Source organism: Apium graveolens, chromosome 3 (assembly GCF_009905375.1).
Source record: "Apium graveolens cultivar Ventura chromosome 3, ASM990537v1, whole genome shotgun sequence".
Classification (NCBI taxonomy): domain Eukaryota; kingdom Viridiplantae; phylum Streptophyta; class Magnoliopsida; order Apiales; family Apiaceae; genus Apium; species Apium graveolens.
This window is the reverse complement of record NC_133649.1, coordinates 37,404,076-37,476,164: the sequence shown is the minus strand read 5'-3', so window position 1 is coordinate 37,476,164 and position 72,089 is coordinate 37,404,076. Positions and strand designations below refer to the sequence as shown.

At 34.2% G+C, this 72,089-nt stretch overlaps 2 protein-coding genes and 1 non-coding gene across 3 annotated transcripts; 1 reads left to right on the top strand and 2 right to left on the bottom strand.

Moving 5' to 3' along the window:
- Nucleotides 1–7,108: 7,108 nt before the first annotated feature.
- Nucleotides 7,109–10,852, bottom strand: LOC141712144 (protein PLANT CADMIUM RESISTANCE 7-like). Its single transcript, XM_074514963.1, has 4 exons — nucleotides 10,375–10,852; nucleotides 10,208–10,279; nucleotides 9,891–10,103; nucleotides 7,109–7,391 (listed from the first exon to the last, which is right to left on the bottom strand). Exons 1-4 carry the CDS (start codon nucleotides 10,790–10,792, stop codon nucleotides 7,312–7,314), a joined length of 783 nt encoding a protein of 260 aa, XP_074371064.1. The 5' UTR covers nucleotides 10,793–10,852; the 3' UTR covers nucleotides 7,109–7,311.
- A 33,611-nt stretch (nucleotides 10,853–44,463) lies between these two features.
- Nucleotides 44,464–44,570, bottom strand: LOC141716089 (small nucleolar RNA R71). The gene has a single exon (XR_012572818.1). It is a non-coding gene; the product is annotated as a small nucleolar RNA R71 (small nucleolar RNA).
- Nucleotides 44,571–45,441: 871 nt separating this feature from the next.
- Nucleotides 45,442–71,609, top strand: LOC141714128 (uncharacterized). Its single transcript, XM_074517665.1, has 6 exons — nucleotides 45,442–46,680; nucleotides 48,217–48,361; nucleotides 48,956–49,108; nucleotides 49,352–49,443; nucleotides 70,880–71,107; nucleotides 71,394–71,609. The coding sequence occupies exons 1-6, from the start codon at nucleotides 45,442–45,444 to the stop codon at nucleotides 71,607–71,609; spliced, it is 2,073 nt and encodes a 690-aa protein (XP_074373766.1).
- The last annotated feature ends 480 nt before the right edge of the window (nucleotides 71,610–72,089 follow it).

The window sequence follows — 72,089 nt, the reverse complement described above, 5'->3', positions numbered from 1 at the left end:
TCTCAGGGCATTCTACTTTATTGTTCTAGGTGGCAGATTTCCATCTTTCAGGTTATGAAAGGGTTTTGAAGGAAAAATGTGGGGCTTTCAAGGAACAAGGCTCGAAGCAGGGTGAAAGCCGACATTTATCACAAATCATTAAAGGATCAAGACAGATCTTTCAGAAAGGAAAGCAATAATATTTCACTATATAGAACCAATTATATGATCAATAGATTAAAATCATGGTTCACGAGCTTTAAGCTTCACAATATCACAATCAACTCTTTTAAAAGCAATATAAACCATTTTCAATTTTTTCAAAGAATTAATACGTCCAATCCAATCCATCGGGAATTCGTTTGGAAAACCTTGAGTTGGAAAAAGTAGGTTTTCTAAATTCATTTTATCATTACCAAGAATATGAAATCATTCGGACTCTTTCAAGTCGAAACTCATTCTTAGATTTAATTTCAAGAATTCAAAGTTAAGAAATGAATCAAGGATAAACAAGATGAAATTCTAGGGGTTTTGAATCAATGATAACAAGGTACTTAAGTTAAAAGAATTAGACTATTCCAAGGATCAATAGGGGATATGGTGATCAAAGAATATGGCATCATTACAAGGGGATTCGTAAAGGTAATTATAGGGTTTATAACAGTTCATGGCATATCAAATAATTTGAACAGAAAAGATAGGTTACCAAAGGGTTGAATCAATAAGCTTATCAGTAACAGTTTTACAAGATCAAAGATAGGGTATCTCAAATCGATATCAGGGGTTCATCATTTTAACAGTTCAATACTCTACATGGTATGAACAACTTTCTTTTTATAACCATTTATATAAGTAATTAGAGTTACTTGCCTGAATTCGCTTTCCTGTTTCACAAAAATTGAACTACTGCCACCTAGTATACCTTTCCCTTTCCTAGCCTGAATGCCCTCATGTTCCGAATCTACAATCAAAACCAAAACCTCAATTAGTTTCTCAACTCTCGTTCCCGGAACGTTCACTCAATGCGATAGCTCGATTATACTTCTGACTCGAACTATATGAGTATAGCTTATATACACACATGCACATAGCACATAACACATTCTTTTTCATAGCCTTTATATCTCTATATATATACTCGATCACCAACTTATACTCGCTAAATCTTGACTATTCTCCAAATCAAACATTTATAACTCATACGAACACACAATTTCATTCATAGCTAATTACTTATGACCATAGCTATCACTTATAGCTTTTAAAATCAATCAACTCAATTTCCCTTTTTCTTTTATCCTTAATTCGAACCAAAACAACAATCCAATAAGCAAAATTAAAGATTTTCACATATAAACACTCAATCATTCTTTCAATTACCAAAAATCAAGTTTTGACCTTTATTCCTGGCCTATTCGGCCTTAACACTTATCACAATCAAGAATCAAACATGCAAAGCCCTTATTTGACATGCATCAAGTATATCATCCCAAACTAGTTTAATTTCATTCTTACAACTCATTTAAACTCATAATTCAAACATAATCATGGATGATTACTCAATTTAACACTTAATTCAACTTAATCGAGTAGAAACATTCGAAATTTCCAAGAATCACAACATGCATGAATCAATTTGGACTATAACTCATTCTAATTACTCTATAATTTATAAAACAATCATCAATAGATCATTTGCACCAACAAATCAACATGATTTCCCAAAAAAAAACAAGAACCATTCGGCCTCTTCTAAGAATCCTCACAGGCAAACTCAATTTCAAACTTTTGCATCTTTAATCACACTAATCTCTTAACATTAAGCTAGATTAACATTCATAATCAACAAGAATCAACTCATCAACTTGTAAACTACAAAACCATTCGGCCTTTCAAAAGAAACCACATGCAAACACAAAATAATTGATTAAATACTAGAGCTCGGTGTTTAACATCATTACTCAACACCGGTTCACCGGAGTTCATCACCGGTAGCGGTGGCATCACGGTGGTGCCCCCATTCGGAAGTTTCCAACCTTCAACCACCGATTTTCTCGAGTGATTACACACATGCAAGCACTCATCTTCACTTTAAATCATTCAAGAACCAAAGCCCTTTTGTTTTCATGAAAACCGAATTCAAAACCACCAAATCTAACTTTGGTTTCTCTCAAAAACTTGAAGATAGTGACATGCATGTATGTATATAGGTAGATATCACAAAGTCTCACACAATCATGGTTCTATAACCGAAAAAGAGTGAAGAACAAGTGAGAGATTGAAGAGAGAGTGTCCCGAGAGTGAGAGAGAGAGAGAGAGAAAGAAATCCCGAGAGGGATGAAGAAATGAGAGAAAAAGAAAGAGAAGAGAGAAGCTCGGGTAAAAAGAAAGAAAAGAGGAGGTGGGTGAGATTATATACTACCAAGGGAGGGGCAGTATGGTAATTAGGTATCTCATTTCTGATTCACTTTTTATTCTTAAAAGAAAATGAATTTCATTTAGAAATGTCTCTCTCGGAAAAGATGAATTTGATACGAATGATAATTTTAAAACGTGAATCTCGAAATTAGCTTTCCAACCATTACTCATAATAAGATTTTGAGCGTACGATTGATTTTATATGATTTTTACAAGTTTGTGCTAATAATAACACTTTATCACATAAAAATCAATTTAAAATGCAACGATCACCAAATAAATCCGACCATCATTTTTAGAAAGTCTACAGGATTATTACGAAGATAATAGAACAAATCTCATGCAGTTATCTTACTCAGATAATTTTATAAAAATATGTGAAGGTTAAATAAACCTTTATTTAAATCAGATAATTCCCTTAAATCCATAAAATATCAACAGATCACGTAATCATGCATACGGACAAGCAAACACATATACGAGCACATCAAAACTCATGTCTGATCATAGAAATTGTCCTTTTTGATATTATTCCCTTTTTACGCGTTCCATGTCACGTTCTGCTTGACGGCCCGACGCTCAGCATTTCAATTACGCTTCTCATTATCATTATCGACCGACACGTCACTAGGACGCAATACTTCATTTAAACATTCGTTTCACACAATCATACATATTTCACATTTTATATACTTTAAATCCTTATTAGGACGGGTTCCGTTATACCTGACGGCCCGATAACACAGCTTAACTCCTAAGCTGACTCTTTAAATTGGAACGCTTTTACTTACGCTCCTAGATTCTAATATACAGTAACGACAATTAACCATCACTTAATCACATAATCATAATCACTTCACATAAATCATATTTTATTGACTTAATTACGTCACAAACTTCTCAGTCGTCACAATATTCAAATAAGAATATTAAATATCGACTATGTATACTTGACTTGAGATATAGAATAATATGTCAAGTATACTTTCGATTACTCCGTCTTTATAGAATATATGTTTATCGGAGTAATATAAGAAGTCTTTTATATATATAAGCAATATCGCTTATGACTTCTTTAGTATTCTTCTTCTTTCGATTATGTATTAAAAATCGAAGAATACTTTAGTTACAATCTCGGAATTGTAACTTATCCTTTTTAAGCTCGTAGGCTTAAGGATTTTAGTATACTTATATTTTGACAATTATAGAGCCAAAGTATATTTTTAACTTCGTGCCCAATTTATAGGTTCTATATAAGCCAAGATCGAGATAAAAGAAGTGCAAGTAATTGGCTTTGGATTTGTTCTTTTGAAGTTTAGGTGGATGATTACGAAGTTTACTATTTATTGATTTATAATCCCACGGAACACTAAAGATGTTAGTGAGGATTATACGATACTTTTCGTAATGATACTATATACACGAACTATGTGTTGGCCAAGATCCAAATAAATGAAGTGCAAGTAATTGGCCAACTCGTGTGATTAAATCCACCTTTGAAGCTTAGAAGGATAATTACGAAGTTTACTATTTATCGATTTATAATCCCACGGAACACTAAAGATGTTTGTGGGGATTATACGATACTTTTCGTAATGATACTATATACACGAACTATGCGTTGGCCAAGATCCAAATAAATGAAGTACAAGTAATTGGCCAACTCGTGTGATTAAATCCGTCTTTGATATTTGACAAAATTACGAAGCTTACTATTGATCAAATTATAATCCCACGGAACACTAAAGATGTTAGTGAGGATTATACGATACCTTTCGTAATTATTTCTATATTCACGAAATATGTTGGCCAAGATCGAGATAAATAAAGTGCAAGTAATTGGCCAACTCGCGAGATTTGTCAAATATGAAATCTCACTCGTGAGGAGTTATAGAGATTTATGAAATCTCACTCGTGAGGAGTTATAGAGATTTAAGTACTTGTATTTTATAGATCTTCTTCTTTTAAAGCTTCTTTTTGAAGATCAAGTACTTTATTCGAATTTCGAGTTCGAATCTTTGTTATCTTTTCTTAGAGAACCTTCTTTATAGGAGATCTAGTATTAGAGCTTGAGATGAAGTAGAGAAATTAAGTACAAAGCTCAAATAAAAGAAACTCAAAGAAGAAGCTAAAAATGAGCACTTTTGGAAAACGGTCGGAAAAGTTCGCCGGAAAAATTCGCCGGAGGTTCGGCCGGATTTTGTCACTATGGTCGAACTTGGGCAGCCCTTCGGGAGGCCGGAGAGTGGTAGTGGTTGAGCTCACTTGGTGTGAACAAGCTTGGTTGGGTGAATCTAAACTTGGGTTTCAAAAACCTTGAATATATATATATATATTTAAGAGAGAGAAGATTTTTGAGAAGAAGTGTGTGTATAGAATTTGAAAAAGATGAAGAGAAGCACTTCTTGAAAAAATCCCAGCAACTTTGTGACTCTTTAGTTTGGTTGAAATGGGTTGGGGTGGGGGTTTATTTATAGGAGAAGTTAGGTGGATTGAATGGTGGAGATTTGAGGAAAATGGATGGTGGATGTTGTATGTCACATGGATTGATGACTTGGCAAGTAAGTTGTGTTTCTTTGACATAGCCATATAAGACAAACAACTTTATGGTATTCAAAACTCAGCTGATATATTTAATTAAATATATATTTTCCTTTTCTTTTAATCATTATTTAATCATTTTAATTAAGCATTAAGCACCATTAAATATGACCACCCTAAAAACTCTTGAATAAATATCATAAAAATATGATAATTACCTAAATATTATAAAATGATGTCCTGCAAGTTTTGGTCAAACTTGGTCAATGGTAACTAGGTCAAACATGGTCAACTGTGGGATCATCTACCTCGATTTTTGTGCCCGGACAAAAATTCTCTGAATGTTACAAATTTTTTACCATTCATAGAAAATACCATTTAAATGATCCATACCAAAATTCAAGTAATTCTAGTGAGTGGAAGTATTTTATTTAAAATACAGGCTGTGTAGGCAGCCTTTTCATCCGAGTAAAAATACCATTGGTCTTGAAATTAAAAATATGTATCTTTTGACCAAAGTTTTGACTTGAATAAATACTTAAAATATATTTCCTAATATATAAAATATATTTGGATGGTAGGAAATATTTTAGAGTATTTTTGAATAATTTTCTCCGAGAAATACTGATTTTACGAAACGAGAGAAAATTACTTTACGTATACATGGAATGAGTTATAAAAATGGAAATTAATATTTCAATCATGAATATTAATAAACTTTGGATAAAAACTCTTTTGATGGATGTAAAAATATATTTTGGAGCGAAGAGTAAAATATTTTTGATATAGCACGAGACTTCTAAGGAGTATATCTGATATATCCCTTTTTCGAGCTTGTTGCTTTATTGATTTTGCAACTGAGATCTAAGACATATCATGTCTTGATATTTCTTCTTTGATCATATTGCCTTAGAGATATATTCCATAATGATATAATTTTGATGTTTTAGAATAATGAAATATCCTTTTTATATACTTAAAAATAATTTTGCCAGATTGACCATTTGACTTTGATTTGGATCAGTTAAATTCATGTCTTAATGGAGAGGATCCACGGTATTTAAATTTTATGTTTAATCGTATAAATACCAAAATAAATAATATATCGAAGATATCCTTTCGCTATGAAATCAAAATTTCCAAAAGCAAGTTTTTAAATAATTAAATAGAAAATATATTTTAAAAGAATTTTTTATAATCACAAATGTACCATATAATTTGGAACTATTTCTAGTTACCCCTCTAATTGTTTTCTTGTAACATTTGAGTGTTGTGAAGTTAAATTTACCAAAATTTGATTAAAAGTTATTAATATTTTCTAATTAAGTAACATTAGAAAATAATATAAATGGAAAAATCATTTAATCTACATTAGTATATGATTTTCAGTTTTTAAAAATAATATAAAAATAATTTTTAATCTTTAATCAAAAATTAATTAATTTAATCCCTAAAATATAAATATTATAGTTAAAAAAGTACGTACTTATTTCAGAGTTTAGGAAGTATCAGTTGGAGTCGGTTCATTTCTTTTACCCAGCACATGAAAGGACCCAGATTATAAAAGAACTCAAAATCCATTTAAACTACCGACTTTTGACCAATTGATAAACAAAAGTGGGCAAGTTTATGTTACTTAAAGTATTCCTAATACAAGGCATTTACCGTGTATTAAGCAATTAGTTTGAATTGTTGTAAAATCTAACTCTTGCTCAGTTTGATCAGTTAATCCCAATATTGACATTCTTGTAAATATCAAAATCAGTAATTGAACTTAATTGATTAAACTATCAATTTAGGGATAATAAAATCGGAATTAATTAAAAGGATTAATTGAAATAAAAATCGAATGCGTTTTAACATTATAATATTATTTTATATATTATTATAATTTTTAGTAATTTATTAACAAATATATAATTATAATATCATAACTTTTATAATTGGTCATATCTAAATAGATGTAATATATTAATTTTAATAAATTATTATACTCTGATTATTTTTTTACATAATATCGAAAGTCTAATCTCATCTTATTAATATGAATTTATTTCATTAAATTGGGGATTTTTATATATAACATTAAATGAAGGTGTTTGTATTTCAAAATGTGTTACTAATCGGAATAAATTCATAATTGTGGTATGTGGAGTTGTACATATACACGTTAGACCTCAATCTTTCACATTTACATAAAAATTGAACATTCCATACAAATCAAATGTCCAAAAATATGAAACAGTAAAACAAATCATTAAGCTTACATATATTTCAAAACAAAAGTAATTAATGTCACAACTTAATATTCAAAATGCAAACTTATATAGGACTAGAAAAAGTAGGTTCAGTGGGATTTGGTTCTTGGTTCATCTATTTATTCATCATTCCAGGGTTGGCCGGTGGTGTCATTGCATAGTTCCGCTGCTGCAAGGATAAGTTTCCTTGCCATCCTACATTACCGATTCACATCACATCGGTCAACTGATAATTAAGTGAAAGATTGAACAACATATATTGATCATGCTGGAAAAGTTACAATTTAAATGGGTGTTATGTTTGTATATATATATATATAGGCAAATTCTCAAATACAAACCAATATTAGAATACAAACTACAAACCAATGAGACCCATATGTTTAATCATTTTCCCCTTTGTTTTTAATTTTACTTTTCCCGTTAGTTGGTTAACTTTTTAAAAAAATAATTTTAACGTATTTTTATTTATCTCCCACTCATCGATTGCATATCATATTTGCTACATTTTGACGACAAATCAGTATTTAAACTAACCCGAATCAGTAAACTGAAATCAGTACTAATTCCAGAACCAGTATTTTTAGTGATTTTTGTAGACATAATTAGTAATTTATCGTCGAAACATATCAAATATGGTATTCATATTGATTGTTGGATAATGTAGAAAAATATAGTGAAGTTAGATTTTAACAAAGTATATATATATAGAGAGAGTCTTACTCTAATACAAACTAAATTAAAATACAAACTACAAACTACACCTCCCACACACAACTACACATAATTCCCTCCATTTTTTATTGAATTTTTCTCGTCAATTAGTGAACTCTTTTTAAAATCTAACTTCATAATATTTTTCTAAATCATCCAACAATCAGTATGAATACCATATTTAATATGTTTCGACGATAAATCACTAATTATGTTTACAAAAATCACTAAAAGTACTAGTTCTGGAATTAGTACTGATTTCAGTTTGCTGATTCGGACAAGTTTAAATACTGATTTGTCGTCAAAATATAGCATATATGCTATGCAAATCGATGAGTGGGAGATGAATAAAAATACGGTAAAATTATTTTTTTAAAAAAAGTTAACCAACTAACGGGAAAAGTAAAATAAAAAATGAAGGGGAAAATGATTAAACATGTGGGTCTCATTGGTTTGTAGTTTGTATTCTAATATTGGTTTGTATTGTATTGGAGTAAGACTCTCTCTATATATATATAGAGTCTTACTCCAATACAAACTAAATTAAAAATATACAAACTACAAATTACACTGCCACACACAACTACACATAAATCTTTCCATTTTTAATTGAATTTTTCCCTTCAATTAGTGAACTCTTTTTAAAATATAACTTCACTATATTTTTGTAAATCATCCAACAATCAGTATGAATACCATATTTGATATGTTTCAACGATAAATCACTAATTATGTCTACGAGAATCACTAAAAGTATTGGTTCTGAAATTAGTACTGATTTCAGTTTACTGATTCGGGTAAGTTTAAATACTGATTTGTCGTCAAAATATAGCAAATATGCTATGCAAATCGATGAGTGGGAGATGAATAAAAATACAGTGAAATTATTTTTTAAAAAAAGTTAACCAACTAACGGGAAAAGTAAAATTAAAAACAAAGGGGACGTGATTAAACATGTAGGTCTCATTGATTTGTAGTTTGTATTCTAATATTGATTTGTATTTGAACGTTTGCTTATATATATTAAAAGAGGCAAGATTTATTGTGATTACTATATACATGCATAAATAACACTATTTTGGTGTGATTTTACACTAAACTAATGTAAAAATTATATTATTTTCACATTCAACTTTATTCCACATATATCAAATTTTACATTATCTTGTATAATATATATTATTTAATTGTTCATAGTACAAAAAATAATAAAATTGATAGGATATAAATGAATTTTTTTTCATAGGACAAGAGTGTTGTTATAATAAACAAAAACTCTAAAAAAAATTTTGGTGTAATATCAATTTAGTGTAATTTTTGGTACAACAAAAAAATAATATAAGATATGAAGTGATTGTGAAAAAGAATAGATATAGGAATACAATGGGCCTCCTTTTGTAAGTTAGTTATATCTTATAAATAAATCTGTAAATATTTATTTTGGAGTATTTCTTAATCAAATTTATAAATGGAATATTAAATTTATAAGCCGATAATTTAAATTTAGCAACTACGTATTTTTTCTAAATTTATTTTAATTTTTTTGTTTTTTTATTAAATTTAGTTTTAAAATATATATTTTTCTAATTTAAAATTCACGAATTAAGATAATTATATTTAAAAATAATATATTTTAATTCAATTAAATAAAATATTATCAAAACACGTATACAACTTATAAATATAAATCTATATATTCACATTCATTTCAAATCATAAATCACTTATATTAATAAAAAAATTCAAAAAGCCAAACAAACACAAATGGAATGCAGTAATAAGCTATTTAGTTTACATTTGACTTTTCTTACAAGCTAGCTAGCTGGACAAACCCTTTAAGTAAACACTAAATTTACTTCTCAAGTTACTAATTAAAAAGATATAGTAACCAATTTTATCAAGTCAAGTTGCGAATTTAATTAGCACACATCTTAGAATTTAATTGTAAATAGGAAAAAGATGGGAAAACAAGAAATTTACCGATTGAGGGGTCAAATCCTCTGTGGCGAAGCTCTCTGTATTCTTGACAAAGAGCACAGGGCTCACAGAAGCAATGAGTAAACCAATCTGGTGCAGGAGTCTCCATCAATTGGTATTGACTCCTCAGCTTTGTCCGATAAGAACATGATACCAAGCATGGCATTCCTAAGCAGGCCAACGCCGCACCATACAACACTCCCTGGGTCGTGCATGCTATACATAATTCATTGCCATATATCCAAATTTTAGTTTTCTTCAAAAAAAATATGGAACTAATTATTTATGATGTCTAAATTTCATGTGTGTACACAGCTTACTTGAGTGGCCATTGTCAATGATCTCTGCGATTTGTCCAAATGTCACACACGGGAAGAATGCCGTGATTAGAGCTGAAATATTGCATGCAACACAAAGTCAAATATTTAAATCCTGCGGCTGGAGTTAAAGTAGACACACAACTGTTAGCATAATTTAAAACAAGTACCATTTTGTGGATCCTCCAGGCAACCAAATAACTCAGTACTCCAGCTCTCAGTACCCACATTTAGTTGATTTTGTGGATAGCCAACAGCTGGTCGAGGCGACGGAGCCATCTGTGGTGTATTTTGATTATATCCTTGGTACTGCGACGGTGGCTTCTGAGCCTGAGGCTGTTGATAAACCGGGGGATTTTGATGGAACGGTTGGAAAGGCGGAGGCTGAGGCATTTGATATTGTGGTTCATTTTGATAGGGTGCAGGCTGAGGTGGTGGAGGATATGGTGGTGGAGGTGTGGATTGAACATAGCTTGGTTGCGGTGGTGGTGGTTGTTGTTGTTGATTATAGTAATCCTGATGATCAGCAGGCTGATGGAACTGCTCCGCGATTTGTTCATCTTGATTCTCTTCGTCTGGACGACCCATGGCTCAACAGCACTGTTAATTAATTGTGAATTTGGATGTGCCTGAGCTACCAATTTATATAGTCTACTTCCACTGTTTATATAGGGAAAATAATTTTATGCTTTTGGAATTTTCTTTATTCATATAATTTCATTTTACGTACAAGAGCAATTAATGTTACGTGGCGAGTGCATGTGCATAAAGAGTCAAAACAAAACTCGTTACGTCTAATTAAGGTACCGACCTATGTCAGTATAATTGAACTTTTGTACAAAATCAAAAGCAGATATACAAAGAATATTGATTTAACTATATCTTTTTCTTTGATTGGAATTTGTACTAAATTATAATAATTGAAATGGGTTATATCAATATTATTATATCCAAATACTGAAAAAATTTGTTATATCTAATTTTTGTTGGTTTAATCATATAGCTATTATTATATCCAAATACTGAAAAAATTTACATTACTCAAATTTTCATGTTCATATCCGTCAACAACAAATATTTAAATTATTATTTATAGACCACTCAATTTCCCATGTTCGTATTCCGTCAATAACAAATTTTTATATTATTAATAATTTAAATCTCATCAATTATATATTATTTAATTTTAACTAAAATAAAATTTTATTAGAATTTTATATGATATAAAATATAGAATTTATATGATATAAAATATAGAATTTCTATAACATTAGTGAGGACCATGCATCGCACCTGTTGTAAATATATTGTATAAAATATAGTACTAATATATGCAACTTGAACTGAATTCTCAAGTTTTGACAATATTTTCAAATTTTCAACAAAATATATATAGGACATACATTTTTTTATGATAATTAAATGAGATTTTACAAACATTCATCATAAAAGTATATACGTGTAATTATAGTGTATGCTTCAAGCAGATCTTCATATTATTTAACAATGAATAATATATTATTATATTAATTAAAAATTAATATATATTACTTGTAATTACAGAAAAACAGTAGAAATATTTGAAAGACATCAACAATGAAATTTTAATATTTTATTAAATATATACTTAGTCAACAACTGGATCTAAAGGATAGACTACAAAAAAGTAAAAACATATAATTCGGACTATAATATATTAAATATATGGAAATGTAAATAATAAAATAAAATTTATGAATATAATACACAAGTTGGCATGGAATTTACCTGAAAATTACGAGAGACAATTGGCCAAGTTGGTGGGCAAAGACTTTGACAGCAAACCACTTAGAAGTTAGAAGCTCACTAAATTAAGACTCGAGAAAGAGAAACTTGTGAGACTTTAAAGGAGTTGACATTGTTACAATTAACAAAATTACAATGATTTAGTAATACACTAATATTCTGTATTTCAAGTTGACTACGCGGTGTTGACTTCACCTGCTTGCAATGCAAGTGTATTGAATTTGGAGTAGTTGATTTGCCTATAATATACCAACCAGGAGTATATTATGGATTTGTATATTTTGATACCGTAATTATTTATAAAAATGCAAAACAATATTTTGTTGGGTTAAACTTGAGCTTGGTGATGATAAAAGATTGGTAATAATTGTATGAATTGACAATTATTATTATAATGAGAATGCGTAATAATTTATATGGGAAGACAATTATTATTATAATCAGACTAGGTATGTTGTTGATTAAGTTTGTGATGACTGTATATATATAGTCATGTTATTGTTTTGAAGATGTAGTCGTCCTAGTATCGTGTGAGAAATGCTTGAGTATTGATAGACTAAGTATCAGTTTGGGACACCGTGTTATGTATTGATATATTATTGATAATTGTTTTAATTAATAATATAAGTTGGGACATGGGTTTTCCACATCAAATATATTGTTGTGTGTTTGTGTGCGTACTCTGTATTGGTAGAATTAAAATGTGTGTATTCCCTCCTAACATATTTTGCTCTTTAATTTCTACCTTAAATATAATTTGTTTACTTTGTTTCTCTAAATTTAAATTTGCTTTTCATTATTTGTTCAATACATATCAAAATTAATTTCTTCGACGTCCTTTCCCTAGAAAAAAACTTTAACAGAGAATCAAAATATTGAAAAGCAACTTTGAATGAATACAAAGTGTATCAACAATTTGAAACTTATCCTTACTCATCTCTTTTGATTTATTGCAAGAGCAATTTCAATATAATCACAGTATATTATTCAATAATATTATAATAAAAATAAATTTTGATATTTAATATGTGTCAACTATAAAAATATTTTTTATAAATATATGGTAGTAATTTGTTATTATAATATTTAAACTCTAATTATGTATACAAAGTGAAGAAAAATAGAAATAAATTTTATATTAGTAAAGTTAAGATTAAAATTTACTATTGATTACTTGTAAAAGTAAGGTACAAGCTGGCGATGATAATTTTTTAAACAAGCACCAGTAACTTAAATTTACACAAAATTTCTTAAATTTTAGTACCCGACAAACGTTGGTTGGACTTGGTCCATTTCTTTTACTCGGCACATAAAAGGACCCGGAATAGAAAACAGGAGTAACTCGAAATCCGTTTAAACTTAGCCGAAGAAAAGATTTGACCAATTAATTACACCGTCCCATTTCATGTTATTGCATTCTCACTATGGTTGACCCAAAACCTATAGCTTTTTTAACATGTCTAAATTGGAAATGCTACCAATAAAAAACATCTTAATAACGCACACTTACAAACATTTATCCTCAATTTGTTAATATAAAAGAGATTGCAAAATAAAATCTTTTGTGTGTAAAGATATCAGATATGTATCTACATAATTTGACTTTATGAAAAAGAAACCACCAACCTATTCTCACCTAGTTTAAGGAATCGGGGGAACTGTTCGTATAATCAAATTAACAACTATCGACCAGTTTTCCAGTTTCATTTCAAAACTTATATATATTGATATAATACAACAAATATCATATGCAGTCGTACAGATTTTAAGTATATATATGTTTGCAATAATATGTCAGTCCATATATTATTCTAGTTTAATATTCTAATCTAACTATTAAATTGTGCATAAATAAGTCTAAGCTATCCCAAAAGATAGAAGCCCTCGATCTTTCTATTATTGAGATCTGATAACTCCGGTGTGCGGGATAGCTTTTCCGACACCGCGTCTGGATCGTTGTTGTGGTTGTGGTGTAGCTGCTGTGGAATTTCTATAAAATAACACCGGAAGGGGGTTTGAGTCCTGTGGCGCCTCCGGTATGAGCGTAAAAATTCGCTTTGGGGAAGATGAAGATAGATAGGAATGTAAGGTGGTTGTCTGTGTATATGAGTGTGTATGAGAGTGATTAACCCCAAAATCTCTTTTCATTGGGCCCAAGGGTGGGGTTTAGAGGTTGGTACCTATCAATCGTAGTCGTTGGTTTCGGGAGCATATGACACCTGGCCGGGGTGGATGCCTTACACGTATCTGAATGGAAATGGCTGAGAAATATTCTAAGGATCATTTGACGCGTGCCCTAGTTATTTTAATAATTTATCAATGATAGCTGTCTTTATCACGCGCTTGGACATGTGCGTCACGTGCTGGGGCCCCAAAGGGTTGGGCCGCAGGGAACCATGAGTCCGGACTAAGGGAGGGCGGGACTGCATGATGTCGCGTTGGGACGTACTATGACCCGGAGTCCAGACCCAGTTCTTCTAGGCGCCGTATCTACTATCATGTGCCCCCACTCCCTTATGCAGATTTTATCGATGGGGAGTAAGATGAATAATATTTGGAGTAGGTTGTTTGGAGGAAAATTTTGAGCTTTCCTTCCCCCAGTCCAGGTTGTGTTGAGTTAGACCAAGCCAGACTAGTTGGATATAGAGTAGATTGCTTGTAGGAAAAAATTGAGCTTTACTTACCCCCAGTCCGGGTTCTGTTGAGGTAAACAAAGCCGAACTAATTGGATATAGAGTAGATTATTTGTAGGAAAAATTTGAGCTTTCCTTGCCCTCCAGTCCGGGTTGTATTAAGGTAGACCAAGCCAGACTAGTTGGATATTGTTACGTGCTAATTCTCAATGATCAGGAGGAGCTCAAGATCTGACTGTTTTGGATGTCATCATGATTTGATATGCTATCAGGATTTCATGCATCATCAGTATCTACAAAATATCAGCATCTGAAGACAATCTGTTGTGAAGATTAAATCCGTTCTTTATTTTGAGGGATGGATATATGTTCATTCTGAGTGATGGGACTTTGTATATTCAGTTAAAGATATGTATCATTTTCTGTTAGTAATTAATAATGCATATCTGTTAGGCCACACAACACTGTAGAAGGGGGTTGAATATAGTGTAAAATACAATCAAATCGATTTAAAGCACAAGTAACAGAAAACAGATGTATCTGATATAATAAACTCTGTTACAATGGAACTGTTCTCTCTCAGTGATGAACAAATATCACGAGAGCTGCTAGGTTACAATTGTATGATCTTCTCGATGATCGTAACTCTTATAGAGTAAACCTATGTCTGTGTTTATACAGACTCACAGTTACAAGATAACTTCTAGTTGATATGGAATATAATTCTGTCTCCTAAAATATATCAACCAGATATCTTATAATTCTTCTAGTCCTCGAACTCTTTCCTTGCATATCTTCTTCTTGTATTAGTCTCTATCTTCTTTCTTGTAAATCAGTTTCCTTCCTTAACTGTAAGTCCTCTAGTACTTAAGTTCTGATATCCATCTTCTGATATTATCTTCTGATAATTTAAGTTCTGATATCCTTAAGTTCTGACTTCCAGTAAGTCCTGATTCCAGTAAGAACAAATATTTACTGTTTATTAAGATCTGAGAACTAAACATGAAGCATATTAGACATGACATCTCAAATATATTCAACAATCTCCCCCAACTTGTAAATTATGCAAGAATGTACAAGTTAATAGATTTGATGATGTCAAAAATATTTAAGTTCAAATGCAATAAGAGTTTAATAAGACTATAAATTATAACTTACAAAACATCCAGCTTTACTAGCATCACTGAATCAATCTGAATCCTTAATGATTCTTATCAAAATCTCTTACCATATTATCTTCAGTTTTCTTCAGAACTTCAGCTAACTGTGCTTTGACCTGCATCAGGTCTTCTTCTTTACCATCACCAATTTGATAAATGGCTGTTCCGAGAGCTTGAATGGATGTTCTTTCAAGTCCATCACCAAGTCTGATAACCTTAGGATGTGAAGAGTTTTCATTATAACATAAGCATCTTCCTTTCAGAATAACTTCCACCTTAGCAGAATTTTTCAGCATAGGAATTTCTCTTCCATCACCTTCAGTAATCATTGGACTGTATTGAGAAGTCTTTGTACCAGAGATTCTAAATAGATCTCTTATAGCCTTCAAAATATATTCTGACCATCTTCTTGTAACATCAGATTTTACTTCCAGAAGATAATGAATATGTTGAAGCTCTCTGATAGACTTCTTTAATACATCAGAATCAGCTAATCTATAAGTCCTTCCATCATTGAGAATTAAGATCAATTTTTTTTTAGATTCTCCTTATCATGAGCATCTATCACAACTTGAGCAGACAACACCTTATCAAGGTGTCTTTATTTGATTTGTTCATATGGCTTGTCTGTCAATATGAAATGATCTTTTAGAGTAACCTCTACTCATGTTTGAATCTTCTCTTCATCAGAACCTAATCCAGCTATATCTCTAGGTTGCTTGGATCTCAACCCAAATGTAGCAAGTTGACTCATCATGAGATTGGATTTTGGTTCAACTGGAGTAGCTTTCTTCCATAACAGTTTCTTCTTATCATCAATTGTCATTTATCCAAATCAACTTGATCAGAATTTGCTGTTTCTTCTGTAGCTTGCTGTCCTTTATCCTGAACAACAACTTGAGCAGTGTCAGAGGTTGTTTTAGAATCTTCACTTATCTTTCTTCTTTTCAGAATTTGAATAGTTTCATCTTCTATCAAATCATCATCATACAATATATTTTGATAGACTGGAATGGAAGAATTTTTCTTTTTCTTTAAAGGTTCACTAACCGTTTCTTTTCCTTTTGATTTAGAATCAATCTCAATTTGTGATCTTGTTTTGGCTTTAGATGCCTCAGTGATTGATTTCTCCTTAATCACAATGCCTTTCTCCTTAGGCCTTGGAGGTTTCTTTGCATCAGAAACTTTAGACTTAGGATTTGTCTTCTCAGCAGCAAATCTAGCTTCTTCCTCCTTGAGAGTTTCCAAATCCATTCCAGGATTGTGTTTCAGAAATAATCTTCTTGCTATCTCCTCATCAAGTGTCTAGATTTTAGGATCTTTTTAATAAACAGTAGTCTACTTCCCCTTTAACTTCAGAGTTTGCAAAAACCTCTGAGAGTCTTCAGATCCTGACTGAATCAGAATATCAGAACTTGACATCAGACTTTATTTATCAGCACTTGACTTTAGTCTTTGAGCATTCACAGCATCAGAACTTGACTTGTTCTGAATAGAAGATTTTCCTTGAATTTTTCTTTGACCTCTGCTCTTTTCAGAGTTTCTCTGGTCATCACTTTCATCATCCTTGCCTTCATTTTCTTGAATCTCCTTGCCAATGAAGGAGTTGCTTCAGCAGCATCAGAATGTACAAATTTCTTTTTCAAAGTATCAGAACTTTGAGCTGCTTTTTCTTTCTGAGAAGTAACATTCTCAGCTTCATTTATCACAGGTTCAGATGCATGAACCCGTGCTTCAATTGTTTCTTCAAATCATCAAAATTTATTATCGACCATTATTAAATCAAAACATTCATCACATGATAAAGTTAAAAACGATGAAGTAAAGATTAACAAATTGCAATTAAAACATGCACAATCATATAATTTGAGAAACAAAGAACAAATCTTGCAATTAAAGGAAATTTCATTAATATATCAGATGAATACATTTCATGAAATTTATCAATTACATGCCAAAATTACAAGATAGTCCTATTCTAAGAATTCTTAACATCAACAGCCTTAGTCCTAGTCTAAGAAGACTGACAAAGCTGACGGTGAAGAGAAACGAATGGATGACAATTAATTCTTCTTCCTATTTTCAACAAAGAGAACAGCAATACGAATGATTTGCTCCTGCTGTTTAAGAATACGAAGATGAACTTCTCTTTGGAAAGATAACAGATCATTTTTAATATTGCCCAAAAGTTGATTCTAGATGTCGAATGGAATGATGTTGATAGGATATAGAGTCGAAATTTCATTTCAAAAAATGGTCACAGTTTCTGTGCCATAGCATTAAAACCAACTAAAATGAGCCATTGTTCGAGAGAAATGAACAGATGTGATTTTACTGATGAATGATCAGTCATTTAAATAGGCAATGGAATACCAAAGGATGCAAGGAGTGTTTAACAATTACAAGTAAAAATAATGATCGCTCGACTCCCTAGACTGATGTGTAATAATAACAGTTAGTAAAAGATCTAAAGCAAGAGTTAATGGGCACGGGAAATAATTAACAATTACTGTGCACATGCAGTTTTTCAAGACATACACGTTAACCACTAACCCATAATGATTATGACTGTTTTTTATCTCACCCCAATTTTATTCTGATTTAAATATGACTGTTTCATATTTTACCACAAATAAGTCAAGTAAAGACAAATGCTACGTAAGCATCAAAGATTCCATCAGGATTTAATATCACAACTTAACTTATACCAGATTTTAACAGTCATCAGAATATGGCTTCTATACTCAACAAGTGAATATCTTTTTCTGTGATTCGTCATACAAATACTGACTTATTTTCTTCAGAGTTTAATCATCAGAACTTCCATCAGAACTTGTCCTCAGAATTTATGCAACTGACACTTAACTGTTTGTCAAAAACAACTTAATCACCACAGTAATTTTCATCATTCATATGGAGTGAAAGTGTGTGCATTCAGCAAACTATCAGATAAAGATTAAAGTCTGATTAACTTCAGTACATCTTAGAAATAAAGCATAACTAAGAAAAATACTTAAAATCTGTCATCAGTCATGATGTCTACTATAGAACAAATTTATGCATGAGTCTACCTCAACTGTTTGTGCTCATTTTATACATCTTTTGAAATTCTTTTTTACAGTGGCTTCTCAGTGTAAGTGAGTCACGGCTACTTAGAATTTATGTTGTTATCAGAGTATTTCTCCAGTAATCATAGAGGGTGAAAAGTCACCAAGAAAAATATTTGCTTTTCTAATGCATATTACTTAATACCAGCAATGCACTTGGGTCTTCCCTTCCACATTTTTACTCTAGATCTCAAAGAAGAACCTGACTTTTATTCTTTCCTTTTTTTTTTCTTTTGATAAGTGAGGCTTATCAGCACTTAGTTCATTCTTAAGATTTACTGACATCAGAATTTGACAGATAAGAAACAAGAATCTAGTTTGTGACTTAGTAGTAAGATACACAAAGTAAACTTGACTAAGCTTAATATCAGAATCTGCTTGTGTTAATGAATTTTCACATAAACAACTAATTCAAATATGGGATTTCTAGTATGTTAAAGACTACTAGGTCAGCATCCAGCACAGTTATCCTCATTGGATTGAATAGTCACAGAACATTCAAAACACTTATCAGAGTATATAAATCCACATCAGATAACAATCGGCATTTAATGAATTTCAAATTAAGCACAGATTACATAGAGATAATATAATCTGTAAACACTGATCATAAAGTCTGATGCATGAGAACAAAAACTAAGCAGATTTAGAGAAAGAACCTGAAACCATTCCAAGTTCATTTACCAATCTTATAAAAGTAGCTTCACATAGTGGTTTTGTGAAGATATCTGCTAGCTGTTGATCTGTTGGAACAAAATGCAATTCCACTGTACCTTCACCCACATGTTCCCTTATGAAATGGTACCTTATGCTGATGTGCTTTGTCATTGAGTGTTGAACTGGATTACCTGTCATAGCAATAGCACTTTGACTATCACAGTAAATAGGGATTTTAGAAAATTCTAATCCATAATCCAGTAACTGATTCTTCATCCAAAGAATCTGTGCACAACAGCTTCCTGCAGTAATATATTCTGCTTCTGCAGTTGATGTGGAAATTGACTTTTGTTTCTTGCTAAACCAAGAAACCAATCTGCCTCCAGGAAATTGGCAGCTCCCACTAGTGTTTTTCCTGTAAATTTTGCATCCTGCAAAATCTGCATCTGAGTAACCAATTAGCTTAAAATCTGATTCCCTAGGATACCACAATCCTAGATCAACTGTACCCTTAAGATACTTGAAAATTCTTTTCACGGCTAATAAGTGAGGTTCTCTTGGACCAACCTAAAATCTTGCACGAAGACATGTAGCAAATATGATATCAGGTCTACTTGCAGTTAGATAGAGTAATGAGCCAATCATACCTCTGTAGTTAGTAATATCTACTGATTTACCAGTATCCTTATCTAACTTGGTTGCAGTAATGCTGGGAGTGGATGTAGTTGAACAATCTCGCATTCCAAATTTTTTCAGTAAATTTCTGGTATACTTGGATTGACAGATAAAAGTGCTTTCTTCAGTTTTCTTGACTTGAAGGCCCAGAAAATAGCTGAGTTCTCCCATCATACTCATTTGATATCTTGACTGCATTAGCTTTGCAAACTTCTCACACAGTTTGGAATTAGTAGAACCAAATATGATATCATTAACATATATCTGTACTAAAAGTAAGTCCTTTCTATGGTTGAGGTAGAATAAAGTCTTGTCAATTGTGCCTCTGTGAAATCCACTTTCCAGAAGAAATTGAGCTAAAGTCTCATACCATGCCCTTGGAGCTTGCTTAAGGCCATAAAGTGCTTTGTAAAGCCTGTAGACATGATTGGGAAATTTAGGATCTACAAAGCCTGGAGGTTGTTCAACATATACCTCTTCTTCCAATTCTCCATTGAGAAAAGCACTTTTCACATCCATTTCAAAGACTTTAAACTTCTTGTGAGCAGAATAAGCTAAAAAGGTCCTTATGGCTTCTAATCTAGCAACTGGTGCAAATGTTTCATCATAATCAATACCCTCATGTTGAGAGTAGCCCTTAGCAACCAGTCTTGCTTTATTCCTTGTAATTATGCCATCACTGTCAGTTTTGTTTCTGAACACCCATTTTGTACCTACAACTGATATGTTCTTTGGTCTTGGCACTAGGGTCCAGACTTTATTTCTTTCAAATTCATTTAACTCTTCCTGCATTACTTGCACCCAATCAGCATCTTGAAGAGCTTCTTCCACTTTCTTTGGTTCAGTCTAAGATAGAAAAGAATGATAGAGACATTCATTTGAAGTTGCAGTTCTAGTTCTGACACCTGCTTCAGGATCTCCAATGATTAAGTCAGGTGTGTGTTTTAGTCCACTTCCTTGCAGATGGAAGTTGATCTCTAGAACTGGATCCTCCCCCATGATCCATGCTGTCTCCATCAGCATTTTCTGATGCTCCCCCTGTAGTTATGCTCTCTGAGACTTCAGAATTTGAATTTGATTTTTCAGGAGTTGAAGAATCAGAGCTTCCAGAATTATCAGAGTTTGGCTCTTCAGAACTAGATGAATCAAAACTTGAAGAGCCAGTGACAGGTTATGATCGAGAGTCTTGAGATGTGGTAGGATTTCAGCTTGCTCCCCCTGGACAGGTGCATTTTCCTTTGGAGTTGTTACCACAGATTCAATGACATCAGAACTTAATCCATCAGAACTTACAGGATCAGAATTTTCAGGATCAGAATTTAAATCTTCATTCTCAAATCTCAGCTGATCATGCTCATCAAAATCTTCAAGTCCAGTAATCTTCTTATCATCAAAAGAGACATTGATAGATTCATGACAACCCTTGTTCTTAAATTGTAGACTCTGAAGGCTTTTGAGGAAAGTGGATATCCAACAAAAATTCCTTCATCAGCTTTTAGATCAAATTTTGACAGCTACTCAGGATGAGTTTTAAGAATAAAACATTTGCAAACAAATACATGAAAATATTTCGGATATGGCTTCTTCTTCTTCACCATTTCATATGGTGTTTTTCCATGCTTGTTTATGAGTGTAGCAATTTGTGTAAAACAAGCAGTCTGCACAACTTCAGCCCAAAAATAGGTTGGTAGCTTTGCTTCATCAAACATTGTTCGTGCAGCTTCAATGAGAGTCATGTTCTTTCTTTCTACAACTCCATTTTGCTGTGGAGTTCCAGGTGTAGAAAACTCCTGTTTGATTCCATGATCTTTGCATAACTCTTCTTTGATTGAATTCTTGAACTCAGTGCCATTATCACTCCTTATGATTTTAATAGAATCTTTGACCATCTTATCCAGCTGTTTGACATGATCAGTTAGAGTAGATGCAGTTTCAGTCTTCTTGTGCAAGAAGTACATCCATGTGTACCTTGTGAACTCATCCACTATAACCATATCATATTTCTTCTTTGCAATAGACATGACATTGACTGGACCAAATAGATCAACATGCAGTAGGTGAAAAGGCTCAAGAATTGATGACTCAGTTTTGCTTTTGAAGGAAGATTTTCTTTATTTTGCCTTCTGACATGAATCACAAAGGCCATCAGGAGCAAATACTGTTTTTGGCAGTCCTCTCACAAGATCTTTCTTTACAAGCTCATTTATATTGGTGAAATTTAAATGAGAGAGTTTCTTGTGCCAATTCCAGCTTTCTTCAATTGATGATATACTCAACAGACAGATTGCATAACCATCAGTACTTGTTGAAAGTTTGGCTTCATAAATGTTACCATGCCTGTATCCTTTCAGAACCACTTTGCCTATAGAAATACTTATAACTTCATAGTGTTCTTCAAAGAAATCCACATGATAACCTCTGTAACAGATTTGACTTAAAGAAATTTGATTCAATGATGACATTCCCAAGATTGATCTTGCCATATCCCAGAGTTTTCCTAATATTGCCATCTCCATAAGAAACTTCTGGGCCGGCTTTCTCCATAAAGTCTGATAGCAGGGCTTTATTTCCAGTCATATGTCCTGAATATCCACTGTCCAGAACTAGGATGTTCTTCCTGTTGCCCTGCAATCACAAAGACCAATAAAGGTTAGTTTTAAGGACCCAGACTTGCTTGGATCCTTTGGCCTTTTTAAGTTTGTTAACATTTGCAGCGGATTTAACATCAGAGTTTATGCTAACATTTTTCTTATCAGTATTGACAATATCAGACTTTGCATCATACTTTACACTAGAAGGAATTAAAGTAACTTTCTTCAAAGAAGGTTTTATCTGATAATAATCATTGTACAAACTATGATATTCCTTACAAGTATAAATGGAATGCCACATACTACCACAATGAAAATAAGGATTTTATGGCTTAAACCTAACAGACTGACTCTTAAATCCTGACTTTGAAGGTAAGGAGTTTATATTCTTATTCTTCCTGCAAAAAGAAGCCAGATGGTTAGAGTTTCCACTGTTATAGCATTTCATTCTAGGAGCATTAGGAACAGGCATATAATTTTTGCTTTTATTCACACCTTCCTTTCCATTCCTATTTTTCCTAGCTTCCTTTACCTTGTTTATACTGGTAATCTCTTTCAACTTATGTTTAAGCTGCTTCTTTGTCATTAAGCCTATGTTAACTTCAGTTGGTTTATCCTGTTCTAATTTGTTAGAAGTTGACTCTGCTATCACTTCTGTCTCAATATCTTTCATCTTTTCAGAATCAGACTTTACAGTTTTAGCTACAAATTTAACAGGATTTACCTTTGGCTTAGTAGTCTGTTTAACAATAATTGGCTTAACTTGTTCAGTTCCTTTTTCACTTTTCTCATCTCCATAACCTAAGCCCTCTTTCCAGTTCCCACTACTGAGTATATCCTGAGTTGCTCTGCCAGAGTTAGTCCAAGTCCTGATAATCTCTCTCTCCTTTTCTAACTCAGTTTTTAGAGATTTATTCATTTTTAGCACTTCATCTCTCACATAGAAAGCATCATCTCTATCCTTCTGAGTTTGATGGAACATAAATAACTCTTTTTCTAAATAATCATTCCTCTTTTTAAAAGCAAGATTTTCAGAAGTAAATCTTTCACATGTTAAAGTTTGATCTTTATAGCTAATAAACATGGTTTTAAGATATAATCTCAACTCAATAATATCATTAGTATGAAAGGCATAAGTTGTTTGAGGTACCTTTAACTCAGCAGCATCAGAACTGCTATCAACATTTGCCATCAAGGCATAGTTTTCCTTATCTTCAGAATCTGAGGAGTCTGTCCAGCTTTTCTTCTTTATGACAAGAGCCTTGCCTTTTTCACTCTTTCCTTTCTTGCAGTCAGGAGATATGTGGCCTTTCTCACCAAAGTTGTAGCATTTGACATTTCAGTAATCTCCTCTATCAGACTTTCCTCCTTTGCCTTCAGATTTTCTGAGGCCCTTCTTGTCAGAACTTCTACCTTTCCTTGAAAACTTCTTTCCCCTTCTGAATTTCCTGTAGGCTATCTTTGTGATACCTTTCACCATAAGAGCACACAACTTCATAATCTCTTCATCAGAATCTCCTTCAGATAGACTTTCAGTTTCTGAATCATCATCATCAGAACTTGACGATTCTGAATCAGACTTTATGAAGAGAGCCTTTCCTTTTCCTTTCTTTGAGACAACCACTTTGGGGGATTCCTCATTAGCATTAAGAGCAACTGTTCTTGACTTTCTCCCATGTCTCTTGCTTCTTTGATCCATCTCAAGTTCATAAGTCTTGAGCATTCCATAAATTTCATCAAGAGTAGTTTCATCAAGAGCATAGTTATCTCTTATAATAGTAGCTTTCAAATCCCAGCTTTCAGGAAGGGCTAAAAGGAATTTTAGATTTGAATCTTCAATGTCATATTCCTTGTCCACCAATGATAGATCATTCAAGAGTTTGACCAACCTGTCATATAAGTCAGTTAATGACTCATCACTTTTTGAGTCAAAGTGCTCATACTCTTGAGTGAGTATAGTCCTCATGTTTTTCTTGATTGCATCAGTTCCCTGACACCTTGTCTCCAAAGCATCCCATATCTCCTTTGTAGTCTTGCATTGTATTACCCTATTTGACATGACATTATCAATGGCACTATGCAACAAATGCCTTACCTTTGCATCCTTGACAATAGATGAGATATCTTCAACCGTGTATTCACTTTTCTCCTTTGGTATGGTCTTTGCTGGCTGATCTGCAACTGCAGCAGAGAGCTTGGTTGGCTTATGCGGTCCTTCATTAATTCTGTCAAGGTATTCTGGATCTGTAGCTTCCAAAAACATAGCCATTTTCACTTTCCAGATGGGATACTCATACGGTCTCAGAATGGGAACCCTGATTGTCTCATATCGACTGTGGGTTTGAGTCTTTGGAGTCTTTTCAGTTTTGGCGGACTTGGTTAGATTTTCTGCTTCGTCAGACATGATTGTTTTGGATCTTTACTCTATGTGTGTTAATAGATAGGCTCTAATACCACTTGTTAGGTCACACAATACTGTAGAAGGGGGTTGAATACAGTGTAGAATACAATCAAATCGATTTAAAGCACAAGTAATAGAAAACATATGTATTTGATATAATAAACTCTGTTACAATGGAACTGTTCTCTCTCAGTGATGAACAAATATCACGAGAGCTGCTAGGTTACAATTGTATGATCTTCTCGATGATCGTAACTCTTATAGAGTAAACCTATGTATGTGTTTATATAGACACAGAGTTACAAGATAACTTCTAGTTGATATGGAATATAATTCTGTCTCCTAAAATATATCAACCAGATATCTTATAATTCTTCTAGTCCTCGAACTCTTTCCTTGCATATCTTCTTCTTGTATTAGTCTCTATCTTCTTTCCTGTAAATCAGCTTCCTTCCTTAACTGTAAGTCCTCCAGTACTTAAGTTCTGATATCCATCTTCTGATATTATCTTCTGATAATCTAAGTTCTGATATCCTTAAGTTTTGACTTCCAGTAACTCCTGATTCCAGTAAGAACATATATTTCCTGTTTATTAAGATCTGAGAACTAAACATGAAACATATTAGACATGACATCTCAAATATATTCAACAATATCCTAGACTGATTTGTAGCAGCTGTGTATTATATAAACACAGTTTAGGTCTTCACATAGTGATTAACTTGAGCATTGTATGATCAAGCAGCTCTCAAGAACATCAGTGTTTCTTGAGAGAGTTTGTAACAGTTTTTTATCAGAAATATAAAGAACTGTTATATTTTTATACTTGTTCGAAACATATATACAATTATATCCAACCCCCCTTAAACAATTATATCATTACTGGGCAACATTTGGTATCAGAGCAAACTGATAAATTTATAATCAGAAGCGATCTAAACATGTCTCTGAACAAGTATGAAAGTGTTAAAATCCACATTCTGAAAAAGGCTGAATATCCTACATGGAAGGTGAAGATGCTCATGCACCTGGAGGCTACAGATCCAGACTATCTCGACGTAATCAATGATGGACCCTACATGCCAACAAAACTGGTTCCTGCAACTCCTACTGTTGTTGAACACTATCAGTTGAAGGAGAAGAGTGAGTGGACACCAGAAGAGAAAGTAGCTGTGCTGAAAGATGCAAAGGTAAGAAACATTTTGCATAACAGTCTTGATTCTGTGATGTCAAACAGGGTTATAGCCTGCAAGAATGCCAAGGAAATCTGGGATGCTCTTGAAACTCAATGTCAAGGAACCATGGCCATCAAGAAGAACAGAAGGGTTGTTCTAATTCAAAAATATGAACATTCTGAGGCCAAACCTGATGAAAGCCTCACCGACATCTATGATAGGTTTCTCACCCTTCTCAACAATCTATCCTTGGTGGGAAAAGTGTATGATCAGGAGGATTCAAACACGAAGTTTCTTAAAGCCTTGAATGAGGAATGGGAGACTCAGACTTTAATCATACGACATCAATATGATTTGGAAATAATCACCCTGGATGAAGTCTATGGCATGCTGAGAACTCATGATCTGGAAGTTCATCAAAGAAAAAAGAGGAAGAACAACCAGGGAAAATCAGTTGCTTTGAAAGTGAATGATAAAGCTTCAAAAGAAAGGTCTGTTGAAACTGCAAGGAAAAAGAACAATCTGCCAGAATTAGATACTGATGATTCATCATCAAATCCTGATGATGATACTGATTCTGAAACTGATGAGAATATGACAAATTCTGATGTCATGCAAATGGCTGCATTGCTAGTTAAGGGCTTCAAGAGGATACATTTCAGGAAGTCTCAGAAGAATAGAAGCTTTAGGAAAAAGTTCACTGGAGGAGAAAGGAAGTCATCTGGAAGAAGAGAAGGGAAGGACTCTAAAGCTGGAAAAGTCGACAGGTCGAAAATCAAGTGCTACAACTATGATGAACCTGGTCACTTTGCTACAGAGTGTAAAAAGATAAAGCATGACAAAAGGAAGAACAAAGCCTTGATTACATCAAGAAAGGATTGGATGGAGTCCACTGATTCTGAAAATGAAGAAACATGCTATGCACTGATGGCTAGCTTTGATGCTCCTGCTTCCTCTCATTCTAAGGTATCAACTTCTTTCTTCTCTTTTGATACTGAAGATATATCTGAACTGAAATCTATTCTTAAGTCTCTACATGGAAATTTTAAAAATAAGACTTTGGAGAACAATAGGCTGTTATCTGAAAATGTAATCTTAAAGTCTAGGAATGATTATTTGGAGTCTGACTTAGTAAATCAGATTGAAGTGCAGAAAGAATGTGAGAAAGTTAAACATACTGTAAAGATACTAGAAGCTAAGTATAGTATGTTGGAGAATTAATTAGAGAATGAGAGAAAAACCCTTAAAGCGTGGACTAATTCAGGCAAAAAGGTTCATGATATGATCTCTAAGAAAAATTTGAAAGAATTTCTTGGTTATGTAGATGAAATTAAGGATGTTGACACTGAAAATAAAACTATCCTTAAGACTCCTATAAAGTTTATCTCTTCAGAAGCTGATGAACCCAAATCTACCTTTGAAAAGGGTTCAACATCAACATCCCAAGGAAAGTTAGTAAGAGATAAATCTCAAAGAAAGGAAAACAAGAAAATCATTAAGACTTTTAAGAAAGAAAAGAATATAGGACTTTTGTCTAAAAGATAATTGAAAAAGAAATTATATGAGGTTACTCACAAACCTCAAGTTAAAAGTCCTAAAAGGAACATAAATGGTAAGCAAGGTATTTCTAAGGATTCTAATTATAAGTTTGTTCCCAATGCTCGTAGAAAAATTGTTAGATATATTTGATAATGCCATGTGTAATATGATTTGTGTTTAGTTTTCAGATCTTACCTAACATGACAAATCAGTACTTAACTGGAAATCAACACTTATACTAAAGACAGAACTTAAGATATCAGAACTTAAGTTATCAGAACTTAAGTGATCAGAAGATATTTATCAGGAGATAATATCAGGACTTAAGATGACTTTCAGATAAGGCAGGCGACTAATTGAAAGGAAAGAAGATTGAGACTAAGACAAAAAGAATTATGCATGAAGAAGGAATTCTATGAAGAATAGAATACTTGGAAGAAAAGATAACTAGTTGATATATTTTAGGAAGCAGAATTATATTCCATATCAATTAAAATTTATCTTGTAACTGTTTAGTATATAAACATATGCATAGGGTTTACACTATAAGTGTTATCATTATCGAAGTTATTATTCTTTGTAACCCTAGCAGCTCTCGTGATAATTTGTTCATCACTGAGAGAGGACAGTTCCATATTGTAACAGAGTTTATTGTGTTGAATAAAATCTGTTTTCTGTTACTTGAGTTCTTATATCCGATTTGATTGTGCTAAACACTGTACTAACCCCCTTCTACAGTGTGTGTGACCTAACAAAAACTTTTTTTAACGGTGGTGATACTAATCATCTTGCTATTGATTGCAAGAGGAGTAAGAAAATGAAAACTGCTATTCCTGAGTCTGATGTTAGGGGTAGATCAGTATTTTATAAACCACAAAATCCTTATTTTCATTGTGGTAGTAGTTGGCATTCAATTTACACCTGTAGTTTCTATCATAAGTTATATCACAACTATTATGAACCTTTGCCTAAATTCAATAAAACTGCTTATGTTATTAATTCTTCCAGTTCTACTAAATCTACTTCTGATAAGACAAATCCTGATAAAGGAAAAACTGTCAGAAGTATTTCTGAATCACAAAGGCTTAAGTTGTCCAAAAAGAGGGCCCAATAAGTGTGGGTCCTTAAAAATCCTTCTAATTAATTGCTCTTCTGACTGCAGGGTAACAGGAAAAACACTATTGTCTTGGATAGTGGATGTTCAGGACATATAACTGGAAAAAATCCATACTGTTCGATTTTGAGAAGAAGGCTGGCCCAGATGTATCTTATGGAGATGGAAATGTAGGACACCCTCTAGGATATGGCAACTTGATAATTGGAAAGGTAGCAATATAGAATGTAGCTCTGGTGGAAGGACTGAAGCATAATCTTCTAACCATCAGTCAAATCACTTACAGAGGTTATCATGTTGTGTTCTATGACTCTCACTGTGAAGTGGTTTATAACAAGTCAAAGAAGAGTGTCTTGATGGGATATAAACATGGCAATATATATGAAGCAAGGCTACATGAAAGTCTTGAGCAGGAAGCTACTTGCCTTATATCTAAGGCATCAGTAGATGAGAGCTGGAATTGGCATATGAAGCTCTCACATCTCAATTTCAATTCAATCAATGAACTTGCCAAGAAGGAGCTAGTAAGAGGATTACCAAATATGCTTTACTCATCTAATGGTCTTTGTGATGCTTGTCAAAAGTCTAAGCAAAGAAGAGTATCTTTTAAAAGCAAAACAGAATTCTCTATTACTGAGCCATATCATATGTTGTACTTGGATCTCTTTGGACTAGTAAACATAATGTCCATCAACAAGAAAAGTTACACACTTGTCATTGTTCATGATTTCACTAGATACACTTGGGTTTATTTTCTACACAGAAAGGATGAAACTCCAGAAATTCTTCTGGATCATATAAGAAAAATTGAGAATGGATCCACCCACAAAATGAAAATTCTGAGAAGTGATAATGGCACTGAGTTCAAGAACTCAAAATGGAGGAATTCTGCAAGTACAAAGGCATACAACAACAATTCTCAGATATGAAGAATAGAATACTTGGAAGAAAAGATAACTAGTTGATATATTTTAGGAAGCAGAATTATATTCCATATCAATTAGAATTTATCTTGTAACTGTTTAGTATATAAACACATGCATAGGGTTTAAACTATAAGTGTTATCATTATCGAAGTTATTATTCTTTGTAACCCTAGCAGCTCTCGTGATAATTTGTTCATCACTGAGAGAGGACAGTTCCATATTGTAACAGAGTTTATTGAGTTTGAATAAAATCTATTTTCTGTTACTTGAGTTCTTATATCCGATTTGATTGTGCTAAACACTGTATTCAACCCCCTTCTACAGTGTGTGTGAACTAACAAGTGTTATCAGAGCAGATCTGGTAACACACATACAGTTTAAGATCCAAAAACAATCATGTCTGAAAAAGAAACTCCAACCAAGCCCACCAAAACTGAAGAACCTCCAAAAACCATAACCCATAGTCGATATGAGACTATAAGAGTTCCCATGTTGAAACCTTCTGAGTATTCCATATGGAAAAAGTAAAGATGGCTATGTTTCTGGAAGCTACAGATCCAGAATATCTCGACAGGATTAATGAAGGACCACATATGCCAACCAAACTCTCTGTGGAAGTTGCAGGTCAGCCAGCAAAGTCTGTAGCAAAGGAGAAAAGTGATTACACTGCTGAAGATATCTCATCGATTGCAAAGGATGCAAAGGTAAGACACTTGCTGTATAGTGCCATTGATAATGTCATGTCAAACAGGGTAATTCAATGCAAGACTGCAAAAGAGATATGGGATGCTTTGGAAACAAGGTGTCAGGGAACTGATTCAATCAAGAAGAACAGGAAGACTATACTCACTCAAGAATATGAGCACTTTGACTCAAAGCCTGATGAGTCATTAACTGATTTATATGACAGATTTGTCAAACTCTTAAATGAATTGTCACTAGTTAACAAAGAGTATGATATTGAAGATTCAAATCTTAAATTCCTGTTAGCTCTTCCTGAAAGATGGGATTTGAAGGCCACAATAATAAGAGACAACAATAATCTTGATCAAACAACTCTTGATGAAATTTATGGGATGCTCAAGACTCATGAACTTGAGATGGAACAAAGAAGCAAAAGGAATGGAAGAAAGTCAAGGACAGTTGCTTTTGTGGCTGAGGAGGAAAGTCCCAAAGTTGCTGCCTCAAAGAAAGGCAAGGGAAAAGCTCTCATCACAAAGTCTGATACAGAGTCATTAAATTCTGATAGTGATGATGACTCAGAAACTGAAAGTATACCTAAGATAGACCCTGATGAAGAGATGATGAAGCTGTGTGCTCTTATGATGAAAGGAATTACAAAGATTGCATATAGGAAATTCAGGAGAGGAAATAAGTTTTCCAGGAAAGGTACAAGTTCTGATAAGAAAGGTTTCAGAAAATATGAAGGCAAAGGAGGAAAGTCTGACAGAGGAGATTACTCAAATGTTAAATGCTACAACTATGGTGAGAAAAGCCATATATCTCCTGATTGCAGAAAAGGGAAGAGTGATAAAGGCAAGGCTCTTGTCACAAAGAAGAAAAGCTGGTCAGATGCTTCAGATTCTGAGGATGAGGAAAACTATGCCTTGATGGCAAATGCTGATAGCAGTTCTGATATTGCTGACTTAAAGGTACCTCAAACTACTTATGCCTTTCATACTGATGATATTACTGAGTTGAGAAGATATCTTAAAACCATGTTCATTAGTTATAAAGATCAAACTTTAATATGTGAAAGATTAACTTCTGAAAATCTTGCTTATAAAAAGAGGAATGATAATTTAGAAAAAGAGTTAGTCATGTTCCATCAAACTCAGAAAGATAGAGATGATGCCTTTTATGTTAGGGATGAAGTGCTAAAAATGAATGAATCTCTAAAAACTGAGTTAGAAAAGGAAAAAGAGATTATCAGGACTTGGACTAACTCTGGTAAAGCAACTTAGGATATTCTTAGTAGTGGAAACTGGAAAGAGGGCTTAGGTTATGGAGATGATAAGAACAGTAAAAGGACTGTAGAAACTGAGCCTATAGTTGTTAAACAAAAACCAAAGGTAAATCCTGTTAAGTTTGTAACTGCAAAGTTTGATATTGAGAAATCAGGAGTTAAGGAGAAAGTAACTTCTGACAAACCTAAACAGGATAAGCCAACTGAATTTAACATAGGCTTAATGACTAAGAAGCAGCTTAAGCATAAGCTGAAAGATGTTAAGAATGTAAACAAGTTAAATCCACCTAGTAAAAATAGGAATGGAAAGGAAGGTGTGAACAAAAGTAACAATTATAAGCCTGCTCCTAATGCTCCTAGAAAAACATGTCATAACTGTGGAAATTCTAAACATCTGACTTCTTTTTGCAGGAAGAATAAGAATATAAACTCCTTACCCTCTAAGTCAGGAGTTAAGAGTCAGTCTGTTAGATATAAGCCACAAAATCCTTTTTTTTATTGTGGTAGTTTATGGCATTCCATTTATACTAGTAAGGAATATCATAGTTTGTACTATGATTATTATCAAATAAAACCTTCTGTAAAGAAAGTTAGCATTATTCCTTCTAGTGTAAGTTCTAATGCAAAGTCTGATATTGCAAATTCTGATAAGAAAACTGTTAACATAAAATATGATGCTAAATCCGCTGCAAATGTTAACAAACTTAAAAAGGCCAAAGGATCCAAGCAAGTCTGGGTCCTTAAAACTAATCATTATTGGTGTTTGTGATTGCAGGGCAATAGTAATAATATCCTAGTTCTGGACAGTGGATGTTCAGGACATATGACTGGAAATAAAGCCCTACTATCAGACTTTGTAGAGAAAGCTGGCCCAGGTGTTTCTCATGGAGATGGCAATATTGGAAAAACTCTGGGATATGGCAATATCAATCTTGGGAATGTCATCATAAAAAAAGCAGCTCTGGTCTCAGGACTTAAACACAATCTGCTGAGTGCAAAGTTGTTCTGAAAGGATACAGGCATGGTAACATTTATGAAGCCAGGCTCTCAACAAGTACCGATGGTTCTGCAATCTGTTTGTTAAGTAGAGAATAAATTGAAGAAAGCTGGGATTGGCACAAGAAACTCTCTCATTTAAATTTTAACAATATAAATGAACTAGTCAAGAAAGATCTTGTGAGAGGACTGCTAAAATCAGTATTTGCTCCTGATGGCCTTTGTGATTCATGTCAGAAGGCAAAACAAAGAAAATCTTCATTCAAGAGCAAGACTGAATCATCAATTCTTGAGCCTTATCACCTACTACATGTTGATCTATTTGGTCCAATTAATGTCATGTCTATTGCAAAGAAGAAATATGCTATGGTCATAGTGGATGAGTTCACCAGATACACATGGGTGTATTTCTTGCATACAAAAAGTGAAATTACATCAATCTTGATTGATCATGTCAAGCAACTGGATAAATTGGTCAAAGATTCTGTGAAGATCATAAGAAATGATAATGGCACTGAGTTCAAGAATTTGATCATGGAAGAGTTCTGCAAAGACAATGGAATAAAGCTGGAATTTTCTGCTCCTGGAACTCCACAGCAAAATGGAGTTGTTGAAAGAAAGAATAGAACTCTTATTGAAGCTGCACGAACTATGCTTGATAAAGCAAAGTTTCCCACCTACTTTTGGGCTGAAGCTGTGCAGACTGCTTGTTTTACTCAGAATTCAACACTTATCAAAAATCATTGAAAAACACCATATGAGATGGTGAAGAAAAAGAAGCCAAATCTGAAGTATTTTCATGTATTTGGATGCAAGTGTTTTGTTCTTAAGACTCAACCCGAGCAGCTATCCAAATTTGATCAAAACGCTGATGAAGGAATTTTTGTTGGATATCCACTTTCTACAAAAGCCTTCAGAGTCTATAATTTAAGAACAAGGGTTGTCATGGAATCTATCAAGGTCTCTTTTATTCATAAGAATATTACTAGACTTGAAGATTTCAATGATCATGATCAGATGAGATTTGAAAATAAATTTTTAAATCTGATTCTGAAACTCCTGACAGTCTAAATCCTGATACTGCAAACTCTGATGGATTAAACTCTGATGTTATTGAATCTGTGGTGACTATGCCTCAGGAAGATGCACCTGTGCAGGGGGAACATATTGAAGATACAACCACATCTCAAGAAGCAACATAATCTACATCAGGCTCATCAAGTTCTGATTCGTAAAGTTCTGATGGGCCAAGTTCTGATAATTCTGGAAACTCATGTTCTGATATTTCTGGAAACTCAAATTCTGAAGGATCCAAATCAGAGAGCACAATTTCAGGGGGAGCATCAGAAAATGTTGATGGAGACATCATGGATCATGGGGGAGCATCCAGTTCTAGAGAGAACCTTCCATCTGCAAGGAAGTGGACTAAAGTACATACACCTGACTTAATTATTGGAAATCCTGATGCAGGTGTCAGAACTACAACAGCTACATCAAATGAATGTCTCTATCATTCTTTTCTTTCTCAGACTAAACCAAAGAAAGTGGAAGAAGCTCTTCAAGATGCTGATTGGGTGCAAGCAATACAAGAAGAGTTAAATGAATCTGAAAGAAATAAAGTCTGGACCCTAGTGCTAAGACCAAAGAACAGGTCTGTTGTTGATACAAAGTGGGTGTTCAGAAACAAAACTGACAGTGATGGCATAATTACAAGGAACAAAGCAAGGCTTGTTGTAAAAGGATACTCTCAACAGGAGGGAATTGATTATGATGAAACATTTGCACCAGTTGCTAGATTGGAAGCCATAAGGATATTTTTGTCTTATGCTGCTCACAAGAAGTTTAAAATCTTTCAAATGGATGTGAAAAGTGCTTTTCTCAATGGAGAATTGGAAGAAGCGGTATATGTTGAACAACCTCCAGGCTTTGTAGATCCCAAATTTCCCAATCATGTCTACAGGCTTGATAAAGCACTTTATGGCCTTAAACAAGCTCCAAGAGCATGGTATGAGATTTTAGCTCAGTTTCTTCTGGAAAGTGGATTTAACAAAGGGACTATTGACAAAACATTGTTCTACCTCAACCATGGAAAGGACTTACTTTTGGTGCAAATATATGTTGATGATATCATTTTTGGTTCTACAAATGACAGAGTTTGTAGGAAGTTTGCCAAGCTGATGTAGTCAAGATATCAAATGAGTATGATGGGAGAACTTAACTATTTTCTGGGCCTTCAAGTCAAGCAGAATGAAGAAGGAACTTTTATTTTTCAATCTAAGTACACCAAAAATTTGTTGAAGAAATTTGGAATGCAGGATTGTTCAAGTGCATCAACTCTTATGGCCACTGCAACTAAGTTGGATAAGGATACTGGTAAATCAGTAGATATTACTGATTACAGAGGTATGATTGGCTCTCTACTCTATCTAACTGCATGTAGACCTGATATCATGTATGATACCTGTCTTTGTGCAAGATTTCAAGCAGATCCAAGAGAACCTCACTTAACAGTTGTGAAAAGAATTTTCAAGTACCTTAAGGGTACAGCTGATCTGGGATTGTGGTATCCTAAAGAATCAGATTTTAAGCTAATAGGTTACTCAGATGCAGATTTTGCAGAATGCAAAATTGACAGGAAAAGCACAAGTGGAAGCTGCCAATTTTTGGAGGCAGATTGGTTTCATGGTTTAGCAAGAAATAGAAGTCAATTTCCACATCAACTGCAGAAGCAGAATACATTGCTGCAGGAAGCTGTTCTGCACAGATTCTTTGGATGAAGAATCAGTTACTGGATTATGGGTCAGAATTTTCTAAAATCCCTATTTACTGTGATAATCAAAGTGCTATTGCTATGACAGGTAATCCAGTTCAACACTCAATAACAAAGCACATCAGCACTAGGTACCACTTCATAAGGGAACGTGTGGATGAAGGTACAGTGGAATTGCATTTTGTTCCCACAGATCAACAACTAGAAGATATCTTCACAAAACCATTGTGTGAAGCTACTTTTACAAGATTGGTAAATGAACTTGGAATGGTTTCAGGTTCTTTCTCTAAATCTGCTTAGTTTATGTTCTGATACATCAAACTTTATGATCAGTATTTACAGATATTACTATCTTTGTGTATTCTGTGCTTAAATTAAAATTTGCTTAAGTGCTGATTGTTATCTGATGTGAATTTCTAAACTCTGATCGTGATATGAATGTTTTTGTGACTATTCAATCCAATAAGGATAATTGTGCTAGATGCTGACCTAGTAGTCTCTAATATACTAAAGATCTCATGTTTGAAGTAATTGTTTATGTGGAAATCTTTTAACACAAGCAAATTCTAATATTGAGCTTTGTTAAGTTTACTTTGTGTATCTTATTACTAAGTCAAAAACTAGAATAATGCTTCTTATCTGTTAAGTTCTGATGTTAGTAAATCTGATGGATGTACAAAGTGCTGATAAGCCTCACTTATCAAAAGAAAAAGAAAAAAAATAAAAATCAGGTACTCCTTTGAGATCTAGAGTAAAAATGTGGAAGGGAAGACCCAAGTGCATTGCTGGTATTAAGTAATATGCATTAGAAAAGCAAAATAAAAAATTTTCTTGGTGACTTTTCACACTCTATGATTACTGGAGAAATATTCTGATAATAGCATACATTCTGATAAGCAGTCGTGACTTAGTTACACTGAGAAGCCACTATAAAATAGAATTTCAAAAGATGCATAAAATGAGCACAAAACAGTTGAGGTGGACTCATGCATGAACTCATTCTAAAGTAGACTTCAGAATAATGACAGATTTTGAGTAAAATTCTTAGTTATGCCTTATTTCTAAGATGTACTAAAGTGAATCAGACTTTACTCTTTGTCTGATATTTAGCTTAATGCACACACTTTCACTCCATATGAATAATGAAAATTACTATGGTGATATATGTTATTTTAGATGAACAACCTATGTGTCAGATTGCATATATTCTGAGGACAAGTTCTGATGGAAGTTCTGATGAAACCATAACAGTATTTGTGTGAAGAATTACAGGAATATAAATTCATTTTTCGAGCCATATTCTGATGACTTTTAAATCCTGATAATAATCAAGTTCTGATGCTGATGTGGCGGTATTTATTTACTTGGTTTATTTTTGGTCATTATTTGAACGATAATATTTTTACAGAATATTGGTTAATGTGAGATAAAACAGTCGTAATCATTATAGGTTAGTGGTTAGCGTGTATGTCTTGAAAAACTGCATGCGCACAGTAATTATTATTATATCTCTTGCCCATTAACTCTGGCTTTAGATCTTTTACTGATTGTTATTATTACACATCAGTCTAGGGAGACGAGGGGTCATTATTTTTACTTGTAATGTTTAACCAGTCCTCGCGTCCCTTGGTATTGTATTGGTTATTTAAACCAACCATTCATTCGAGCCAAAACATCTTTCCTTTTCTCACAAACTCACTCTCTTTTTATTTATATCATCAAAAATGGTCTGTTTCAATATGTTCCTGAACTATGAAACCTTTAACATCGAGTTGAGTTGTGATGAATGGCAACAGGAGTGGCATGTCACCGCCATTCCTGACGAGCTTTGGAACTCAGTTCCACAAGAGGTTCACACAGAACTCTTGTTCTTATCAATGGAGTATCACCTCCATCTTGATAGGTTGGAAGAGGAAAGGAGAGAAGCTCTCCGTCAGCAAGAACGGATCATCCGTCTTGCAGTGCTCTTCATCAGCAGCAGAAGGAGTTAGTCGATTAGGGCTTCTTAGCCTAGGACTAAGGCTGTTGATGTTAGAAATCGTAGAATAGGACTATCTTGTAATTTTTGCATGTAATTGCTAAATTTCATCAAATGTAATCATCTGATATATCAATGAAATTTTCTTTAATTGCAAGATTTGTTCTTTGTTTCTCAAATTATGTGACTGTGCATGTTTACTTGCAATTTATTAATCTTTACTTCATCGACTTTTAATTTTATCTTGTGATGAATGTTTTGATTAAATTCTGTTGATTTGAGGAAACAACTGAGGAACGGGTTCCCATATCAGAACCTGTTGTTGTAGAAGTTGAGAAGGTTTCTTCTCAGAAAGATACTGTAACTGGGAGTTCTAAGCCCCTCAAAAGGCTTAGAAATTTAAATTCTGATGATAAAGCTCCTACAGTGTCTCCATCTTTGAAGAAATTAAAGAAACAAAGAGCTCACAGGGACATAGTTGAGTCAGATTCAGATGTAGTAGAAGCAGCTAAGGAAGGGGATTTGGAATCTCTGATCTCAATAGAACCAATTGTTATTGAATCACTTCCTTCTGCACAACATGAAACTGCTCAAGACAAAATTCCTACACCTCTTATGTCACCTATAGTTGATCCAGTACATACTGAAGAACCAGGTACAAGTGCTGAAATTGATATTCATAACTTGATTGTGCCTGAGGTTTTGTACTTGGAAGCTCCATCAATTCAACTCACTCCACCAACAATATCAATTTTGGATGTTGATCAGAACTTGGCTGTAGATCAGAATTTAGAGGATGATGTTGAAGCCTCTATAGCCTCTCATACTGCTGTTTTATCCGAGGATGCTGATACTACAGGATCTACAAGTTCTGATGCTGCCAATGAAGAAACTACTGGTGAAGCTGCTGCTAATTTAGATGCTGATGCAGCTGGTCCATCAAGAAATGCACCTCAACAAACAATTACTAAAGCTGATTTAGTTAAGAAGTTTGTTATAGGGGAAGCACCAGTACCTTGGAGTGAAACTCCTAGAGGAAAGGAGTGGACTAAGTAATGGAACACAGTTAGTTTTGTTCCTTCTGAAAAGATTCTTGCTGAGCATCTGGCAAAAGCTGATGAAATGCTGATAAATGATGATTTCAAGGCACAACTGAAAGTTACTGCATTGAGTAATAGGCACCTTCAGGGTCAACACTCAACAACTCATGCCAAGGTGAATAAAATTTAAGAAACTTTGATCCTGCAAGATATGAATGTGAAACTTGAAAAGAACAGATTTTTCAAGCCAGCCTTTGACAGAATTGCCTACATTGAGAAAACTCAGGAGAAGCAACAAAGTCAAATTGAAGAAATTCTGAAGAATCAAGCTTCTCACCAAAATTAACTCAATGAGAACCAATCCTCAGTGGAATTGCTTGTCTCTCTTATTTTACCTGCTGATGCCAAAAAGGGGGAGAAAGTGATTAAGTCCAAATGCAAATCTAGTCAGACACTGAAAGGAAAGGATGATGGAAATAATGACCAGGGAAACTCTAACAAGGGTAGAGGTCAAGGTCAAGGCAAAGGATTTTCATCAAGTAAAGCTAGAATTACAAGTCAAGGAACAAGTTCTGATACTGGGAGAAGAATAAGTTCTGATACTGGTAAAAGGATAAGTTCTGGTGAACATCTGGAACTTGATGAAGAAATTTCAAAGCAGTTATTTCTTAAAGAAAATCAAGGAATGGACTTTGAGAGTCTAAAGGAAGAAGAAGCTAGACTCAAAGCAGAAGGTGTCAAGACAAAATCTAAAGCTTCTGTTGTTGAAAAGAAATTTCCAAAACCTAAGGGTACTCTGATAAAGGAAAGAACAAGTTCTGAGGCAACCAAAACCAAATCACAAGTGGAAATTGATCCAAGGTCCAAGGGCAAAGAAAAAGTTGATGAACCTGTAAAGGTTTATATGCCAGTCATGGATGAAGAAATAATTGATGAAGAAGAAGATGTTAATCTTAATCTGATGCAAAAGAAGATTTTTCAAACAACCTCTGACATAGCTCATGTTGTTCAGAGTCAAGATGTAGTAAGTTCTGATATGACAGTGAAGCAAGTAATCTCTGACATAGCTCAAGTTGGCTCGATATCAGAAGATAACGAAAAGGAAACCTCTGACATTGCTCATGCTAAACCTTCAAAGATACTCCTACCAGGATTCACCAAAGCTAAACAGGCTCAACCTCTGAAGACTGTAATAAGTGGTTTTGAAGCAAGAGTTATTACAGGAAAGGAAGCAAGAGATAAATCTGGGTTGGGTAGTTCTGATGAAAGAAGAGTACATAACACTACCAATGATCCAACTTCCTTAAGTGAAACAGGTGTTGGAGTAACTCCTGAAAGATTGAATCGACTTGAATCTGTACAAATGGTTTACCATACCTTTTTGAAAGAACAAATCTTGTTATATTTTATGACAGATGGAAGGGTATACCAGATTAAGCAGAATGATATACCACTGAAGTATTTTGAGGAACCAGAACATGTTCTATTCCTACTTCAAGTGAAAGACAGATTAACAGATAGTGCTGCAGGATATTTAAAGTCTCAAATTCAAAGACAGAAGAAGCTTTATTCTGTAAAGTCTGACAGCACATACTGTCCCAAGTACAGATATCACAAAGGTGATATTGTCGAACTTAAGCCTAACTCTGCTAAGATTATAACTACTTTTCTGGATTATAAGGCTGTGGAATTCAATCTAGAGTCTGACAAGGCATATCTGATTAGACTAGATTAGGAGATAAGAAAATCTAAGATAAATGATCTCAGAGCAGCTATTTTTCAAACTGGTGAAGATACGGCTGAATTGACAAAAGCTAAAAGGAGGATGGTCAATGAACTTGAATATGCTGAGAGATGTTTGTTGTAGAACTATCTCTGAACAACTCCTGATATCAAAGAGATCAGAAATTGAAGCCAAGTCAAAGACCTACAACTGCTTAAATTCTGAAGTGTTTATAGACTGAAGCTGTTATTAGAAGTTAAAGATGGTAAAGCTGAAAGGACTGTAAGTTGTAGTTATCTACTCAAATTCTCATGCATTTGTACTTAATGTTTTTGACATCATCAAATATCTATTGAACTTGTATATTATGCTAATTTACAAGTTGGGGGAGATTGTTAGATATATTTGATAATGTCATGTGTAATATGATTTATATTTAGTTTTCAGATCTTACCTAACAGGACAAATCAGTACTTAACTGGAAATCAGCACTTATACTGAAGACAGAACTTAAGATATCAGAACTTAAGTTATCAGAACTTAAGTGATCAGAAGATATTTATCAGGAGATAATATCAGGACTTATGATGACTTTCAGATAAGGCAGGCGGCTGATTGAATGGAAAGAAGATCGAGACTAAGATAGAGAGAATTATGCATGAAGAAGGAATTCTATGAAGAATAGAATACTTGAAAGAAAAGATAACTAGTTGATATATTTTAGGAAGCAGAATTATATTCCATATCCGTTAGAATTTATCTTGTAACTGTTTAGTATATAAACACATGCATAGGTGATAATCTCATATTTTTACATGATTTCATACCTATTTATTGCTTGCTTTCATATTTAAATAAATTAATTTGTTGCATTCTCATCATTTTGTAGATATTTGGAAAAATGAGAAATGTGAAGAAAAAAAAGGAGAAAAGGGCAAAAATGGAAGAAATATAATTTCACCAAGCAACTTAAAGAAAAAGCCAAAAGAAAGAGTTGGTGGAAATCAAGGGTCAAGATCAACAAAACACACCCCTCACTTGGATGGCCAAGATTCACCCAACTCTACCCTAAACCCTACTTTTTAGCTATAAATACCCCTCATTCTCCCTTGTATTCACCACCTTAGCTTTATCTCAGTCTACCTTGAATTTAGTAGTTTTACCTCTTTTTAATTTCTAGATATAGTTTACTTTCTATTGTAGTAGCTCATAATTTTTGTAAGCACTCTTTTATATATCAATTCAAGCTTTCATCTTTTTTTTTTACATCTTGTTCTTCAATTTATATTTTGGCTATGAAATCTTTTACTAACTACAAGAAAATGAATATTGCTTGTGGATTGAAAGGAGCCCTTTAAATATAGTTTTATTTTTGGTTTAATGTACTAGATTTAATTTGAAATTTTCCGGCTAGATCTACATTTTCCGGCACCTCTTTATTGACTTCGGAAGCTTACTCCAACACAAGCTCGATTTGTGTTTGAGGGTTTTATTTCTGTTGTAATTTTGATTCTAAGTTAATATTTCTGTCACTATTTTGTTCCATATCAGCTCATGGTAATTTAGTTTTCCTTTCTAACAAAGTCATTCCGGCTCAAACTTGTTTTGGGCTGGTGTTCTTTTTCTTTCCCTATATCCCGGTCATCACATCTGTTGTCGCCTGAAGACTTATTATGTTTTTATTATTAATTCTTATTGCTTATAGTTTGGGTCATGTCACTGTGCTCATTGTTTGATTCATTTTTATGTTAAATTATTACTCTCTTTTCATTGTTTTTCATTCCTTTTTCTTCCAAAAATTAAATATCTAGTAATATAAATAAATTTAACAATAGTTATCATTGCCATGTTTTTATGCTTCTGTCCATGTTTTTACTCAACAATTAGTTAGCTTTAATTTATCGTTTTTTAGTTTAGCATGACATTTATAGTTCATTTAATTTTCATTATCATTAGATTAATGTCTTGTTTTACTACAATAGAAATGGGTAAGGTCTGTTTGTTTCTTTTCTAAGTCTTGCTAGCCTACATGTTATTAATATAGTACTAGTGTTAGTTAGTGTTAATTAAGTATGTCATTAATATTAGCTTAATACTTTAATGGTAATAAATTAAAGATAATTAAATTCTCCATTGGTAAGTGTAGTTACGTAGTTTTTTGTTGTTGTTGATTTTGTTTTGCTGGCCCCAAACCCAAATTCATTCTCGGCCCATTTACATCCTTGGCCCGTTTAATGTTTTGGATCAAACTACCTTCCATGCGTAAACTTGTAGTTTATCACTATTAGCTAAAATTAATTCATCTCATCATTATTTGCATTATTAGTTAATTAATCATTAATCACTCATTTATTAGATGTATTTAGTTCTAGCCTCAATATTTTACTCTTTAATTAACATCGTATGCTCATATTAATTTATAGTTAAATTTTTTTTTGGTTAAAATAAATCCTCTCTCTCAAAATTAATTGTTCTAGCTCGCCTAAATTAAAATTAAGTAATTGCGAAAAATATTTAGTCTCTGCGGAACGAATCTAAATTATTAAAACGATGGATTGTGCGCTTGCAAATTTAAATGTTTATTCTTGGCACATCAAGTTTTTGGCGCCGCTGCCGGGGACTATAATTATTTTTTTGCGCCTTAATTTTTAATTTTTCGAATTAGTTGTACTTGTTCTCTTTGTTTATATTTTTTTTAGAAAATTGAAGATTTGGAAAGCTCGTTGGAACTCCGAAAATTGTCGAGACTCGAAGGAATTTTTGGAAGCTTGCTTGGGTAACCCGTATCTCTCTATTTTCGTATTTTTCACTAGTAAAAAAAATCACAAAAAAATGAAAATTCAAAAAAAAAAATAAAAAAAATTAGTTAGTTAAATACATAATTGTTGCATCATGCATTTGTTCACCTAGGAGCACATCATCTTAGATTTTATTTTCTTATTTTTAATTTTTCATACCTTATAAATTATGGTGATTGTTGGAGGACCCAAGGTACGTTAAATTTCTTCTTTTCTTTAGTTAGGACACGTAGTTTAAAGCATCCATAATTATTTATCGCTTTTATATCTCGTTGTGTGTTGCATCATTTAAATAAACTTTAAGGGCAAAACCACATCACAAGTTAAGGGGAGGAATTTCATCACTCTTTCTTTGGCCCACAACCATTAAATCCATCATTTTGCATACCATAGCCTTTTTAATAAAATTAAGTAGACATTAGCCCCCAGGACTTCGCGCTCAACTAGGAAGAAAACCTGAAACGGTCAAATCTCTAAGTATTCATTCTTTGGTGTCTAGGCTAGCAAAAGCTTACCTGGCCATTTAAATTTGGTGACTAGGCTGGTGTTTAGCCTCTTGGCAATGCTTGCACCTACCTGGCCAATTAGAAAGAATACTTTTATTTTTGTGAATTTTAGTAATATCTTTTTGTTAGGAGCAAGTCTAGAATTTTTAGGGAACCCTAGATTTAGAATTTTTCTTTCGATTTTTCACCCTTTCTTTTGCGTGTTTTAAATTCTTGCACTTATTTGCTACTTGATTTATATCCTGTTTATGCGTACTACGTGGATTAGAGATAATTCATCTAGGTTAGTGAGACCAATTGAGCGTACTTCCTCATCGGAATCCGAACCCATAGAAATTCTTGAACCCGTAGTAAACATGGCAGTTTCTCTTAAGGATCGTTGTTACCCCGCCCGTTCGGCCCAACCTTCTTGTATTACTCTCCCACCGGTTAATGGTAATAATTTTGAAATTAAAGGTCATCACATTAGCATGTTACCTAAATTTACCGGGAGTGAAGGTGAGGATCCGTATCTTTTTATTCATGAATTCGAGGAGGTTTGTGCCTTACAAAAACTCCAACAATTAACCGAGGATTCCATTAGACTTAGACTAATCAATTTCGCTCTTAAAGAAAATGCTAAAAAATGGTTATATAGCCTACCGGTTAATTCTATTTCAACTTGGGAGGGATTCATAGTCATTTTTCTAAAAAAATATTTTCCAAATCATAAGACTACGAGACTTACAAATGAGATTAATCAATTTCATCAAAAGGAAAACGAGTCTTTTTGGAAATATTTTGATAGATTTAAAAATCTTTTGTCCCAATGTCCCCACCACGGAATAAAAAAGTGGAGACTTTGTAAGATTGTTTACGAGGCCTTAGATAGTTCTACAACCGCGTTGTTAGAGTCTATGTGTCAAGGCAAATTCATGGAAAAAGACGAGGATCAGGGTTGGGAATTTTTCGAGGAACTAGCAGAAAAGACCATGTTGTGGGAGTCTACTAGGGAGCCAAATAGGGAGCCTAGTAAGCACAATGAAACACTCGGTTCATTTGCTAACAAAGGCTTGCATTTAGTGGGTAATTCCATAGCAACCGAAGCGAAGTTAGCTACTCTTACTAGAAGATTAGAAGCTTTAGAAACCACTAATGCCCCCTCCCAAGCGTCTATGTGTGCGAACTATAACTCTCATAGTCATGGACCTCAAAACTTTCAAGAGTTTGAGCAAGTGAATGCTATGTTTCAACCTAGACCTAGGAATGACCCTTTTGCACCCACATACAATCCCGGGTGGAAGAACCACCCAAATTTTTCATGGACCCAAGGCCAAAACTATCAATCTCCTCAACCCACTTTTCAAAAGCCTAATCCAAACTCTTATCCCACTTCTAGTCAAAATCCTTATCCAAACCCAATTCAAGTACCCTTGAATCCTCCCGGGTTTAATGATTCAGATAAGAGACTTAATTCCTTAGAAAAGAGCATTGTGGCTTTGCTAAAATCTCAAACTAATTTGACTCAATCTCAACAAGCCTTCATGCAAACCATGACCCAAGATAGGCAATTATTGAATTCCAATGCCCAAGCCATATCTAAGTTAGAGGTTCAAATGAGTTAATTAGCTAACACGATTTGTGAGCGCGAGAAGAACAAGTTTTCAAGTCAACCCGAGGTGAATCCTAAATTTCCGCTTAATCAAAGACCTCATGATATGAACGCCGTCATCTCTCTATGCTCGGGAAATCAAGTAAGAAATCGAGTTGGTGTTGATGCTAACGAAGAAGAGAATTCGAGTTCGAAACCTAATCCCTCACCTTTGAGTCCGAGTCTAGATCACTCGAAGCAACCAGAGAATTTCGAGTCTAGCGAAACACCTCACTCGATTGCACCACCTTTGAAACCTAGCCCTGATTTGTCTAACGAAAGAGTCTTTACGCCGAAAGCTCTGTATCCTCAACGACTTATTTCAAACAAACAATCGGCTCAAGTAGACAAGATCTTAGAAGTTTTCAAGCAAGTTAAGGTCAATATTCCTCTTTTAGATGCCATTCAACAAATTCCTTCGTATGCTAAGTTTTTAAAAGAGTTGTGTACTCATAAACGAACCACTAATATTCCTAAGAAAGCCTTTTTGACATCTCAAGTTAGTTCGATTCTCTCGAATGAAATTCCCGTGAAATATAAGGACCCTGGTTGTCCTACTATTTCTTGTGTCATAGGCAACACTTTTGTTGACAAAGCTTTACTTGACTTATGTGCTAGTGTGAATCTTCTTCCGTATTCTGTCTACCAAAAATTAGGTCCAGGTGAACTTCAAAAGACCAATGTCACACTTCAATTAGCTGACCGTTCTATCAAAATTCCTAAGGGAATAATTGAAGACGTGTTGATTAAGGTTGGTGATTTTGTTTTTCTCGTTGATTTTGTGGTCCTAGAAACTGAACCGGTCAAAAATCCTAAAAATCAAATTCCGATCATTCTAGGAAGACCTTTTCTAGCCACATCCAATGCCTTGATTAATTGTAGGAACGGTTTAATGAAACTAACATTTGGAAATATGACCATTGATCTCAATATTTTTCATGTCGGAAACCAACCCAATGACTATTTTGACCAACACATGGAAATTAATTTAATTGATAAAATGCTTGATCATGAAACCATGAGTGTCGATGATGCTCTTGACTTTTGCTTAAATCATTTTGGTCAAAATTGGGTTGATTCTGATTACACTAATGAGGTCAATAAGATGTTAGAGTCCACAATTCCTACAACTAACCAAGAGCTTGAACCACTCCCTTTGTCCCTTTATCAAGGTAGTCAACCAGTTGAGCCAAGTCCACCAGAATTAGAACTCAAACCTATTCCTAACACTCTTAAGTACAAGTTTCTTGGTCCTAATAAATCTTTTCCCGTCATAATTTCTTCTAATTTGACCCCATCTCAAGAAGAGGAACTTTTAAGTATGCTTAAAGAGAATAAGGAAGCCATAGGTTGGAGTATTTCTGATATTAAAGGAATTAGTCCGGCAATTGTCCAACATAGGATTCACTTAGTTGACGATGCTAAACCAGTTAGGGAGCCACAAAGGAGGTTGAACCCAACTTTGATGGAAGTTGTTAGGAAGGAAATTCTTAAGTGCCTAGATAATGGGATCATCTTTCCCATTTCTGATAGCTCGTGGGTGAGTCCGATTCAAGTAGTACCTAAGAAATCGGGTATTACTGTAGTGACCAACGAGAATGACGAGCAAGTTCCCACTCGTGTTCAATCTGGTTGGAGAGTGTGTATAGATTATAGGAAGCTCAACTCTGCCACTAGAAAAGATCACTTTCCTTTACCATTCATCGATCAAATGTTAGAAAGGTTAGTGGGTCATTCCTATTATTGTTTCCTAGATGGTTTTTCCGGCTATTTTCAAATCCCCATTGCTCCTGAAGATCAAGAAAAGACCACGTTCACATGTCCTTTCGGAACGTTCGCTTATCGTCGTCTAGCTTTTGGTTTGACCACGACCCCTGCTACATTTCAACGATGCATGATGAGTATTTTTTCCGATATGGTAGGTGAATTCCTAGAAATTTTCATAGATGACTTTTCCATCTTTGGTCCTTCTTTTCATCAATGTCTAAACCATCTTGACTTAGTTTCAAAAAGGTGTAAAAAAACGAACCTCGTTCTTAATTGGGAAAAATGTCATTTCATGGTTAAAGAAGGAATTGTCCTTGGTCATAAAATCTCGGAAAAGGGAATTGAAGTTGATAAAGCTAAAATTGATCTCATTGCTAGTCTCCCTCCACCAAAATCGGTCAAAGCAATTCGCTCTTTTTTAGGACATGCGGGGTTTTATAGGCATTTAATTTAGGATTTTAGTAAAAAGGCAAGACCCTTGACCAATCTTCTTTCAAAAGATGTCAAATTTGAGTTTAATAGTGATTTTTTACAATCTTTTGAACACCTTAAGAAAGAACTGACTTCATCCCCAATAATTAAATCTCCCGACTGGAATGAGCCTTTTGAGTTGATGTGTGATGCCTCCGACTATGCAGTTGGGGCAGTTTTAGGACAAGGAATCAATAAGATACCTCATGTCATATACTATGCTAGCAAGACCTTAAATGATGCCCAACTTAATTACTCAACCACCTAAAAAGAGCTTCTAGCCGTAGTATTTGCCCTTGAGAAGTTTAGGTCTTATCTTATTGGTTCGAAAATCATTGTTTACACTGATCATGCCGCCCTTCGATATCTTTTCTCGAAAAAGGACTCAAAAGCTCGTTTGATTAGGTGGATCTTGTTGCTCTAAGAATTTGACCTAGAAATTAGGGATAAGAAGGGGTCTGAAAATGTCGTTACCGATCATCTCTCTCGATTGGTAGTAGAGTCAACCGTTGACTTGCCTTTGAATGAATCTTTTCCGGATGAACACCTTCTTTCTATCTCTACCCTCCATTGGTTTTCCGACATTGTTAATTACCTTGTCACCGGCAACATTCCGACTCATTGGTCCAAGCAAGATAAATCCAAATTCTTTTCACAAGTCAAATACTTCTTTTGGGATGACCCTTATCTCTTCAAGTATTGCCCGGATCAAATCATTAGAAGGTGTGTCCCAAATCACGAGTTTAGAAGTGTCCTTTCCTTCTGTCATGATCAAGCTTGTGGAGGTCATTTTAGTGCCAAAAATATGGCGGCTAAGATACTCCAAAGTGGTTTCTATTGGCCTAGTTTGTTTAAGGATTCCGCGGAATTCTATGCCGCTTGTAAGATGTGTCAACATTTAGGAAAGATCACAAGACGTAATATGATGCCAATGAATCCGATCCTAACTATCGAAATTTTTGATGTTTGGGGGATAGATTTTATGGGCCCATTTCCTTGCTCATTTGGCAACCTTTACATTCTCTTAGCGGTCGATTATGTGTCTAAGTGGGTCGAAGCCATTCCAACCAAGTCTAATGACAATAAGGTCGTTCTTAAATTCTTAAAAGAGAATATCTTTTCTCGATTTGGTACACCTAGAGCTATCATTAGTGATCAAGGAAAACATTTTAAGAACCATCAATTTGAGTCTCTCTTAAAAAAGTACTCGATCACTCATAAATTGGCCACCCCTTATCATCCTCAAACTAGTGGTCAAGTTGAAGTCTCAAATAGGCAAATCAAATAGATTTTAGAAAAGACTGTCAACTCGAATAGGAATGATTGGTCAACTAAGTTGATAGATGCTTTACGGGCCTTTAGGATTGCGTATAAGACTATCTTAGGTATGTCCCCTTATCGGCTTGTGTTTGGTAAAGCTTGTCATTTGCCGGTTGAACTTGAACATCGAGCCTTGTGGGCTATTAGGGAGTTGAATTCTGATTTACCCACTGCTGGTAGTCATAGGAAGTTGTAATTGTCTGAGTTAGAGGAAATGAGAAATGATGCTTATGAAAATGCTAAAATCTATAAAGAAAGAACCAAAGTTTTTCATGATAAATCAATTTTGAGAAAATCCTTTTCTCCCGGTCAAAAGGTTCTTTTGTACAATTCTAGGCTTCATTTATTTCCCGGAAAATTGAGATCTAGATGGGAGGGACCTTACATTATTAAAGTAGTTTTTCCTCATGGTGCTATAGAAATTGAAAATCCTAAAAATGGTGAAATATTCAAAGTTAATGGACAGCGTCTCAAACCATTTTTAGAGTTGCCAGTCGATTCCGAGGAAGAGGTCATCCACCTCTTTGACCCATGATCAAGTAAGTCTCTTTCAGTAGGTAGTTTTAACTCTCTTCATCCCTTATCAGGTATATTCTCATCATTTTCCTTATTTCCCTCTTTTGCATACATTGAGGACAATGCATGATTTAGGTATGGGGGAGGGTTTTAGTGTAATTCTTAAAAAAGCAGAAAATCCAAAAAAAAAAAATCAAAAAATCAAAAAATCAAAAAATTCAAAAAAAATAGAGACATTTTTAGCTAAGTTGTCTTACTCTTTTTCGAACTTTAGTAACAATTGGTGTTAGCATGTTTTCAAAAATTTATACATAGAGTGCCTTTTAGATTATTTAAACGTAGTTGAGTAAGGTGTCTATTTGAAACTTGTGTCGACTGATTTTCACTCTAGATTCCAAGACGGCACTTTTGCACAAGACCTTTTTTGGAGAGATTGTTTAGGGATGTTATTCGATACTTGAGAGAGAACCCACATGTTAAAACAATGTCGAATCAAGCCTTTGCGAAAAGAAAAAAAAAAGCAAAAAAAAAAAGTAGAAAAAAAAGATGAATAGACTACTTCAATACCTATTGTTCTTATAAACAAAAATCTTTAGATAATGGGCACAAGTATAATTGACTATTCTTGTTTTGTGGCCTTTGTTACTCGAGTTATTAAGTTCGTCGGGGGATTTCAAAACCTAGTGCCCTAAAACCATCTGGTTTGGGAGTCACTGACCTAAAGCTCGCTACATGGGTAACATAGAAAGCCTAAGAAAACAGACATCATAAAGTCAATTGAAAAAAAAAAGAAAAGAAGAAGAAGAAAAGAATAATTTTGTGAAGTTTGGCTAGATACTTGTTTTGATAGAGAATGGGTCAGTTCAGTATTAGTTGAAAAAGAGAAAATGTTCTTAGACAGTTAAATCCATCAAAGGCCTAAAATTCACTACACACATTGGGATCTTTTGTAAAAATTCTAAGTCGACATAAGCAGATTTGAGTCACCTACATCTTGGCTATTATTAGAATACTCTTTAAGGCACATATTTTCCTTATAAAATCTTTTTGTTGGCACTAATGAACATTAGAGTAAAATAGGAGTAGATGCTTGTAAAATTGTCTCAAAGATTTTATGGGTATATCTTCTGTAAACCCTTAGGAGACAACACTCCTCCTATGGAGATCGTCCATGGGTTTAACGGGTTGGTAAACATAAAATTTCCCGTCACGCCTACGAAAAGGAGCATAGGATTTTTCTTAGTAGCATTTTTATTTTTATTTTTTTTTGATTTTACTCGAGGACGAGCAAAAGATAAGTATGGGGGCATTTGATAATCTCATATTTTTACATAATTTCATACCTATTTATTGCTTGCTTTCATATTTAAATAAATTAATTTGTTGCATTATCATCATTTTGTAGATATTTGGAAAAATGAGAAATGTGAAGAAAAAAAGGAGAAAAGGGCAAAAATGGAAGAAATATAATTTCACCAAGCAACTTAAAGAAAAAGCCAAAAAAAAGAGTTGGTGGAAATCAAGGGTCAAGATCAACAAAACACACCCCTCACTTGGATGGCCAAGATTCACCCAACTCTACCCTAAACCCTACTTTTTAGCTATAAATACCCCTCATTCCCTTTTGTATTCACCACCTTAGCTCTATCTTAGTCTACCTTAAATTTAGTAGTTTTACCTCTTTTCAATTTCTAAATATAGTTTACTTTCTATTGTAGTAGCTCATAATTTTTGTAAGCACTCTTTTATATATCAATTCAAGCTTTCATCTTTTTTTTTTACATCTTGTTCTTCAATTTATATTTTGGCTATGAAATCTTTTACTAACTACAAGAAAATGAATATTGCTTGTGGATTGAAAGGAGCCCTCTAAATATAGTTTTATTGTTGGTCTAATGTACTAGATTTAATTTGAAATTTTCCGGCTAGATCTACATTTTCCGACACCTCTTTATTGACTTCGGAAGCTTACTCCAACACAAGCTCGATTTGTGTTTGAGGGTTTTATTTCTGTTGTAATTTTGATTCTAAGTTAATATTTCTGTCATTATTTTGTTCCATATCAGCTCGTGGTAATTTAGTTTTCCTTTCTAACAAAGTCATTCTGGCTCAAACTTGTTTTGGGCTGGTGTTCTTTTTCTTTCCCTATATCCCGGTCATCACATCTGTTGTCGCCTGAAGACTTATTATGTTTTTATTATTAATTCTTATTGCTTATAGTTTGGGTCATGTCACTGTGCTCATTGTTTGATTCATTTTTATGTTAAATTATTACTCTCTTTTCATTATTTTTCATTCCTTTTTCTTCCAAAAATTAAATATCTAGTAATATAAATAAATCTAACAATATTTATCATTGCCATATTTTTATGCTTCTGTCCATGTTTTTACTCAACAATTAGTTAACTTTAATTTATCGTTTTTTTAGTTTAGCATGACATTTATAGTTCATTTAATTTTCATTATCATTAGATTAATGTCTTGTTTTACTACAATAGAAATGGGTAAGGTCTGTTTGTTTCTTTTCTAAGTCTTGTTAGCCTACATGTTATTAATATAGTACTAGTGTTAGTGTTAATTAAGTATGTCATTGATATTAGCTTAATACTTTAATGGTAATAAATTAAAGATAATTAAATTCTCCATTTGTAAGTGTAGTTACGTAGTTTTTTGTTGTTGTTGATTTTGTTTTGCTGGCCCCAAACCCAAATTCATTCTCGGCCCATTTACATCCTTGGCCCGTTTAATGTTTTGGATCAAACTACCTTCCATGCGTAAACTTGTAGTTTATCACTATTAGCTAAAATTAATTAATCTCATCATTATTTGCATTATTAGTTAATTAATCATTAGTCACTCATTTATTAGATGCATTTAGTTCTAGCCTTAATATTTTACTCTTTAATTAACATCGTATGCTCATATTAATTTGCAGTTAATTTTTTTTTTGGTTAAAATAAATCCTCTCTCTCAAAATTAATTGTTCTAGCTCGCCTAAATTAAAATTAAGTAATTGCGAAAAATATTTAGTCTCTGCGGAACGAATCTAAATTATTAAAACGATGGATTGTGCGCTTGCAAATTTAAATGTTTATTCTTGGCACATCAATAGGGTTTACACTATAAGTGTTATCATTATCGAAGTTATTATTCTTTGTAACCCTAGCAGCTCTCGTGATAATTTGTTCATCACTGAGAGCGGACAGTTTCATATTGTTACAGAGTTTATTGTGTTGAATAAAATCTGTTTTCTGTTACTTGAGTTCTTATATCCGCTTTGATTGTGCTAAACACTGTATTCAACCCCCTTCTACAGTGTGTGACCTAACAAAAACTTGTTTTAACGATGGTGATACTAATCATCTTGCTATTGATTGCAAGGAGTAAGAAAATGAAAACTGCTATTCCTGAGTCTGATGTTAGGGGTAGATCAATATTTTATAAACCACAAAATCCTTGTTTTCATTGTGGTAGTAGTTGGCATTCAATTTACACCTGTAGTTTCTATCATAAGCTATATCACAACTATTATGAACCTTTGCCTAAATTCAATAAAACTGCTTATGTACTCAATTCTTCCAGTTCTACTAAATCTACTTCTGATAAGACAAATCCTGAAAAAGGAAAAACTGTCAGAAGTATTTCTGAATCACAAAGGCTTAAGTTATCCAAAAAGAGGGCCCAACAAGTGCGGGTCCTTAAAAATCCTTCTAATTAATTGCTCTTCTGACTGCAGGGTAACAGGAAAAACACAATTGTCTTGGATAGTGGATGTTCAGGACATATAACTGGAAAAAATCCTTGCTTTCCGATTTTGAAAAGATGGCTGGCCCAAATGTATCTTATAGAGATGGAAATGTAGGACACCCTCTGGGATATGGCAACTTGATAATTGGAAAGGTAGCAATATAGAATGTAGCTCTGGTGGAAGGACTGAAGCATAATCTTCTAAGCATCAGTCAAATCACTGACAGAGGTTATCATGTTGTGTTCTATGACTCTCACTGTGAAGTGGTTCATAACAAGTCAAAGAAGAGTGTCTTGATGGGATATAAACATGGCAATATGTATGAAGCAAGGCTACATAAAAGTCTTGAGCAGGAAGCTACTTGCCTTATATCTAAGGCATCAGTAGATGAGAGCTGGAATTGGCATAAGAAGCTCTCACATCTCAACTTCAATTCAATCAATGAACTTGCCAAGAAGGAGCTAGTAAGAGGATTACCAAATATGCTTTACTCATCTGATGGTCGTTGTGATGCTTGTCAAAAGTCTAAGAAAAGAAGAGTATCTTTTAAAAGCAAAACAGAATTCTCTATTATTGAGCCATATCATATGTTGCACTTGGATCTCTTTGGACTAGTAAACATAATGTCCATCAACAAGAAAAGGTACACACTTGTAATTGTTCATGATTTCACTAGATACACTTGGGTTTATTTTCTACACAGGAAGGATGAAACTCCAGAAATTCTTCTAGATCATATAAGAAAAATTGAGAATGGATCCACCCACAAAATGAAAATTCTGAGAAGTGATAATGGCACTGAGTTCAAGAACTCAAAAATGGAGGAAGTCTGCAAGTACAAAGGCATACAACAACAATTCTCAGATATGAAGAATAGAATACTTGGAAGAAAAGATAACTAGTTGATATATTTTAGGAAGCATAATTATATTCCATATCAATTAGAATTTATCTTGTAAGTGTTTAGTATATAAACACATGCATAGGGTTTACACTATAAGTGTTATCATTATCGCAGTTATTATACATTATAACCCTAGCAGCTCTCGTGATAATTTGTTCATCACTGAGAGAGGACAGTTCCATATTGTAACAGAGTTTATTATGTTGAATAAAATTTGTTTTCTGTTACTTGAGTTCTTATATCCGATTTGATTGTGCTAAACACTGTATTCAACCCCCTTCTGCAGTGTGTGTGACCTAACAAGTGGTATCGGAGCAGATCTGTTAACACACATACAGTTTAAGATCCAAAAACAATCATGTCTGAAAAAGAAATTCCAACCAAGCCCACCAAAACTGAAGAACCTCCAAAAACCATAACCCATAGTCGATATGAGACTATAAGAGTTCCCATGTTGAAACCTTCTGAGTATTCCATATGGAAAAAGTAAAGATGGGTATGTTTCTGGAAGCTACAGATCCAAAATAACTCTACAGGATTAATGAAGGACCACATATGCCAACCAAACTCTCTGTGGAAGTTGCAGGTCAGCCAGTAAAGTCTGTACTAAAGGAGAAAAGTGATTACACTGTTGAAGATATCTCATCGATTGCAAAGGATGCAAAGGTAAGACACTTGTTGCATAGTGCCATTGATAATGTTATGTCAAATAGGGTAATTCAATGCAAGACTGCAAAAGAGATATGGGATGCTTTGGAAATAAGGTGTCAGGGAACTGATTCAATCAAGAAGAACAGGAAGACTATACTCAGTCAAAAATATGAGCACTTTGACTCAAAGCCTGATGAGTCATTAACTGATTTATATGACAGATTTGTCAAACTCTTGAATGATTTGTCACTAGTTGAAAAAGAGTATGATATTGAAGATTCAAATCTTAAAATCCTGTTAGCTCTTCCTGAAAGATGGGATTTGAAGGCCACAATAATAAGAGACAACTATAATCTTGATGAAACAATTCTTGATGAAATTTATGGGATGCTCAAGACTCATGAACTTGAGATGGAACAAAGAAGCAAGAAGAATGGAAGAAAGTCAAGGACAGTTGCTTTTGTGGCTGAGGAGGAAAGTCCCAAAGTTGTTGCCTCAAAGAAAGGCAAGGGAAAAGCTCTCATCACAAAGTCTGATACAGAGTCATCAAGTTCTGATAGTGATGATGACTCAGAAACTGAAAGTATACCTGAGATAGACCCTGATGAAGAGATGATGAAGCTGTGTGCTCTTATGATGAAAGGAATTACAAAGATTGTATATAGGAAATTCAGGAGAGGAAAGAAGTTTTCCAGGAAAGGTACAAGTTCTGATAAGAAAGGTTTCAGAAAATCTGAAGGCAAAGGAGGAAAGTCTGACAGAGGAGATTACTCAAATGTTAAATGCTACAACTGTGGTTAGAAAAAGCCACATATCTCCTGATTGTAGAAAAGGGAAGAGTGACAAAGGCAAGGCTCTTGTCACAAAGAAGAAAAGTTGGTCAGATGCTTTAGATTCTGAGGATGAGGAAAACTATGCCTTGAGGGCAAATGCTGATAGCAATTCTGATATTGCTGACTTAAAGGTACCTCAAACTACTTATGCCTTTCATACTGATGATATTACTGAGTTGAGAAGATATCTTAAAACCATGTTCATTAGTTATAAAGATCAAACTTTAACATGTGAAAGATTAACTTCTAAAAATCTTGCTTATAAAAAGAGGAATGATTATTTAGAAAAAGAGTTAGTTATGTTCCATCAAACTCAGAAAGATAGAGATGATGCCTTTTATATTAGGGATGAAGTGCTAAAAATGAATGAATCTCTAAAAACTGAGTTAGAAAAGGAAAGAGAGATTATCAGGACTTGGACTAACTCTGGTAAAGGAACTTAGGATATTCTTAGTAGTGGAAACTGGAAAGAGGGCTTAGGTTATGGAGATGATAAGAACAGTAAGAGGACTGTAGACACTGAGCCTATAGTTGTTAAACAAAAACCAAAGGTAAATCCTGTTAAGTATGTAACTGCAAAGTCTGATATTGGGAAATCAGAAGTTAAGGAGAAATTAACTTCTGACAAACCTAAACAGGATAAGCCAACTGAAGTTAACATAGGCTTAATGACTAAGAAGCAGCTTAAGCATAAGCTGAAAGATGTTAAGAATGTAAACAAGGTAAATCCACCTAGGAAAAATAGGAATGGAAAGGAAGGTGTGAACAAAAGTAAAAATTATAAGCCCGCTCCTAATGCTCCTAGAAAAACATGTCATAACTGTGGAAATTCTAACCATCTGGCTTTTTTTTCAGGAAGAATAAGAATATAAACTCCTTACCCTCTAAGTCAGGAGTTAAGAGTCAGTCTGTTAGATATAAGCCACAAAATCCTTTTTTTCATTGTGGTAGTTTATGGCATTCCATTTATACTTGTAAGGAATATCATAGTTTGTACTATGATTATTATCAAATAAAACCTTCTGTAAAGAAAGTTAGCATTATTCCTTCTAGTGTAAGTTCTAATACAAAGTCTGATATTGCAAATTCTAATAAGAAAACTGTTAACATAAACTCTGATGCTAAATCCGCTGCAAATATTAACAAACTTAAAAAGGCCAAAGGATCCAAGCAAGTCTGGGTCCTTAAAACTAATCATTAGTGGTCTTTGTGATTGCAGGGCAACAGGAATAATATCCTAGTTCTGGACAGTGGATGTTCAGGACATATGACTGGAAATAAAGCCCTGCTATCAGACTTTGTAGAGAAAGCTGGCCCATGTGTTTCTTATGGAGATGGCAACATTGGAAAAACTCTGGGATATGGCAATATCAATCTTGGGAATGTCATCATTGAAAAAGTAGCTCTGGTCTCAGGACTTAAACACAATCTGCTGAGTGCAAAGTTGTTCTGAAAGGATACAGGCATGGTAACATTTATGAAGCCAGGCTTTCAACAAGTACCGATGGTTCTACAATCTGTCTGTTAAGTAGAGCATAAATTGAAGAAAGCTGGGATTGGCACAAGAAACTGTCATTTAAATTTTAACAATATAAATGAACTAGTCAAGAAAGATCTTGTAAGAGGACTTCCAAAATCAGTATTTACTCCTGATGGCCTTTGTGATTCATGTCAGAAGGAAAAACAAAGAAAATATTCATTCAAGAGCAAGACTGAATCATCAATTCTTGAGCCTTATCACCTACTACATGTTGATCTATTTGGTCCAGTTAATGTCATGTCTATTGCAAAGAAGAAATATGCTATGGTCATAGTGGATGAGTTCACCAGATACACATGGGTGTATTTCTTGCACACAAAAAGTCAAATTACATCTATCTTGATTGATCATGTCAAGCAACTGGATAAATTGGTCAAAGATTCTGTGAAGATCATTAGAAGTGATAATGGCACTGAGTTCAAGAATTTGATCATGGAAGAGTTCTGCAAAGAAAATGGAATAAAGCAGGAATTTTCTGCTCCTGGAACTCCACAGTAAAATGGAGTTGTTGAAAGAAAGAATAGAACTCTTATTGAAGCTGCACGAACTATGCTTGATGAAGCAAAGTTGCACACCTACTTTTGGGCTGAAGCTGTGCAGACTGCTTGTTTTACTCAGAATTCAACACTTATCAACAAGCATTGAAAAACACCATATGAGATGGTGAAGAAAAAGAAGCCAAATCTGAAGTATTTTCATATATTTGGATGCAAGTGTTTTGTTCTTAAGACTCATCCCGAGCAGCTATCCAAATTTGATCTAAAAGCTGATGAAGGAATTTTTGTTGGATATCCACTTTCTACAAAAGCCTTCAGAGTCTACAATTTAAGAACAAGGGTTGTCATGGAATCTATCAAGGTCTCTTTTGTTGATAAGAAGATTACTAGACTTGAAGATTTCAATGATCATGATCAGATGAGATTTGAAAATGAATTTTTAAATCTGATTCTCAAACTCCTGACAGTCTAAATCCTGATACTGCAAACTCTGATGGATTAAACTCTGATGTCATTGAATCTGTGGTGACTATGCCTAAGGAAGATGCACCTGTACAGGGGGAGCATACTGAATATACAACCACATCTCAAGAAGCAATATAATCTACATCAGGCTCTTCAAGTTCTGATTCGTCAAGTTCTGATGGTAGAAGTTCTGATAATTCTGGAAACTCATGTTCTGATATTTCTGGAAACTTAAATTCTGAAGGATCCAAATCAGAGAGCACAATTTCAGGGGGAGCGTCAGAAAATGTTGATGGAGACATCATGGATCATGGGGGAGCATCCAGTTCTAGAGAGAACCTTCCATCTGCAAGGAAGTGGACTAAAGCACATACACCTGACTTAATTATTGGAAATCCTGATGCAGGTGTCAGAACTAGAACAGCTACATCAAATAAATGTCTCTATCATTCTTTTCTTTCTCAGACTAAACCAAAGAAAGTGGAAGAAGCTCTTCAAGATGCTGATTGGGTGCAAGCAATGCAAGAAGAGTTAAATGAATCTGAAAGAAATAAAGTCTGGACCCTAGTGCTAAGACCAAAGAACAGGTCTGTTGTTGGTACAAAGTGGTTGTTCAGAAACAAAACTGATAGTGATGGCATAATTACAAGGAACAAAGCAAGGCTGGTTGCAAAAGGATACTCTCAACAGGAGGGAATTGATTATGATGAAACATTTGCACCAGTTTCTAGATTGGAAGCCATAAGGATATTTTTGTCTTATGCTGCTCACAAGAAGTTTAAAGTCTTTCAAATGGATGTGAAAAGTGCTTTTCTCAATGGAGAATTGGAAGAAGAGGTATATGTTGAACAACCTCCAGGCTTTATAGATCCCAAATTTCCCAATCATGTCTACAGGCTTGATAAAGCACTTTATGGCCTTAAACAAGCTCCAAGAGCATGGTATGAGATTTTAGCTCATTTTCTTCTGGAAAGTGGATTTAACAGAAGGACTATTAAAAAAACATTGTTCTACCTCAACCATGGAAATGACTTACTTTTGGTGCAAATATATGTTGATGATATCATTTTTGGTTCTACAAATGACAGAGTTTGTAAGAAGTTTGCCAAGCTGATGTAGTCAAGATATCAAATGAGTATGATGGGAGAACTTAACTATTTTCTGGGCCTTCAAGTCAAGCAGAATGAAGAAGGAACTTTTATTTTTCAATCTAAGTATACCAAAAATTTGTTGAAGAAATTTGGAATGCAGGATTGTTCAAGTGCATCCATTCCTATGGCCACTGCAACTAAGTTGGATAAGGATACTGGTAAATCGGTAGATACTACTGATTATAGAGGTATGATTGGCTCTCTACTCTATCTAACTGCAAGTAGACCTGATATCATGTATGCTACCTGTCTTTGTGCAAGATTTCAAGCAGATCCAAGAGAACCTCACTTAACAGCTGTGAAAAGAATTTTCAAGTACCTTAAGGGTACAGCTGATCTGGGATTGTGGTATCCTAGAGAATCAGATTTTAAGCTAATAGGTTACTCAGATGCAGATTTTGCAGGATGCAAAATTGACAAGAAAAAGCACAAGTGAAAGCTGCCAATTTCTTGGAGGCAGATTGGTTTCTTGGTTTAGCAAGAAACAGAAGTCAATTTCCATATCAACTGCAGAAGCAGAATACATTGCTGCAGGAAGCTGTTGTGCACAGATTCTTTGGATGAAGAATCAGTTACTGGATTATGGGTCAGAATTTTCTAAAATCCCTATTTACTGTGATAATCAAAGTGTTATTGCTATGACAGGTAATCCAATTCAACACTCAATGACAAAGCACATCAGCATTAGGTACCACTTCATAAGGGAACGTGTGGATGAAGGTACAGTGGAATTGCATTTTGTTCCCACAGATCAACAACTAGCAGATATCTTCACAAAACCACTGTGTGAAGCTACTTTTACAAGATTGGTAAATGAACTTGGAATGGTTTCAGGTTCTTTCTCTAAATCTGCTTAGTTTATGTTCTGATACATCAGACTTTATGATCAGTATTTACAGATATTACTATCTTTGTGTATTCTGTGCTTAAATTAAAATTTACGTAAGTGCTGATTGTTGTCTGATCTGAATTTCTAAACTCTGATAGTGATATGAATGTTTCTGTGACTATTCAATCCAATGAGGATAACTGTGTTAGATGCTGACCTAGTAGTCTCTAATATACTAAAGATCCCATGTTTGAAGTAATTGTTTATGTGGAAATCTTTTAACACAAGCAAATTCTAATATTGAGCTTAGTTAAATTTACTTTGTGTATCTTATTACTAAGTCAAAAACTAGAATAATGATTCTTATATGTTAAGTTCCGATGTTAGTAAATCTGATGGATGTACTAAGTGCTGATAAACCTCACTTGTCAAAAGAAAAAGAAAAGAAATAAAAATCAGGTACTCCTTTGAGATCTAGAGTAAAAATGTGGAAGGGAAGACCCAAGTGCATTGCTGGTATTAAGTAATATGCATTAGAAAAGCAAAATAAAATTTTTTCTTGGTGACTTTTCACACTCTATGATTACTGGAGAAATACTCTGATAATAGCATACATTCTGATAAGCAGTCGTGACTTAGTTACACTGAGAAGCCACTGTAAAATAGAATTTCAAAAGATGCATAAAATGAGCACGAAATAGTTGAGGTGGACTCATGCATGAACTCATTCTAAAGTAAACTTCAGAATAATGACAGATTTTGAGTAAAATTCTTAGTTATGCCTTATTTCTAAGATGTACTCTAAAGTGAATCAGACTTTACTCTTTGTCTGATATTTAGCTTAATGCACACACTTTCACTCCATATGAATAATAAAAATTACTATGGTGATAAATGTTATTTTAGATGAACAATCTATGTGTCAGATTGCATATATTCTGAGGACAAGTTCTGATGGAAGTTCTGATGATTAAGTTCTGATGAAACCATATCAGTATTTGTGTGAAGAATTACAGGAATATAAATTCATTTTTCGAGCCATATTCTGATGACTTTTAAATCCTGATAATAATCAAGTTCTGATGCTGATGTGGCGGTATTTATTTACTTGGTTTATTTTTGGTCATTATTTGAACGATAATATTTTTACAGAATATTGGTTAATGTGAGATAAAACAGTCGTAATCATTATGGGTTAGCGGTTAGCGTGTATGTCTTGAAAAACTGCATGCGCACAGTAATTATTATTATATCTCGTGCCCATTAACTCTGGCTTTAGATCTTTTACTGACTGTTATTATTACACATCAGTCTAGGGAGACGAGGGGTCATTATTTTTACTTGTAATGTTTAACCAGTCCTCGCGTCCCTTGGTATTCTATTGGTTATTTAAACCAACCATTCATTCCAGCCAAAACATCTTTCCTTTTCTCACAAACTCACTCTCTTTTTATTTATATCATCAAAAATGGTCCGTTTCAATATGTTCCCGAACTATGAAACCTTTAACATCGAGTTGAGTTGTGATGAATGGCAACAGGAATGGCATGTCACCGCCATTCCTGATGAGCTTTGGAACTCAGTTCCATAAGAGGTTCACACAGAATTCTTGTTCTTATCAATGGAATATCACCTTCATCTTGATAGGTTGGAAGAGGAAAGGAGAGAAGCTCTCCGTCAGCAAGAACGGATCATCCGTCTTGCAGTGCTCTTCATCAGCAGCAGAAGGAGTTAGTCGATTAGGGCTTCTTAGCCTAGGACTAAGGCTGTTGATGTTAGGAATCGTAGAATAGGACTATCTTGTAATTTTTGCATGTAATTACTAAATTTCATCAAATGTAATCATCTGATATATCAATGAAATTTTCTTTAATTGCAAGATTTGTTCTTTGTTTCTCAAATTATGTGACTGTGCATGTTTACTTGCAATTTATTAATCTTTACTTCATCGACTTTTAATTTTATCTTGTGATGAATGTTTTGATTAAATTCTGTTGATTTGAGGAAACAACTGAGGAACAGGTTCCTATATCAGAACCTGTTGTTGTAGAAGCTGAGAAGGTTTCTTCTCAGAAAGATACTGTAACTGGGAGTTCTAGGCCCCTCAAAAGGCTTAGAAATTTAAATTCTGATGATAAAGCTCCTACAGTGTCTCCATCTTTGAAGAAATTAAAGAAACAGAGAGTTCACAGGGACATAGTTGAGTCAGATTCAGATGTAGTAGAAGCAGCTAAGGAAGGGGATTTGGAATCTCTGATCTCAACAGAACCAATTGTTATTGAATCACTTCCTTCTGTACAACATGAAACTGCTCAAGAAAAAATTCCTACACCTCCTATGTCACCTATAGTTGATCCAGTACATACTGAAGAACCAGGTACAAGTGCTGAAATTGATATTCATAACCTGATTGTACCTGAGGTTTTGTACTTGGAAGCTCCATCAATTCAACTCACTCCACCAACAATATCAATTTTGGATGTTGATCAGAATTTGGATGTAGATCAGAATTTAGAGGATGATGTTGAAGCCTCTATAGCCTCTCATACTGTTGTTTTATCCGAGGATGTTGATACTGCAGGATCTACAAGTTCTGATGCTGCCAATGAAGAAACTACTGGTGAAGCTGCAGCTAATTTAGATGCTGATGCAGCTGGTCCATCAAGAAATGCACCTCAACAAACAATTAGTAAAGCTGATTTAGTTAAGAAGTTTGTTATAGGGGAAGCACCAGTACCTTGGAGTGAAACTCCTATAGGAAAGGAGTGGACTAAGGAATGGAACACAGTTAGTTTTGTTCCTTCTGAAAAGATTCTTGTTGAGCATCTGGCAAAAGCTGATGAAATGCTGATAAATGATGATTTCAAGGCACAACTGAGAGTTACTGCATTGAGTACTAGGCACCTTCAGGGTCAACACTCAACAACTCATGCCAAGGTGAATAAAATTCAAGAAACTTTGATCCAACAAGATATTAATGTGAAACTTGAAAAGAACAGATTTTTCAAGCCAGCCTTTGATAGAATTGCCTACATAGAGAAAACTCAGGAGAAGCAACAAACTCAAATTGAAGAAATTCCGAAGAATCAAGCTTCTCACCAAAATTAACTCAATGAGATCCAATCCTCAGTGGAATTGCTTGTCTCTCTTATTTTACCTGCTGATGCCAAAAAGGGGGAGAAAGTGATTAAGTCCAAATGCAAATCTAGTCAGACACTGAAAGGAAAGGATGATGGAAATAATGACCAGGGAAACTCTAACAAGGGTAGAGGTCAAGGTCAAGGCAAAGGATTTTCATCAATTAAAGCTATAATTAAAAGTCAAGGAACAAGTTCTGATCCTGGGAGAAGAATAAGTTCTGATACTGGTTAAATGATAAGTTCTGGTGAACATCCGGAACTTGATGAAGAAATTTCAAAGCAGTTATTTCTTAATGAAAATCCAGGAATGGACTTCGAGAGTCTAAAGGAAGAAGAAGCTAGACTCAAAGCAGAAGGTGTCAAGACAAAATCTAAAGCTTCTGTTGTTGAAAAGAAATTTCCAAAACCTAAGGGTATTGTGATAAAGGAAAGAACAAGTTCTGAGGCAACCAAAACCAAATCACAAGTGGAAATTGATCCAAGGTCCAAGGGCAAAGAAAAAGTTGATGAACCTCTAAAGGTTTATATGCCAGTCATGGATGAAGAAATAATTGATGAAGAGGAAGATGCTAATCTTACTCGGATGCAAAAGAAGATTTTTCAAACAACCTCTGACATAGCTCATATTATTCAGAGTTAAGATGTAGTAAGTTCTGATATGACAGTGAAGCAAGCAACCTCTGACATAGCTGAAGTTGGCTTGATATCAGAAGATAAGGAAAATGAAACCTCTGACATTGCTCATGTTAAACATTCAAAGATACTCCTACCAGGATTCACCAAAGCTAAACAGGCTCAACCTTTGAAGACTGCAACAAGTGGTTTTGAAGTAAGAGTTGTTACAGGAAAGGAAGCAAGAGATAAATCTGGGTTGGGTAGTTCTGATGAAAGAAGAGTACATAACACTACCAATGACCCAACTTCCTTAAGTGAACCATGTGTTGGAGCAACTCCTGAAAGATTGAATCGACTTGAATCTGTACAAATGGTTTACCATACCTTTTTGACAGAACATATCTTGTTATATTTTATGACAGATGGAAGGGTATACCATATTAAGCAGAATGCTATATCACTGAAGTATTTTGAGGAACCGGAACATGTTCTATTCCTACTTCACGTGAAAGACAGATTAACAGATAGTGTTGCAGGATATTTTAAAGTCTTAAATTCAAAGACAGAAGAAGGTTTATTCTGTAAAGTCTAATAGCACATACTGTCCCAAGTACATGGATCACAAAGGTGATATTGTCGAACTTAAGCCTAACTCTGCTAAGATTATAACTACTTTTATGGGTTATAAGGCTGTGGAATTCAATCTAGAGTCTGACAAGGCATATCTGATTAGACTAGATCAGGAGATAAGAAAATCTAAGATAAATGATCTCAGAGCAGCTATTTTTCAAACTGGTGAAGATACAGCTGAATTGATAAAAGCTAAAAGGAGGATGGTCAATGAACTTGAATATGCTGAGAGATGTTTGTTATAGAACTATCTCAGAACAACTCCTGATATCAAAGAGATCAGAAATTGAAGCCAAGTCAAAGATCTACAACTGCTTAAATTCTGAAGTGTATACAGACTGAAGCTGTTATTAGAAGTTAAAGATGGTAAAGCTGAAAGGACTGTAAGTTGTAGTTATCTACTCAAATTCTCATGCATTTGTACTTAATGTTTTTGACATCATCAAATATCTGTTGAACTTGTATATTATGCTAATTTACAAGTTGGGGGAGATTGTTAGATATATTTGATAATGTCATGTGTAATATGATTTGTGTTTAGTTTTCAGATCTTACCTAACAGGATAAATCAGTACTTAACTGGAAATCAGCACTTATACTGAAGACAGAACTTAAGATATCAGAACTTAAGTTATCAGAACTTACGTGATCAGAAGATATTTATCAGGAGATAATATCAGGACTTAAGATGACTTTCAGATAAGGCAGGCGGCTGATTAAAAGGAAAGAAGATCGAGACTAAGAAAGAAAGAATTATGCATGAAGAAGGAATTCTATGAAGAATAGAATACTTGGAAGAAAAGATAACTAGTTGATATATTTTAGGAAGCAGAATTATATTCCATATCAATTAGAATTTATCTTGTAACTGTTTAGTATATAAACACATGCATAGGGTTTACACTATAAGTGTTATCATTATCGAAGTTATTATTCTTTGTAACCCTAGCAGCTCTCGTGATAATTTGTTCATCACTGAGAGAGGACAGTTCCATATTGTAACAGAGTTTATTGTGTTGAATAAAATATGTTTTCTGTTACTTGAGTTCTTATATCCGATTTGATTGTGCTAAACACTGTATTCAACTCGCTTCTACAGTGTGTGTGACCTAACAAATTTTTTTTTTAATGGTGGTGATACTAATCATCTTGCTTTTATTTGCAAGAGGAGTAAGAAAATGAAAACTGCTATTCCTGAGTTTGATGTTAGGGGTAGATCAATATTTTATAAACCGCAAAATCCTTGTTTTCATTGTGGTAGTAGTTGACATTCAATTTACACCTGTAGTTTCTATCATAAGCTATATCACAACTATTATGAACCTTTGCCTAAATTAAAAAAAACTGCTTATGTACTCAATTCTTCCAGTTCTACTAAATCTACTTTTGATAAGACAAATCCTGATGAAGGAAAAACTGTCAGAAGTATTTCTGAATCACAAAGGCTTAAGTTGTCCAAAAAGAGGGCCCAACAAGTGTGGTTCCTTAAAAATCCTTCTAATTAATTGCTCTTCTGACTGCAGGGTAACAGGAAAAACACTATTGTCTTGGATAGTGGATGTTCAGGACATATAACTGGAAAAAATCCCTGCTGTCCGATTTTGAGAAGAAGGTTGGCCCAGATGTATCTTATGGAGATGGAAATGTAGGACACCCTCTGGGATATGGCAACTTGATAATTGGAAAGGTAGCAATATAGAATGTAGCTCTGGTGGAAGGACTGAAGCATAATCTTCTAAGCATCAGTGAAATCACTGACATAGGTTATCATGTTGTGTTCTATGACTCTCACTGTGAAGTGGTTCATAACAAGTCAAAGAAGAGTGTCTTGATGGGATATAAACATGGCAATATGTATGAAGCAAGGCTACATGAAAGTCTTGAGCAGGAAGCTACTTGCCTTATATCTAAGGCATCAGTAGATGAGAGCTGGAATTGGCATAGGAAGCTCTCACATCTCAACTTCAATTCAATTAATGAACTTGCCAAGATGGAGCTAGTAAGAGGATTACCAAATATGCTTTACTCATCTGATGGTCTTTGTGATGCTTATCAAAAGTCTAAGCAAAGAAAAGTATCTTTTAAAAGCAAAACAGAATTCTCTATTATTGAGCCATATCATATGTTGCACTTGGATCTCTTTGGACCAGTAAACATAATGTCCATCAACAAGAAAAGGTACACACTTGTAATTGTTCATGATTTCACTAGATACACTTGGGTTTATTTTCTACACAGGAAGGATGAAACTCCCGAAATTCTTCTGGATCATATAAGAAAAAATGAGAATGGATCCACCCACAAAATGAAAATTCTGAGAAGTAATAATGGCACTGAGTTCAAGAACTCAAAAATGGAGGAAGTCTGCAAGTACAAAGGCATACAACAACAATACTCAACTCCTGGTACACCTCAACAAAATGGTGTTGTTGAGAGAAAGAACAGAACCTTGATTGAAGCTGGCAGGACTCTGCTGGAAGAAGAAAAACTACCCACTTACTTCTGGGCTGAAGCAGTAAACAAGGCATGTTATACTCAGAATATCACACTAATAAATAGACATGGTGTTACTCCTTATCAGATGCTGAAAGAAAAGAAGTCCAGTCTCAAACATCTTCATGTATTTGGATGTAAGTGCTTTGTTTTGAGAACTCATACTGATCAGCTAGGGAAGTTTGAATCAAAAGCTGATGAAGGAATCTTTGTTGGTTATTCACCATGAAGAGCATACAGAGTTTTCAATCTGAGAAGAAATACTGTAGTTATCTCCATAAATGTATCTTTTGATGATAAGAAGATTCCTGGTTTTGAAGAAGACTCTCATGAAAGTCTAATCTTCGCAAATGAAAATGCATTGTTGGAATCTGGATCAAACTTTAATGAACTGTCAAATCCTGATGATCCAAATCCTAATACTCCTTCAGATTCTGAAGATGATCTTTGTACTAATGAACCTGCATATGTTGAGGGGGAGCAACAACAAGGTTCAGCTGATGGTACTAGCACTGAAGAATCAAATCAAGGTTATTCTCAATATGGTCATTCAGAATCCAATGCTGATTCAATATCAGATGGACATGATTCAAGTCCTAAAACTTCATCTAGAGATGACAGCGCAGATTCAGGGGGAGCCTCAAATGCATTTGATGAGGCATACAATTTAGGGGGAGCATCTAGCTCCTGAAGCACACTTCCTAGTGCCATAAAATGGACTAAAGATCATACTCCTGATCCGATCATTGGAAATCCTGATGAAGATGTAAAGACAAGGGGTGCAACTCAAAATGAATGTTTGTATCACAATCTACTTTCAAAAGAAGAGCCAAAGAATGTAGAAGATGCACTCAAGGATGCAGATTGGGTCATAGCTACGCAAGAAGAGTTAAATGAGTTCGAAAGAAATAAAGTTTGGAAGCTGGTTCCTAGACCTAAGAACAGGTCAATTGTGGGCACAAAGTGGGTCTTCAGAAATAAGACTGATTATGATGGAACAATTATCAGAAACAAGGCAAGATTGCTGGCTAAAGGATATTCTCAATAGGAAGGCATTGACTATGATGAAACATTTGCTCTTGTTGCTAGGCTGAAAGCAATCAAAATTTTCTTGGCAAATGATACACACAAGAAATTTAAAGTCTTTCAGATTGATGTCAAGTGTGCATTTCTCAATGGAGAACTTGAAGAGGAAGTCTATATTGAACAGCCACCAGGTTTTGTGGATCCTAAAAATCCTGATTATGTCTATAGACTTGACAAAACACTCTATGGACTAAAGCAAGTACCTAGGGCATGGTATGAGATCCTTGCTCAGTTTCTGCTGGAAAGTGGATTCAAAAGAGGTACAATAGATAAAACTTTATTTTATCTGAATCAAGGTAAAGATCTGCTTTTACTTCAAATTTACGTGGATGATATCATTTTTGGATCAACTAATCATAAACTGTGTGATAAGTTCTCAAAGTTGATGCAATCAAGATATCAAATGAGCATAATGGGAGATATGAGTTACTTCTTGGGATTGCAGCTTAAATAGACTGATAATGGTATCTACATTAATTAGTCAAAGTACACAAAGAATCTGTTGAAAAGGTTTAATATGCAAGAAAATGCAGCTGCAACTACTCCTATGGCAACTGCTACAAAGCTTGATCCTCATGAAGGAAAAGAAGTTGATGTCACAAGCTACAGAGGTATGATTGGTTCTCTTTTATACCTAACGGCTAGTAGTCCAGACATTATATTTGCCACTTGTCCGTGTGCAAGATTTTAGGCAAATCCAAGGGAGCCACATCTTATTGCAGTAAAGAGAATCTTCGGATACCTCAAGGTACCGTATCACTTGATCTCTGGTATGCAAAGGAAGTTAATTTTGAATTATGTGGATATTCAGATGCTGACTTTGCTGGCTGCAAGATAGACATGAAGAGTACATCTTGGAGCTGTCAGTTTCTGGGAGGCAGATTAGTCTCATGGTTCAGTAAGAAGCATAAATCAATTTCTACTTCAATTGCTGAGACTGAATATATTATAGCTGGGAGCTGCTGTGCTCAGTTGTTATGGATGAGAAATCAGCTCATGGACTATAGATTATCATTTTCTAAAATTCCTATTTATTAAGATAATCAAAGTGCTATTGCTATGACAGGAAACCCAGTGCAACACTCTCTTACCAAACATATCAGTATCAGATATCATTTTTATAAGAGAGCATGTCATGGAAGGAACGATTGAGCTTCATTTTGTTCCTACTGATCAGCAGCTGGCTGACATTTTCACGAAGCCATTACCTGAAGCAACATTTACAAAGCTTGTCAATGAACTTGGTATGGTTAAATAAATTCTTTTAAATTTATATTTGATCAAATCCTGATGTATATTGATCAAATCCTGATATGCCCTAAATACTGTTCAAGATATTAAGCTGGGAATTTTTGGTGTAATTTATTATATGCATGATAAATTAAGTGAATTTATTTGCTAAATGTGCATGTATGAATATATATCATTGTCATCATTGCAAATCAGTTTAGGGAGACGCACTTTAATAAGACATCTTTTGGTTAAATCATTAAGTTAACTCTACACTTAATAATTAATCAGTCTCTAAGTCCTTTAATATTCCCTATCTCTCTCGGTTATTTAAACCATAATTCTCATTCAGTCCAATCATCTCTTTCCAAACACAAAAAGCTTTCTTCACTTTCATTTCTCATATTTCTTCTTCTCCATCATAAAAATGGTTCTCTACAATATGTTCATGAACTACGAAAACTTCAGTGTGGAGTTTAGCTACGAAGACTGGCAGCAGGAATGGCACATCACTGCCATTCCCAATGAAGTGTGAAACTGGGTTCCACGGGAGGTTCTGACAGATTTCTTGTTCTTCGAGATGGATTATCGCCTCCATCTCGATCGTCTGGAGGAAAAAAGATGAGAAGTTTTTCGTCAGCAAGAACAAATCATCCGTCTTGTTGTGCTTTTCGTGGAGAGTAGGAGGAACTAACAAAAATCATCAAATTCTTCTCTTAGACTAGGATTTTCTTGTAATCATCTATGCATGTAATCGAAAATTTTATGAAATGTACTCTCCTGAATTATTAATGAAATTTTATTTATTTTGCTTACAAGACCTAATCTATGTTCTTTAGTTGTGTATGCATGTGCTTGTTCTTAATTGTAGCCTGTTAATCTCTAAATCATACCATTTACCTGTATCTTTTAATGATTTTTGAGATAAAAATTGTGGTTTTATGGTACGCTTGAGTTGTTTGACAAACACTGATGAATTTGAATCGACAAATCCTGACGATGTCAAATCCTGACAGATAAGAGGTACCAAATACTGATGACAGGTCAGCATGTTTTAATTTAGAATATTATTGAAAAATAATTTTTGAATTGTTTAATGTTGAAAAGTGATTGTCTTTTTAATTATTGTTTAAAAGTGGATAAATTGTTGAACAAAGTCTCATAGCAAATTTACTAAAAGAGCAGTGCGTTCTTTGTTGCTGATTCCGCACATTACACCACTTTCCACTTCAATTCTTCAGTAATTATCCTTTATCAGAAGTCTAATTCACTAAACTTCCTTCTCCAAGTGTGTTACATACAACTAAGCTTTACAAACTTATATTTGCACAAGAACCTCTGTGGCACATATTATCATACACACAACCTCACTATTCACATCTAACGGATACCTTTCCTCAATGCCTACAAATATCATGTCATCTTCTGAGATTTCACCCTTCTTCAGTCAAACAACTATTATTCATGAAAATACTTTTGGAACCAATAACTACTTGGCTCCACTTTCACATCAGCAGTTTCCTCATTCTTTTCATGATATGCAGGATTTCTTACTCCAATGTCTAATTGGATATGCTCTCACAAATCCTACTAAGGTATCATACAGGGCTGTAATGCAGGTATGTGATACAGCTCTAGTTAATGCAACAAATACTGCTTTCTCTTTTGAATATAAGGGACGCATGTATGAGGTTGATGCTGATGTTCTGGTTCAAGCATTGAGGTTGCCTGCCTGTGATGGTGCTCCTTATAATTATGCAACTGAGCAGCTGTTTGATATGCTCAGAACTCTGAACTACAAAGGTGACATCACAACAATTGGGATATTGACAAGAACAAAATTTAAAGTGAGAATGGAATTTCTTCTTTGATTACATCAGCAGATGTTTCTTGAATAAGACAACAAATTTTGATGCTCTTCCATCCACTTCTCTGAAAATTGGGTATTCTCTTCTGTATTCTGGTAATTTTGACTATGGTAACACCATTCATCAATTCATAATTGCTAGGAGAATAGATGCATCAGGTGTAATAGGGTATACTAGATTTCTTCAACTGATTTTTAATTTTCTATGCCCTAATGTTGAATTTGATAATGATGAATTACTTCCTGTATTTCAAATTTCTGAGAAGGCTATCACTAATCATATTGAAAGAGATGAAAAGAATAAGTTTTCAGGACTTCCCTTCCCGCCTCAGGATGTCAGGCAATTTCTATTAAGAAATAGACCTACTCCGTCACAAGTGCCTGCAAATCCTGAAGCTGGCACCTCTGTAAAGTCTCCTGATGCGGTGGAACAAGACACTACTTCTCTTGTTTCTAACCCAAGCATTTCTTCTACTAAATAGAACTCTAATCCAGCTCTTAAATTAGCCTCCTCTGCTGTCTCTCAAAAGGCATCAGTTGTACTAAAGAAAAGGCTGGTTAAGAAATCTGTTCAATCTAAACAGAGAGCTCAACATGCCTCACTGAGTGAGAGTGAGAAGGAAGAAGAATATTTTCCAGTCCGGAAAAGAAGACTGATCATGCAAGATAATACTAACACTGATGATCAGATGCCCGTTGGGCCAAGGATGAAGATAAAGAAATCAACAGTTGCAATTCCTGATGACTCTGTTGACACAACTGGAACCAATGAACCAACTATTGATGCTAGTGCTCTGTTCAAAAAGTTTCCAGCGAACAAAAAAACTGCTGAGCCCAAGAAAACTGACAAAAAGCATGTTGAAAAGAAAAGCTGAAGATGTGGTTAGGTACATCAGAAAGAAGAAAAAGACTCAGTCCTCTGCTATGGATGTTAGTCCACAAGAACCTAAGTCTTAACGGGA

Excerpts from the sequence above, each read along its gene's own strand:
- LOC141714128 (XM_074517665.1), top strand. The coding sequence starts at position 45,442 with ATGAACGCCGTCATCTCTCTATGCTCGGGAAATCAAGTAAGAAATCGA. Across the intron at positions 46,681-48,216 it reads ATTTGACCCCATCTCAAGAA|GGCAACATTCCGACTCATTG; the intron begins GAGGAACTTTTA and ends TACCTTGTCACC. Across the intron at positions 49,109-49,351 it reads TTCTGATTTACCCACTGCTG|AAATTGAAAATCCTAAAAAT; the intron begins GTAGTCATAGGA and ends ATGGTGCTATAG.
- LOC141712144 (XM_074514963.1), bottom strand. The coding sequence starts at position 10,792 with ATGGGTCGTCCAGACGAAGAGAATCAAGATGAACAAATCGCGGAGCAG. Across the intron at positions 10,280-10,374 it reads CCTGGAGGATCCACAAAATG|CTCTAATCACGGCATTCTTC; the intron begins GTACTTGTTTTA and ends GCAATATTTCAG. Across the intron at positions 10,104-10,207 it reads CATTGACAATGGCCACTCAA|CATGCACGACCCAGGGAGTG; the intron begins GTAAGCTGTGTA and ends AATTATGTATAG.